Consider the following 72,089-nt stretch of genomic DNA (forward strand, 5'->3'; position numbering starts at 1 on the left):
ATTTTAATTTTCAGAATTCAATTTCTTATCATCAACCTCTGGGTTCAAGATCCAAGTTGATTTTAATTTTCAACATTTAATTTCTTGTTATCAACCTCTGGGTTTAAGATTCAAGTTGATTTTAATTTTTAGTATTTGATATTCCTGTTATCAACCTCTGGGTTCAAGATCCAAGTTGATTTTAATTTTTGGCATTTAATTTCCTGTTATCAACCTCTGGGTTCAAGATCAAAGTTAATTTTAATTTTTAGCATTTAATTTTCCTATTATCAACCTCTGGGTTCAAGATCTAAGTTGATTTTAATTTTTAGCAATTTAATTCTCTGTTACCAATCTCTGGGTTCAAGATCCAAGTTGATTTTAATTTTCAGCTTTTAATTTCCTGTTATCAACCTTTGGGTTCAAGATCCAAGTTGATTTTAATTTTTAGCATTTAATTTCCTGTTATCAACCTCTGGGTTTAAGATCCAAGTTGATTTTAATTTTCAACATTTAATTTCCTGTTATCAATATCTGGGTTCGAGATCCAAGTTGATTTTAATTTTCAGCACTTTAATTCCCTATTATCAACGGCTTGGTTCAATATTTAAGTTGATTTTAATTTTAACATTTAATTTCTAGTTATCAACCTCTGGGCTCAAGATCCAAGTTGATTTTAATATTCAGCAATTAATATTCCTGTTATCAACCTTTAGGTTCAAGATCCAAGTTGATCATATTTTTTAGCATTTATTTCTTATCATCAACATCTGGGTTTAAGATTCAAGTTGATTTTAATTTTCAGCATTTAATTTTTATCATTAACCTCTGGGTTCAAGATTCCAGTTGATTTTAATTTTCAAAATTTAATTTTCTATTATCAACCTCTGGGTTCAAGATCCAAGTTGATTTTAATTTTCAGCACTTTAATTCCCTATTATCAACGGCTGGGTTCAATATTTAAGTTGATTTTAATTTTAACATTTAATTTCTTGTTATCAACCTCTTGGCTCAAGATCCAAGTTGATTTTAATATTCAGCAATTAATATTCCTGTTATAAACCTCTAGGTTCAAGATCCAAGTTGATCTTATTTTTTAGCATTTTTTTCTTGTCATCAACATCTGGGTTCAAGATCCAAGTTGATTTTAATTTTCAGCATTTAATTTTTATCATTAACCTTTGGGTTCAAGATCCAAGTGATTTTAATTTTCAACATTTAATATTCCTGTTATCAACCTCTGGGTTCAAGATCCAAGTTGATTTTAATTTTCAGCACTTTAATTCCCTATTATCAACGGCTGGGTTCAATATTTAAGTTGATTTTAATTTTAACATTTAATTTCTTGTTATCAACCTCTGGGCTCAAGATCCAAGTTAATTTTAATATTTAGCAATTAATATTCCTGTTATCAACCTCTAGGTTCAAGATCCAAGTTGATCTTATTTTTTAGCATTTATTTCTTGTCATCAACATCTGGGTTCAAAATCCAAGTTGATTTTAATTTTCAGCATTTAATTTCTTATCATTAACCTCTGGGTTCAAGATTCCAATTGATTTTAATTTTCAAAATTTAATTTCCTATTATCAACCTCTGGGTTCAAGATACAAGTTGATTTTAATTTTCAGCATTTGATTTCCTATTATCAACCTCTGGCGATCCAAGTTGATTTTAATTTTCAGCATTTAATTTCTTGTTATCAACCTCTGGATTCAAGATCCAAGTTGATCTTATTTTTTAGCATTTATTTCTTGTCATCAACCTCTGGGTTTAAGATCCAAGTTGATTTTAAGTTTCAGCATTTAATTTCTTATAACTAACCTCTGGGTTCAAGATTTAAGTTGATTTTAATTTTCAGAATTTAATTTTCTGTTATCAACCTCTGGGTTCAAGATCCAAGTTGATTTTAATTTTCAGCATTTAATATTCCTGTTATCAACCTCTGGGTTCAAGATCCAAGTTGATATTATTTTTCAGCATTTATTTCTTATCATCAACCTCTGAGTTCAAGATCCAAGTTGATTTTAATTTTGCAGCATTTAATTTCTAATCGTTAACCTCTGGGTTCAAGATTCAAGTTGATTTTAATTTTCAGAATTTAATTTCCTGTTATGAACCTTTGGGTCCAATATCCAAGTTGATTTTAATTTTCAGAATTTAATTTTCTATTATCAACCTCTGGGTTCAAGATCCAAGTTGATTTTAATTTTCAGCATTAAACATTCTTGTTATCAACTAATGGGTTCATGATCAAAGTTGATTTTAATTTTCAGCATTTAATTTCCTATTATCAACCTCTGGAGATCCAAGTTGACTTTAATTTTCAGCATTTAATTTCTTGTCATCAACCTCTGAGTTCAAGATCCAAGTTGATTTTAATTTTCAGAATTTAATTTCTTATCATCAACCTCTGGGTTCAAGATCCAAGTTGATTTTAATTTTCAACATTTAATTTCTTGTTATCAACCTCTGGGTTTAAGATTCAAGTTGGTTTTAATTTTTAGCATTTGATATTCCTGTTATCAACCTCTGGGTTCAAGATCCAAGTTGATTTTAATTTTTGGCATTTAATTTCCTGTTATCAATCTCTGGGTTCAAGATCAAAGTTAATTTTAATTTTTAGCATTTAATTTTCCTATTATCAACCTCTGGGTTCAAGATCTAAGTTGATTTTAATTTTCAGCACTTTAATTCTCTGTTACCAATCTCTGGGTTCAAGATCCAAGTTGATTTTAATTTTCAGCACATTAATTCCTGTTATCAACCTCTGGATTTAAGATCCAAATTGATTTTAATTTTCAATATTTACTTCTTTTTATCAACCTCTGGGTTCAAGATCCAAGTTGATTTTAATTTTCAGCACTTTGATTCATGTCATCAACCTCTGGGTTCAAGATCTAAGTTGATTTTAATTTTCAGCATTTAATTTCTTGTTATCAACCTCTGGGTTCAAGATCCAAGTTCATTTTAATTTTCAGCATTTAATATTCCTGTTATCAATGTCTGGGTTCAAGATTCAAGTTGATTCTAATTTTCAGCATTTAATTTCCTGTTATCAACCTCTGGGTTTAAGATCCAAGTTGATTTTAATCTTCAGCATTTGATTTCGTGTTAACAACCTTTGGGTTCAAGATCCAAGTGATTTTAATTTTCAGCATTTAATATTCCTGTTATCAACCTCTGGGTTCAAGATCCAAGTTGATTTTAATTTTCAGTACTTTAATTCCCGATTATCAACGGCTGGGTTCAATATTTAAGTTGATTTTAATTTTAACATTTAATTTCTTGTTATCAACCTCTAGGCTCAAGATCCAAGTTGATTTTAATATTCAGCAATTAATATTCCTGTTATCAAAATCTAGGTTCAAGATCCAAGTTGATCTTATATTTTAGCATTTATTTCTTGTCATCAACATCTGGGTTCAAGATCCAAGTTGATTTTAATTTTCAGCATTTAATTTTTATCATTAACCTCTGGGTTCAAGATTCCAATTGATTTTAATTTTCAAAATTTAATTTCCTATTATCAACCTCTGGGTTCAAGATCCAAGTTGATTTTAATTTTCAGCATTTAATTTCCTGTTATCAATCTCTGGCGATCCAAGTTGATTTTAATTTTCAGCATTTAATTTCTTGTTATCAACCTCTGGATTCTAGATCCAAGTTGATCTTATTTTTTAGCATTTATTTCTTGTCATCTACCTCTGGGTTCAAGATCCAAGTTGATTTTAAGTTTCAGCATTTAATTTCTTATAATTAACCTCTGGGTTCAAGATTCAAGTTGATTTTAATTTTCAAAATTTAATTTTCTGTTATCGACCTCTGGGTTCAAGATCCAAGTTGATTTTAATTTTCAGCATTTAATATTCCTGTTATCAACCTCTGGGTTTAAGATCCAAGTTGATATTATTTTTCAGCATTTATTTCTTATCATCAACCTCTGGGTTCAAGATCCAAGTTGATTTTAATTTTGCAGCATTTAATTTCTAATCGTTAACCTCTGGGTTCAAGATTAAAGTTGATTTTAATTTTCAGAATTTAAATTCCTGTTATGAACCTTTGGGTCCAATATCCAAGTTGATTTTAATTTTCAGAATTTAATTTTCTGTTATCAACCTCTGGGTTCATGATCCAAGTTGATTTTAATTTTCAGCATTAAACATTCTTGTTATCGACCAATGGGTTCATGATCCAAGTTGATTTTAATTTTCTGCATTTAATTTCCTATTATCAACCTCTGGAGATCCAAGTTGACTTTAATTTTCAGCATTTAATTTCTTGTCATCAACCTCTGAGTTCAAGATCCAAGTTGATTTTAATTTTCAGAATTTAATTTCTTATCATCAACCTCTGGGTTCAAGATCCAAGTTGATTTTAATTTTCAACATTTAATTTCTTGTTATCAACCTCTGGGTTTAAGATTCAAGTTGATTTTAATTTTTAGCATTTGATATTCCTGTTATCAACCTCTGGGTTCAAGATCCAAGTTAATTTTAATTTTTGGCATTTAATTTCCTGTTATCAACCTCTGGGTTCAAGATCAAAGTTAATTTTAATTTTTAGCATTTAATTTTCCTATTATCAACCTCTGGGTTCAAGATCTAAGTTGATTTTAATTTTTAGCACTTTAATTCTCTGTTACCAATCTCTGGGTTCAAGATCCAACTTGATTTTAATTTTCAGCTTTTAAATTCCTGTTATCAACCTTTGGGTTTAAGATCCAAGTTGATTTTAATTTTTAGCATTTAATTTCCTGTTATCAACCTCTGGGTTTAAGATCCAAGTTGATTTTAATTTTCAACATTTAATTTCCTGTTATCAATATCTGGGTTCAAGATCCAAGTTGATTTTAATTTTCAGCATTTAATTTCTAGTCATCAACCTTTGGGCTCAATATACAAGTTGATTTTAATTTTCAGCATTTAATTTCTTGTTATCAACCCCTGGGTTCAAGATCCAAGTTGATTTTAATTTTCAGCATTAATTTCCTATTATTAACCTCTGGGTTCAAGATCCAAGTTAATTTTAATTTTCACCAGTTTGATTCCTGTTATCAACCTCTGCATTCAAGATCCAAGTTGATTTTAATTTTCAGCATTTAATTCCTGTTATCAACCTCTGGGTTCAAGATCCAAGTTGATTTTAATTTTCTATACTTTAATTCCTGTTATCAACCTCTAGATACAAGATCCAAGTTTATTTTAATTTTCAACATTTACTTATTATTATCAACCTCTGGATTCACGATCCAAGTTGATTTTAATTTTCAACACTTCAATTCTTGTTATCAACCTCTGGATTCAAGATCCAAGTTGATTTTAATTTTCAGCACTTCAATTTTCTGTTATCAACCTTTGGGTTCAAGATCCAAGTTGATTTTAACTTTCAGTACTTTGATTCTTGTCTTCAATCTCTAGATTCAAGATCCAAGTTATTTTTAATTTCTCATATTTCTCTATTACCAACCTGTGAATCCAAGACTCAAATTGATTTGAATTCCCAACGCTATAATTTATAGTATTTTATTTCAAAATTTCATCTGCCCAAAATATGAAAGAGCGAAAGCATGAAAAATATAAGTTTAGATCATTGAGATACAAAATTTTTCATCTAGGGTCACATGCATCATGCAAGATTTATTTTTATCTATTTGATTTCAATGATAAATAGCATATTAAAACTCTTTTAATATATTTTTGGATCTACATTTGTCATTTAAGATTTTAGAATTAATAGATTAATTCATTAAAACCCTAGATTAGATCAAGAATAAGTGCACTAATATTTTGATGCAATGCAGTGTGTTTGGCACCTTTGGGGTGCGTCTAGGACACCAGATGTTGTCCCTCTAGCTTGTCCACACTAAGATCACCAATGGCAGCCCTTGAACAGCTTCTAAAGCTTTTTCTATGAATTAGAAAATCAAGTTTTGCCTTTTGAGAGATTACAGATGTAAAAACAACACTAGAAATGATTTCTAGTATTTTTAATTCAAGAGATTGTTGCCTAATGTCTTTGAATTGTTGAGAGATGAAGAAGAAGAGAGGGAGAGGCAGCCAAGGGTGGCGGCACCAAAGAAAGAATGAGCAGCTTGTTTATTTTGTTCTTTCATCCTTACACTTTTATAGCTAGGTCACCACTTAAAACCCTTGACACATGTCACCTTCTGATTGGCTCTAGGTTTAATTGACCCAATCACATTGTGCCAAATGTCAAACCTATCTTTAATCTTGATTTTAATCATCTTACATGATTAAAAGACATATGGCAAGCTTATGTGTAGTGCCATGTGTCACCATCTCATGGTGACACATGTCACCCTATGAAATGACCAAAATACCCATGTGTCGTAATTTTAAGTTCTCAACCCAAAATAATTACTTCTCTTCTTCTAATCAATTTATATCAAATATAAATTAATTAATTAATCTCTATTAATTAATTTCTCATTAATTAAATTCATATTTAAACACCTTAAATAAAAAATCAACTTATATTATACATCCAATAACCTAGATTTGGTTTCAAGCCATGCTAGGGACTTTGCAATCCAATTGCAAACCAAACCTATTTAATTAATCAATTAAACTCTTTAATTAATTAATTAAATCATATTTAATTTGGTGATTACTTGTGTATGTGTGTGACTTACTAGGCTCATCACTAATTGGCAATGAGACATGATATCAACTCTTCATTTCATCAAAACTCTTTCTTACCATAAATGATTTCTCTAAATCATTTTATGCACCTCATAGACCATGGTTAACACCTAGCATAGCATGCCATGGCCACCCAATTAGTAGTAAGGTTTACCTTAAATGAATCTATAATCATATGTTACCATGCACTAGAATCTCTCTGTTATAAAATTCCAAATCGAGCTGGAGTCATAGTTTATGTCAAACCCCATTTGCTATGAATATTATGTTCTCTTTTAATTCCAGTTCTTGATTAAAAAGATTTTCTCATTAGAAACTCTTTTCTGATTAAATCTATCTGTCCTGATCAGGAATGTGAAACATCAAGAATAATTAAATGAACATAGGATTTTATCCCTATTTACTTAGGGTAACAGATCCCATCTTGATCAACTCCTACCTCCATATATAACTAGTAGGAGCCAACACATGCCCATATACCCATACACATTACAAGTATGAAAACAGTATCAAACTCAAACTACCTATATATAAGATAACTGTGCTTTCTCAGGTCTAAAGATTATATGCACTGATATGATTTATGACAATACATTGACAAGAGTAAACTCCATATGCTTGTCATAAGTGTCACTGGTTCGACCTACTTATCATGTATAAGTGCCTATCATGTTTGTTATATGGCATGAGACTCACCATTCCATCTTATTTACATCTCATATAAATAACTTGGGAACAAACATGATTATAATCTTTCTGGATAAGTCTTGTCCTTATTGTGAAGTATCCTCGATTGTGAACCAATTTATGATACTTTGTGCTAGAAATACTGTCACTCATATTCTTAACAACTTAAGAATAAAATTTCTAACAAAATATCAATGGACCTTTTCTATTACACATAAATATATTATGTAAATGGAAAAGTGAGAATGCCTTTTTATTAATAAAACATGTACAAGATATATACTAAATGATATGCTCTAGGGCATACTACTAACAATCTCCCACTAGTACTAGAGCCATTCATTATAATACCTTAGACCCATCATCTTAAGATGTCGGTCTAATTGAGCTTGTGACAAAGGCTTAATGAATGGATCAGCTAGATTTTTCAGCTAATGCTGTTTTCTACATGGCTATGCATGGCTATATCGCCTTGCCCAACTATCTCTCTGATAATGTGGTAGCGCCTTTCTATGTGTTTGGATTTCTAGTGAGACCGAGGTTCCTTATATCCATACAGCTTCTTTTGCAATATCTGATGCAGCAATATACTCAGCCTCGATAGTGGAATTTGCAGTCGTACTCTGTTTGGAACTCTTCCAACTAATTGCACTTTCATTACAAATGAACACAAACCTAGAGGTAGACTTTCTATCATCGATATCTGATTAGAAATCAGAATTAGTATAATCATCCAATTGCAAGTCACCACCTCCATATATCAAGAATAAATCCTTAGTTCTTCTCAATACTTAAGGATATTCTTGATAGCTATCCAGTGTTCCAAACCTAGATTGGATTGATACCTGCTAGTCAAACTAACAGCTTATGCGATATCTGGCCTAGTACAGAACATTGCATGCATCAAACTTCCAATAGCCAAAGCATATGGAATCCTGACCATTTTATCTCTTTCTTCAAGTGTCTTTGGAGACATCTCTTTAGAAAGGTGGATACTGTAACACTCCGAACCTCCGTGTTATGAATAGTACCATTTTTGGTCCATGACTAGTATTATTTAAAGACACCTTGAGGACCAAAAATAAATATAAAATTAATTGAGATAGACATAATAAAAATTCAAGTGACCCAAAAATATAAGGATTCGCCGGGTATATTAAAAAAGAGGGATTATGAACCGATGAGGGATATTTTGGTCAATTCACCTCACTTTTGACCAAAATGTTAATTAATTTAAGTGAAATTAATGAATTGAATTATGGAATAATTTTTTTAGGAAAAGAATTCAAGTATAAAGTAAAAGGAAAATAAAAGAAATAAAAATCTAAAATTTTAGGTCCATTTTGACCCAATTAAAATTTTAGGACCAATGGGCTTTGGACAACTCAACAAAAATTAATTAAATAAATAAATAATTGGGATAAGTATAAAAGGAAGCCATCTTCCTCCCTCTCTCATTTAGTTGCCCCCCACACACCTCCTCTCCCTCTCTTTTCTTTCTTCTCTCTTCATTCTTCCACTTACAACCTCTCTCAACCATTGATTTTTCCCACTTTTTCTCCATGGGTTTTCTATCTAATTGGTAGAAAACATCAAATTTATCTTTCATTGAGAGATTAGAAGCTAAGAGAACAAAAGAGTTAGAAGAAAATGAAGATTAGAAGTGGTCACTTGAGGTAAGTTTCTTTTCATGTTAGATTAGTTGTATGAGCCTTGAATGAAGTTACCTTATGATGAAATTTCATGAGAAATTGAAAGGAAAGATGCATGGAACCTAAACTATGGTTTTGGCCAACTTAGGAAAAATTAGGGTTTTGATGTATTTTAGTTAAATTGATGAAAAATCTAAGTTAGATTGAGGTAGTATGCATGATTGGGAGTAGTAAGATTTCATGGGATTGCATAAATTAAATTATGGAAGATTTGGGTTCATGGGAAAATTGGGTTTTGGTGCTAGAGAGTGAAATTGGTGTGTGTAGTATTAAATTATGGTCATTTGAGGTTTATTTAGTTTGAATTGACATTAGGTTGATGAATGAAGGTAAGAAAATGGTAGGATTAGGGAAATTGCAAACTTTGGTGTTTGAAAATTATAGGTTTTGTGCTAGGAAGTGCCATTGATGTGTTAATGCTAAATTATAGTCATTTTGGGTGAATTAAATGTGAATTGAGATTGGTTAGTGGAAGTAATTGAACAAATGAAAATTTGAACTTAGGGCAGAATTTTGCACATTGAATTCAGTGTGTTTGGAAGCCCATAACTTAAGCTACACAACTCTAATTGGGGTGAAACTAATTGAAAACGAAACTTAAGACATAGGACTAGAATTTTCATGAAGATACCTTGCCCTGAAAATGACCTTAAGCTATCCAAAATGAGCCTTGAACTTGGAGACAGAAATCTGAAACCTGCAAAATTTGACCATAAGAATAGTAAATTTTGCATGGCCATAACTCTCTCTAGAAAACTTTGATTTAGGCAATTCTTAAACCAATGGAAACCTAAGATATAGTATAACATTTCATATGAAGAACTTGAGTCCAAATTATGGACTTAACCCAATCAAATTGCTGAGCAAATTTGAATCACTGAATCTGTAGAATTGTAGATTTACCATATGAACAGTAAACTTTGCATGGCCATAACTCTCTCTAGAAAACTCTAATTTAGGCAATTCTTGAACCGATGGAAACCTAAGACATAGTAGAATATTTCATATGAAGAAATTAGACCAAATTATGGACTTAACTTGATCAAATTGCTAAACGAAGTTGGATCGATAAATCTGACAGAACTAAATCTGCAGCATGAATAGTGACGTGAATAGTAATCGTGTTTTGGGCATAACTTGAGTTACACAGCTTCGAATTAGGTGATTCAAAAAGGAAAATAAAGTTAAGACCTAGATGAACAATTTTCATGAAGAATACCTCACCAAATTATGATCAAAACTAGGTAAAAATTAAATTCAAATATTGTGGCACTAAGTTGTCCAAAACCAAAATTTTCAAAAATTTACAAAGCTAATTTGGGATGCATTAGACATTCATGTTATGAGTTCTTGGCAACAATTGAGATGCGTATTGAGACATTTTATTTGTTTATTTTCAGTAGAGAAAGAGGTTGGGACGGACAAGGAATAGTGAGTAAAGAGAAAGGAGAGCATTGAAGGTTTGTGCACAACTAACCTTTTCTTCATTTTTAAACTTGTAAATTGCTTGGAATGTGTTTATTTGAATGAGTTTTCTTTGAACAAGTTTACTTTGATTGAAATATGGTTTTTCTCTTGTATTTAAGAAATTTGGGTGTTGCCACCTTTATATGGATATTATGATGAATTTAAATGTGTTTATTAGTTTATAAATGTGATTGTTGAGTGAGAAATTTTTTGAAACTGTTTTAAAACCACAGTTAGCATGACAGTCCCTTTCGAAACTCCCCAATAGTAATGGCTACTTGGGGTTGATAATTGATATTGATTATGTCTCCCATTAATAATGGTTAGTGGGGTAAGACTACATGAGTACTCATTAGCTAGCTAGCCCTTCCCTCATTAATAACGGTTAGTGAGGTTGAGATTGCTTTGTCGTGGTGTACAACAAGGCACTGATCATGAAATTTTGTGTCATGGCCTAAACTGTGTGTTGATGTTGGCAACACTAATGCTTTGTGAATTGTGATTTATGAAGTGTGATTTCTCATTTGAAATGTTATTCCAATAAATGGCTCTTATGGACTTAGAACTATTGTGAAGTTTTCATGTTTAAGAAAAATGTGATTTTTTTGCTTTGACAAATTATATTTTGCCTTAAGTTTTAAAGTTATTAGTTGTACACCACTGAGTGACATACTCAGCGATAGCTTCTTTATGCTGTCATAGGTAAGGGAAAGGAGAAGGCTGTCGAGTGAGAGACTTGAAAGCAACATTTTGGTATTATTTGTGGGTATTTATGTTAGGTATACCCTTGTGATTTCTTTTGATGTATTTTGTACCTATATGTATGGATATACGGACATTGAGGAGTTTGTATTTAAAAGCATTGCATTGCTATCACATTTTATGTTTGTAACTATTTTGTATTTTACTTTGAGACTTATGAAAATGTAACTTTTATAATATTTAGTCTATCATTATTTCCAATGAATGTTTACATGTAATTTTAACTATTCTCATGCAGTTTTCCGCAAAAGAATTGATAAGATAAAAAGTTATGATTTTTTTTAAAATCCTTTGTAGCATAAATAAGGGGTTATCAGTAGGTGGAGTTCAGTAATTCCTTAGGTATGCTACGGGAACATGTCATGCCTTACCAGGGATAAGGTGTGACAGATACCATGTCTCACTAGAAACAATCCTCTCTTTGAATCAAGCATGTTAAACCTCTTTAACAGCTTTTCCAAGTATAGACTTTGGGATAAATCAATTATTCTTTTTGCTCTATCTCTATAGATGTGAATCCCAAGAATATAGGTTGCCTCCCCTAAGTCTTTCATGGAGAATATATTTGACAACCATACCTTTACAGTTGTCAACATACCTGTGTCATTACCTATCAACAGAATATTATCCACATATAAGACAAGGAAAGTGATAGCACTATCACTAATCTTCTTATATACACATGGCTCATCTTCATTTTTTATAAAACCAAATGATTTAATGGCTTCATCAAAACAGATGTTCCAACTCCTCGAAGCTTGTTTTAACCCATAAATGGATCGCTTTAGCTTGCGCACTTTGGAACCATCTTGGGATTCAAAACCCCTAAATTATTCCATGAAAATATTTTCTTCAATGTACCCATTGAGAAAAGCTGTTTTGACATCCATCTGCCAAATCTCATAATCATAGTATGCAGCTATTGCTAATAGAATTCTAATTGATTTAAGCATGGCAACAGGCGAGAAAGTCTCCTCATAGTCGATTCCTTGCCTTTGGCGAAACCCTTTCGCTACTAGCCTTGCCATATAGGTCTCTATTTTTCCATCAGAACCAATTTTCTTCTTGAAAACCCATTTGTTCCCTATAGGTATAATACCTTCAGGTGGGTCAACAAGATCCCAAACTTGATTCTTATACATGGAATCAATATCAGATTTCACAGCATCAATCCATTTTGAAGAGTGATATAGCTTCCTCATAGGTAAGTGGATCATCTCCATGATCTACTTCTTCATGAGTAGACAACTCTTGTTCTTCTTCGTGAAGGAAACCATATCTCACTAGTGGATGAGATACCCTGGTTGTTCTACGAGGAATAGCTGTAGATGTTTCATAATTAGGTGTAGGTTGACTAGATGGATCTATATCCATCTGATCTGTTGGTTGGTCAGAATTCTCCAATTCCAACTCTATTTGCCTTCCTTTGCCTCCTTTTTGAACAAATTGTTGTTCAAGAAATGTGGCATCTCTACTTATCACAACCTTTTGTTATGTAGGCAAATAAAATAATATCTAAAACTATCTTTTGGATATCCAACAAATTGACCCTTTTCTGATATGGTTTCCAATTTATCAGTGTTCAGCTTTTTAATATAAGCTGGACAACCCCAAACCTTAACATGCTTAAGACTTGGTTTTTTTCCATTCGATATCTCATAAGGTGTGGAAGATACTGATTTTGTTGGAATCCTATTCAGAATACACAAAGCTGATTCTAATGCAAATCTCCAAAAAGAGATTAGCATGTCAGTATAGCTCATCATACTACATACCATATCCAATAGGGTACGATTTCTCCTTTCAGATACACCATTCAGCTTTGGTGTTCCTGGAGGAGTCAACTGGGAAACAATGCCATGCTCTCCCAAGTATTCATCAATTTCAATACTCAAGTATTCACCTCCACGATCTGATCGAAGAGCTTTAATACTTTTCCTATTTGATTTTCTACTTTAGATTTAAATTCTTTAAACTTTTCAAAGGATTCATGTTTGTATTTCATCAAATACAAATACCCAAACCTTGATTTATTATCAGTAAAGGTAATAAAATAATGAAAACCGCCCCTAGCCATTTCTTTAAATGGACCACATACATCACTATGTATTAGCTTCAAAATATTTTCAGCTCTTAGTCTTTGTCCAATAAAGGGTGATCTAGTCATTTTACCTTGAAGACAGGATTCACAAGTTGAAGTAGCTCCAGAACCTAATGAGGATAAAATCTCCATTTTCTCTAACTTTGCAATCCTATCTTCTGCAACATGACCTAACCTTAAGTGCCAAATATATTTTGAACTTGAATTGATTTTTATCATGGCATTGCATTCTTTTGTATTGCTAAACCCCGGGCAGTTCCCTTTCTAGTGCCCATCTTTCTAGTAGTGGAAACACTTTCCTTTGCCTCCATCAGCTTTAGTCTTCCCTTTCTATTTAGCTATTTTCTTGGAAGATCCTGGAACTTGAGGTTTCTTTTTCTAATTGTCCTTCTTCTTGTTGGACTTTCCAACAAAAGATGATGTAATCAGAGCTATCTCTTTTCCTTTATTGCCTGGCATATTCTTTTGACCAATAACTAGCATGTTGAGTAAACTAGCTAGGGTGCATTCCTGTTTAGTCATATGGAAATTTGTCACAAAATTCCCAAAACACTTAGGAAGGGACTAAAGGATCAAATCCGTTTGTAGTTGGAAATCCATGTTAAAGTCAAGATGTTTCAACTGCTCAATCAGCCGAATCATCTTGTGGACATGATTCCCAATATTCTGTCCCTCAGACATCCTCATACGGAACAGCTGTCTAGATATCTCATACCTAGCATTCCTGTTGTGCTCACTATACAACTCTTGTAGGTGAAGGAGGATCTCACTCGCACTCTACATGTTCTTATGCTGCTTCTGTAACTCATTACTCATAGAAGCAAGCATGTAATACTTGGCTCTCATATCATGCTCCTTCCACTTATCCAAAGTTTCATGTTCCTCTTGTGTGGCCTCTGGAGGTAAGGGACCAAGAACATTTGAGTCTAGAAACATATCCTATATGTTCAAGGTTTAGGATAAATTTCAAATTTCTTATCCAATCAGATAAATTAGGTCCTGTCAACCTATTGCGATCAAGTATGCTTGCAAGGATATTGGATGGTGGTGGTTATTCTGTGCTCATTTTTATCAGAAAATTTAACTATAGAAAATAACTAGATTAATTAGTAAATGTATCATGTAATTAACCAAAATAATTATGATCTTTTAATCAAATTAGTCCTCCCACTAACTTAACGAATCCTACACTTCCAAAGTAAAAAATGGAAATCCTAGTTGGATGGATTTCTAGTGGGTGATTGAATTCTTATAATTCTATTGATCATCCTCAGGTACATTCATTATTGGAATTACAATAAACTATAAGTGAGTAACTCCTTGCCCATCACATCTCATGTGAGGTTCAATCCTTTACCTAGCCCGTAATGCTCAAAATCTCAGGTACATCCATTATTGACTTATCTTGCATTAGTTAAGTTGATCCCATTGAGCCAGTAATTATGCAAATAATTTTAATGTCCTCAGGTACATCCAATATTGGCCACCAAACCATTTACATATTTTACAACATCTCATGCTTAACAATTATTCTTAAAAAAATCTCTTAAATTAATTACATCATATGCAAGTATTTAAAATTTCTTAAAATAATTGCCCCAATGGAGGGCCCATATTATAATTACTTTAATTATACCATTTCCAACTTAATCATTTGTTTGGAAGATTTTGTGGTCATCCTAATTACTATTAAGGTCTCACTTTGCACATTATCTAATTAGCATGCATATATCATATACTTGCATACATTCTCATACATCTCATGCATTCATGGATAATAAATAAATATGGTATGATCATGGACTTTCTAAGGGATTCAATTCTAAGCCACCAAGAATTAAATCAGGGCATTCCTAGGTGCATTTCATACAAAAGTTGCTGAAGGAGTACATAATCAACACTTGATCTTGAATTCCTCCCACTGGTCTTACCAATGCTCTTGACCTCCTTGAACTTCTTCCAATCCAATTATATAGTAATCCTTGGCCTACCAAGGCGAATTTACATGAACTAAATAAATGAAATTACAACCCAAAAATTATTACAACCTTAATAATACATGCCCAAAATAAATTAAAATAAATTAATTAATTTACAACCCAAAGAAACATAAAAGAAATAAATGCAATCACATTGGTCTTTTATAGTCTATGATCATCCATCTTGCATATCACTAGTTAACAATTAAATAAAATATACATACTTAAATTAAATTAAATATCTCATATTCAACTTAAAAATCCATATTTGAATATGATTGAAACAAATTTAAAAATTCAGATTTGAATCGCAGTCAAATAACTTTTAAAATTCAGATTTGAATTACATTCAAACAACTTTACAAATTCAGATTTGAATCGCATTCAAACAACTTTTAAAATTCAGATTTGAATCACATTCAAACAACTTTAAAAATTCAGATTTGAATCACATTCAAACAACTTTTAAAATTCAGATTTGAATCAAAATTTAATTGTGTGATTAAAATGCCTAATTAAACATTTTAATTAGTTATAGGATGAACCTTAGATCATACAACAATTATAGATTTAAAAAACCAAAACTTGTGCACACCATTAGAGACCACAAAGTGTGCGCAGCATTGGTGTTCATCACCATGCCGCCACCTTTCCTTTGCAACCAGCAATGGATCTATCATCTCATGATCAAAACACACAATTAAATCATATAATCAACAATCTAAATGGCAAATATAGTGGCTCTGATACCATTTTAAGGAGCGGAAGCATGAAAAACATAAGTTTAGATCTTTGAAATTCAAAATTTTTCATCTAGGGTCACATGCATCATGCAAGATTTATTTTTATCTATTTGATTTCAATGGTAAACAACATATTAAAACTCTTTTAATATATTTTTGGATATGCATTTTCCATTTAAGATTTTAGAATTAACATATTAATTCATTAGAACCCTAGATTAGATCAAGAACAAGTGCACTAACCTTTTGATGCACTGTAGTGTGTTCGGCACCTTTGGGATGCGTCTAGGACACCAGATGTTGTCCCTTTAGCTTGTCCACACCAAGATCACCAATGACAGCCCTTCAACAGCTTCTAAAGCTTTTTCTATGAATTAGAAAATCAAGTTTTACCTTTTGAGAGATTACAAATGCAAACAGGACACTAAAACTATTTCTAGTATTTTTAATTCAAGAGATTGTTAGCTAATCTCTTTGAATTGTTGAGAGATGAAGAAGAAGAGAGGGAGAGGCAGCCAAGCGTGGCGGCACCAAAGAAAGAATGAGTAGCTTGTTTATTTTGTTCTTTCATCCTTACACTTATATGGCTAGGTCACCACTTAAAACCCTTGCCACATGTCACCTTCTGATTGGCTCTAGGTTTAATTGACCCAATCACATTGTGCCAAATGTCAAACCTATATTTAATCTTGATTTTAATCATCTTACATGATTAAAAGACATATGGCAAGCTTATGTGTAGTGCCATGTGTCACCATCTCACAATGCCACATGTCATCCTATGAAATGACCAAAATACCCCAGTGTCTGAATTTTAAGTTCTCAACCCAAAATAATTACTTCTCTTCTTCTAATCAATTTATATCAAATATAAATTAATTAATTAATCTCTATTAATTAATTTATTATTAATTAAATTCATATTTAAACACTTTAAATATAAATTCAACTTATACTATACATCCAATAATCTAGATTTGGTTTCAAGCCATGCTAGGGACTTTGCAATCTAATTGCAAATCAAACCTATTTAATTAATCAATTAAACTCTTTAATTAATTAATTAAATCATATTTAATTTGGTGATTACTTGTGTATTTGTGTGACTTACTAGGCTCATCACTAATTAGCAATGAGACATGATATCAACTCTTAATATCATCAAAACTCTTTCTTACTATAAATGATTTCTCTAAATCATTTTATACACCTCATAGACCATGGTTAACACCTAGCATAGCATGCCATGGCCACCCAATTAGTAATAAGGTTTACCTTAAATGAACCTATAATCATATGTTACCATGCACTAGAATCTCTCTGTTACAAAATCCCAAATCGAGCTGGAGTCATGGTTTATGTCAAACCCCATTTGCTATGAATATTATGTTCTCTTTTAATTTTAGTTCTTGATTAAAAAGATTTTCTCATTAGAAACTCTTTTCTGATTAAATCTATCTGTCCTGGTGTGACACCCCTTACCCGACTACAGTGTAGCCGAGCAAGTTATGCCACTCAGTGTGCCGGAGCACTCTATTTTATCTGATTTCATTACAGTTCTTGATTTATTTATTCAAAAACTTTATTGAAGATTTAGGCTATTTTTACTTTTATCAAAATCTAACTAAATTGGAAATTTCAAAAATTTTAACGATAATCCGACAAAGTGTCGGCTGTAATTTGGACTAACAGTTCTTCTGAACCTGCCAAAGACAATTTCAATATATACTCAATTTCTCAAACTTAATAGTCTCAAAAATTTTCAAACATAATGTATCTCAATACAGTATCCAGATTTCTCAGAAATCTCATTAGATTTTCAATATCTCGATATTCACAAGTATAATCTCATTATAACTCAAATTCAATTCACATACTAAAATACTTACTTTGAATAGCTTCCATAATTCATAGGTTAATTACATGAGTTTATTTTGTACAAGACATACAAATAATTTACAATGTGCTAGGAATAAACAATATACATAACATGTATAAAATGAGCCCTATCTACATGCATTGCTGAGGAGGTGACAATCTTGAACTCTTCTGACACTTCTGCAGATCTGGACTCCAAAAATCTCAGTCGACAGTCTACTGGTTTTACCTTCAGTACCTGTGCGAGGAAGCAATTCCATCGCGCTAAGCATTTCTGCTTAGTGGTGCAATAATATAACCAGAAATAATATATACAAGTAAAGAAATAAATAAATGATAATTCAGATACTCAAGAATCAATTTAATTTGGTATGGCATTTCCAGTATCAACGATCTTATATACTAGTTTGTTCCTCTTTGGAAGTGCTTAGTTTATAACTTTTCAGTAATACTAGTGGGTATATAATTTATTCTATCTGTATTGTATTTCAAGTGCATGCAGTTCGCAATTTATATTTTGGTTTTGTTTCTGTTGCTAATCTCTTTTGCTTTTTGATTCTATTCTTAATTGAATTGTCTTTGGATTTTCATTATACTTAACTTAACTTAGCTGAATTGAATAATACTTTAATTGATCGCCAAGTAACCTATACTAGACGCATCGATGGATAACGGGTCGTTGGCATCGACACCGCGATTGCCTCGGGCCGTCATACCATGGGACGCAGAACGTCAACCATGTATGCAGTCAGTATGGCTAAAAAGCCATGATATCACATAATTGGCATAAAAGCTGTAACACCCTCCCGGTAACCACTCCGTACATTCTACTGTTCCGGTGACCGGTGTCGGTCCGGACAGCTAGAACGTCCGGAAAAATATTTAAACTAAAGTTAGGAACCCTAATTAACTCAAATATTAATAAAAAAAATTTAGTAAAAATTTTAGAAATAAAATACAAGCGAGTCAAGCAGAGGTGCCCAAGCGATGGGTAGCAGGAGGGAAGTTGCGGTTCTACGAGGAGCCCTAGACCGGGAAAAATTATAAAATAATTTTTGGGACTCCAGAGAAGGGTAATTGAGGTTCCCATGGCATTAGAATGCCAAGAAAATACTTAGAAAAATTTTTCAATCAGCAGACAATTTTGACCCGTTAAGCCAAGCGGAGGGCATTTTGGTCATTTCGCCTTCGAGGTGATTTTTGGCCGACTTGCCCAGTTGAGTAAATAATTAATATGACATCAAATATGAAGAAATATTACTAGAAATGAAAATTGAAATGAGTAGTGGAAGAAAAGAAAAGAAAATGCAAAAATAAGGCAAAAATGACATCATTTAAAAAGTTGGACCAATCACACTTAAGCCATTGTTTGACTAACCATTAAAAGAGATAAGAGAAGACCAAATTCAACAAAATTTCAGCAGCCATCCTTCTCTCCTTAGTGCAGCCAAAACGTGAACCTCTCTCCCTCTCTCAAACTCCATTAAACCTCACTTCTCAAGCTTAATTTCTCCCTTGTTTCACCACAAAACCCTAACCTCTCTTCATTAAAATTTTACTCCACACCTTAAACAACCTTTTGGCAGCCTTGAAAGTGAAGGAAAGTGAAGTTTAGAGGTGGGAAAAATCTGCCCTAAGTGAGGTTAGTGCTACAAACTTCATTCTCCTTCTTTTAATCTTAGTTAGAATATCATTTGAGCTAAGAAATTTTAAAGAATTGAAGTAAATTACATGAGTTATGGTACTTTAAATTTTCAGCAGCCCTATGGAAGTATGAGGTTGATTGTTTTGATAAATTTAAAGTGGCTAGAAATGATGGTTAAAGTATTAAAACACATGGACATTAAACTAAGTATGTTAATTAAGTTCATGAGTAAATTTAGTTGGATATTAGGATTTGGAAGGGTGAAAATGTGAATTGGCTTAGGAAATTGTTAGGGCACATTGTAATGGTCAATTAGTGACCATTTTAGATATGTTGACCATAAATGGGACTGAAAAATGCTATGGCAAAGTGAGGTGAAATCTGCCCTATGGACAGCAGCATAGGGACTGAAATTTCAGTCCCTTTGCACAGCCATAACTTGGGCTGTGTAAGTCCAATTGAATTTTGGCCAATTGGACATGAAACTAGGCTTATAATGGCACATTTTTGCTGAAGAAACCATGCCCAAAAGACCAAAGCAAGAGGACCAAAACTTGGCCCCAATCCGGAACCCTGAAACTGCCTCTGCAGAATTTGACCAAATGAACAGTAACTGTTCATTTGGCCATAACTCACTGTAGATTTGGTCAATTGGTCTGAAATTTTTACAGCAACAAGTTAAGACATAGACAAACAACTTTCATGAAGGAACCTACCCCAAATTATGGCCAGAACCCAGTCAACCAAGTGACTCAAGTCACTGTTCATGTTACTGTAGATATGGTAAATCTGCAGAATTTGAAATCCGGCCAGCTTGGGTTTTGGGCCATATCTGGAGCTACAAAACTCCAAATGGAGTGATTCAAAAAAGGAAATTCAACTAGACAAAATAAGGAACAACTTTCATGTTTTACATTTCTTCAAATTCCAACAGTAACAGTGTCCAATGGAACAGTGAAGTTAGGGCATCAAAACTGAAATTTTCTGCTAGTGTGGGTTACACTTTGAAATTGCATTAACACTTAATGCCAACAAGTTTTAAACACCAAATGTGGTATGTTGGGAGTGCCAAAGGCAATGTACACATTTTTATTCTAAAAGTCAACATTTTTGTTGACCAATGATGAATAGTGACACCAAAAAGTTGAAATTCACAAATTGACAAATTTAAGAGTTTCAAATGCCCTAGTATACCTAACAAGATTGGTTTGGATAGTTTGGCATGCCAATAGGGTTCCGTTAGCGATCGCACATGGCAACAATGCCATTCTGTGATTTCATGGCTTTTAGCCATTCGACTTTACATTGAGACTTGGCCTTGTGCTCGACATTATTCTGACATTGTTAGTACACACCGGGAGATGCATATGCAACCAATGGTGTGACGGCGAGTACTAGGTACCCGTGCGGTTACCCGTTATCGATCCGATGCGTCTAGTGTAGGTTACTTGGGGCAACCAAATGAATAAAAGTGAACAAAGTTAATGAATTAATGAATATACCAAAATCAAACAAAGAAAGCATACACTTTGCATACACATTTATTTTTTTGCTATTTTCTTCTATTATATTATTGCACCACTAAGCATTATTGCTTAGCGCGTTGCTTTGCCACGCGTAGTACTGGAGATCCCGATCGTGAGCCCAGTAGACCACGGTAGGTGAGTCCATCCGATTCTGCTCGATGTCTGTCACCTCACTACTGCGATTGCATCGGTAGGGCACTAGGTGTCGATTTGTCATTTTGATATTTTGTAGTAGATTTGTATTTTCTCATATGTATTTGATCTCATGTAATATATTTTGATGTATATGTAAATTATGAAAATTGTATTTGTTAATGGAAAAGTAGATGTTTACTTGTGATTTACATGCGAACATCACATGTGAATGATGAATGAAAATGGAAATTGAAATGTGGAAATCATGATATTGAATTTGGTGTTGATAATGAATGTTTGAGAAATATTGTTGAGATTTTGGGATATTGGAGTTGGAGATGATGAAATAAAAGTATTGGAAGTGTTTTTAACAGTTCAAGAGCAGTTTCTCCATTTTTATCCGGTACTCCGCATGATTTTCTTAAAATTTTTCGTAACCTTAAATGCATGATACTTTTTATAAATGGTTTAAATAATTTGTATTTCATAAATTATGTGCAAAAGCATTTTCTAAATTAATTGAGAAATATTAGAGTGTGCCGTTACACCTGGTGGCTTTACTTACTCGGGTATACTGTACGGGTAAGGGTGTCACATTTAGTGGTATCGAGCACGGTTTAGGCGTTCGCCTAGATTGAGTCCATACCATGCATTGCATTTGTAAGAGTCGGTGACACTAATGCAGATCTGTTTATCTTTCTTATTTTGAATAGGATATGGATCCTTCCTCTCGAGAGCCGTTGAGGAGGAAGTGGAGAGTCATGCTCCACTGCGGTGAGGCTGGAGGCATGAGAGAATGCTCCGCCACTCAAGCGAGCACCTTTCGGCCTCCACAGCCATGTTCCAACAAATGGCCGACTTCTTTGAGACAGATGGTGAGGTAATGCCAGCACCACCACCACCACCACCTCCACAGTAAATCACACTGAAAGGTTAAGAAAATTTGGAGTGTGGACTTCTATGGCAAGAGAGAAGATGACTCAGAATTGGTTGAACCGAACAGGCAGAGTCTTAAAACAACTCCATCGCACCCCGAGCGTAACTTAGAAGTCGCTATATCCTTGTTACAAGGCGATGCCTACGGATGGTGGGACATCGTGTCGATGAAGTGCAGCCAGTCAGAATTTGGGACTTCTTCCTCTCTGAGTTCAAGAAGAAATATGTGGATACCGGAAGAGAGAAGAAGGGAATTTATTAACCCGAGGCAGACAATTGTCGATGTTGAGTATGAGAAAGAATTCGTCCGATTAAGCCGCTACGAAGGGAGATAGTCCCTAATGAGGCTGAAAGGTGCAAGAGATTCAAGAGGGATGAATGACAATATCAAGATACACCACCGCCTTGGGAATCACATTTAGCAAGCTAGTGGAAGCTGCAATAAGGGTTGAAAAAGTGAGAATCAATGAGCGGACTGTAAGGGAGAGACAAGAAGAGGGGACCAGGTCAGTCTAGTTCCACCCCTGGATTTGGGAAGAAGTTTAAGGGTCCTCTTGCACAGAGTTCGGGTCAGCCACAGGGTCAGGGTCAGTCTCAGGGGCCCAGGCCACATTTCACCCCTAGGAGGGGTCAGTCCACACCATCGGGCGCGCTCTCCAGGATGGGGTTTAGGGACCAGCCCGGATCTTCTGCGTGTCCACACCGAGAAATGGCACAAGGGAATGTTGGAGAGTGACTGGTGCTTGCTTGAGATGTGGGTCGACAGAACATCAATCGAGGAACGCCACGCAGAACTACTACAAATGCTCCGACACAAGTAGAGCAGACTGCTCCTACACCACCAAGGGGTAGAAGGTCTGGTAAATCCGAAGCTGTGGGACCATCTCGAGGCTCAGATCGAGCCACAGAGAGGCCGGATAATGTACCACCGCGAAATTATGCCTTGAGAGCTCAGAGGAGCAAGATGCCCGGACGTCATCGAGTGCGTTCTCCTCTACAATACTCCTGTGCATGCATTGGTGGATCCAGATCCACACATTCCTACATTTGCATCAACTTACCCGTAGAAAGGGGATACTAGTAGGGAGAGTGACCAAGACATTCGGTCACTAATCCATTGGGCCACAATGTAGTGGTGAATAAGGTATACAAAGGTTGCCGTTAAGGATTCAAGTGTATGAATTCTTGGCAGACTTGATTGAGTTGCCTTTCCATGAGTTTGACGTGATTTTGGGAATGGACTGGTTGTCACGTCATCAGGCAATAGTTGATTGCAAATTGAAGAGAATTTCTTTGAAAACCCCTGAGGGTAATGAGATCACAGTTGTAGGGGAAAGGATAGATTTCCTGTCCAATGTCATCTCACCATCACAAGAAGAATGATGAGAAAAGGCTGTGAAGCCTACCTAGCACATGTGGTGGATACTAGGCAGGCTAAGCCAAACTTGAGTGACATACCCACAGTGAGAGACTTCCCAGAAGTATTTCCTGAAGAGTTGCCTGGTTTGCCACCAGAAAGGGAAGTCGAATTTGCTATTGAGACACTGCTACAGCACCCATTTCCATTGCTCCTTATAGGATGGCACCCATCGAATTGAGGAGTTGAAAACTCTTGCAAGAGTTGCTAGATAAGGGGTTCATACGCCCAATGTGTCACCATGGGGAGCTCGGTCTTTGTAAAGAAGAAGGATGGGACTTTGAGGCTATGTATTGATTCTGAACCGGCGTTGAATAAAGTGATCGTGAAGAACAAGTATCCGTTGCCTAGAATTGATGATCTGTTTGATCACCAAGGGAGCGGGAGTATTTTCTAAGATTGATCTCGGATCGTATCATCGGTGAGGGTGAAAGATGTAGATGTGCCCAAGACTGCATTCAGGACCCGGTATGGGCATTATGAGTTTCTGGTGATGCCCTTTGGCCTAACAAATGCACCAGTGGCGTTCATGGACCTTATGAACCGTATCTTCCATCCATAACTAGATCGGTTCGTAGTGGTTTTTATTGATGACATTCTGGTGTACTCCAAGACCAGGGAAGAACATGATGAACATTTGAGGATTGTTCTGCAAACCTGTGAAAAGAAGTCGTATGCTAAGTTGTCCAAGTGTGACTTTTGGTGAATGAGATTGCATTCCTTGGACACATAGTGTCACCGATGGGATTAGGTGGATCCCAAGAAAATAGAAGCGATGATGGAATGGAAGCCTCCCGGAAACACAATCGAGGTCGAAGCTTCTTGGGGCTAGCTGGTATTACAAAAGATTTGTGAAGGATTTTCCTAATAGCCGCTCCAATGACCAAGTTGTTATACAAGAATGTCGATTTGACTGGAATGACAAGTGCGGACAGCTTTGAGAAGTTAAAGGCTATGTTGACAGAGGCACGGTGTTAACAAAGGTCGAGGAAGGATTTTGTGGTTCTGGTGATGCCTCTCATAATGGGTTAGGGTGTGTGTTGATGCAAGAGGAAAGTGATCGCCTATGCTTCCGCATACCTAAGGCCACATGAACAGAACTACCCTACCCATGATCTAGAGCTTGCAGCAATTATCTTCGCACTGAAGATATGGAGGCATTATTTGTATGGTGAAAAGTGCTACGTTTACACAGACCACAAGAGCCTAAAATATTTGCCAACCCAGAAGGAGCTCAACCTTAGACAGAGGCGATGGATTGAGTTCCTGAAGGATTATGACTGTGTAATTGACTACCATCCTGGGAAGGCAAATGTAGTTGCTGATGCTTTGAGCAGAAAATCCATGACAGCCTTGAGATCATTGAATGCCCATCTATCTTTGATTCGAGATGGAGCTATTTTGGCTGAGTTGCAAGTGAGGCCAAACTCACATACAGATACTATATGGGCAAAAGACAGATGAAAAGTTATCGCTATTATGAGCAAGATCTCGAGGGAAAAGCAATCGACTATGGGGTGAAAGCAGATGGGTGTCTCAGACTACAAAGGAAGACTGTGTACGGATGATGGGGAATTGAAAGCTAGTATTCTAAAAGAGGCACACACTAGTGTATATGCTATGCACCCAGGAAGTACAAAGATGTATCACGACCTGAAGCTTCAGTATTGGTGGCCTGGTATGAAGAGAGATATCGGTGACTATGTGACTAAATGCTTGACATGTCAGCAAGTCAAGGCAGAACATCAAGTTCCATCAGGATTGCTACAGCCTATACGCATACCTGAATGGAAATGGGATCGGGTCACCATGGATTTTGTAAGTGGTCTGCCTCTCACCCAGAGGAAACATGATGCAGCATGGGTAATAGTGGATAGATTGACAAAGTCAAGACACTTTCGCGATTAGGACTGACTACTCACTAGAGAGGTGAGCAGAATTGTATATCAGTGAGATAGTTAGACTGCATGGAATCCCACTTTCCATTATATCTGATCGAGACCCAAGGTTTACATCGAGATTTTGGAAGAAATTGCATGAATCCTTGGGTACACAACTCCATTTCAGCACAGCTTTCCATCCTCAGACGGATGGGCAATCAGAAAGAGTAATCCAGGTAAACAATTGAAACCCACGAAATTGATACAAATATTGAATTGAAATGATAACAATAACATGAAATATTTGTCAGGTCCTTGAGGATATGCTGAGGAGTTGTGTCATTGAGTTTGAGGGAAGTTGGGATAGATACCTCCCACTGGCAGAATTCGCATACAACAATAGCTATCAAGCTAGCATCCAAATGGCCCCATATGAAGCACTGTATGGGAGAAAATGTAGAACTCCAGTGTGCTGGACTGAATTGGGCGAAGACAAACTGGTAGGGCCAGACCTGGTGAAACAGACTGAGGACAAGGTAAAATTGATCAAAGCTAATCTGAAGGTTGCCTCAGACAGACAGAAATCTTATGCCGACCTGAAGAGAAAAGAAATAGAATATGGGGTTGGCGACAAAGTGTTCCTCAAGGTGTCACCATGGAAGAAGGTATTGAGGTTTGGAAGAAAAGGTAAGTTGAGCCCTAGGTTCATTGGCCCATATGAAGTCATTGAACGTGTGGGTCCAGTGGCCTATAGGCTAGCTTTACCACCAGAGCTGGACAAGATCCACAATGTGTTCCATGTATCCATGCTCAGAAGATACCGCTCAGACCCTTCACATGTCATCTCCAGAGAAGAAATTGAAATACAACCGGATTTGACATATGAAGAAGAACCTCTACGAATCTTGGCTCGAAGTGAAAGAGTTGAGGAACAAATAGATTCCATCGTGAAAGTGCTTTGGAGGCACCACAACACCGAGGAGGCAACTTGGGAAAGTGAAGAAACGATGAGGCAACAGTTCCCTCAACTGTTTGCATCAGGTAAATTTCGAGGACGAAATTTAAATTAGAGGGGAAGAGTTGTAACACCCTTCCGGTAACCACTCCGTACATTCTCATTCGATCGGTGTCGGTCGGACAGCTAGAACGTCGGAAAAATATTTAAACTAAAGTTAGGAACCCTAATTAACTCAAATATTAATAAGAAAAATTTAGTAAAAATTTTAGAAATAAAATACAATCGAAGTCAAACGGTGGTGCCCAAGCGATGGGTAATCGGAGGGAAGTTGATTCTGCAACGAGGAGCCCTAGACGGGGAAAAATTATAAAATAATTTTTGGGACTCCAGAGAAGGGTAATTGAGGTTCCCATGGCATTAGAATGCCAAGAAAATACTTAGAAAAATTTTTCAATCCAGACAGACAATTTTGACCCGTTAAGCCAAGCGGAGGGCATTTTGGTCATTTCGCCTTCCGAGGTGATTTTTGGCCGACTTGCCCAGTTGAGTAAATAATTAATATGACATCAAATATGAAGAAATATTACTAGAAATGAAAATTGAAATGAGTAGTGGAAGAAAAGAAAAGAAAATGCAAAATAAGGCAAAAATGACATCATTTAAAAAGTTGGACCAATCACACTTAAGCCATTGTTTGACTAACCATTAAAAGAGATAAGAGAAGACCAAATTCAACAAAATTTCAGCAGCCATCCTTCTCTCCTTAGTGCAGCCAAAACGTGAACCTCTCTCCATCTCTCAAACTCCATTAAACCTCACTTCTCAAGCTTAATTTCTCCCTTGTTTCACCACAAAACCCTAACCTCTCTTCATTAAAATTTTACTCCACACCTTAAACAACCTTTTGGCAGCCTTGAAAGTGAAGGAAAGTGAAGTTTAGAGGTGAGAAAAATCTGCCCTAAGTGAGGTTAGTGCTACAAACTTCATTCTCCTTCTTTTAATCTTAGTTAGAATATCATTTGAGCTAAGAAATTTTAAAGAATTGAAGTAAATTACATGAGTTATGGTACTTTAAATTTTCAGCAGCCCTATGGAAGTATGAGGTTGATTGTTTTGATAAATTTAAAGTGGCTAGAAATGATGGTTAAAGTATTAAAACACATGGACATTAAACTAAGTATGTTAATTAAGTTCATGAGTAAATTTAGTTGGATATTAGGATTTGGAAGGGTGAAAATGTGAATTGGCTTAGGAAATTGTTAGGGCACATTGTAATGGTCAATTAGTGACCATTTTAGATATGTTGACCATAAATGGGACTGAAAAATGCTATGGCAAAGTGAGGTGAAATCTGCCCTATGGACAGCAGCATAGGGACTGAAATTTCAGTCCCTTTGCACAGCCATAACTTGGGCTGTGTAAGTCCAATTGAATTTTGGCCAATTGGACATGAAACTAGGCTTATAATGGCACATTTTTGCTGAAGAAACCATGCCCAAAAGACCAAAGCAAGAGGACCAAAACTTGGCCCCAATCCGAACCCTGAAACTGCCTCTGCAGAATTTGACCAAATGAACAGTAACTGTTCATTTGGCCATAACTCACTGTAGATTTGGTCAATTGGTCTGAAATTTTTACAGCAACAAGTTAAGACATAGACAAACAACTTTCATGAAGGAACCTACCCCAAATTATGGCCAGAACCCAGTCAACCAAGTGACTCAAGTCACTGTTCATGTTACTGTAGATATGGTAAATCTGCAGAATTTGAAATCCGGCCAGCTTGGGTTTTGAGCCATATCTGGAGCTACAAAACTCCAAATGGAGTGATTCAAAAAAGGAAATTCAACTAGACAAAATAAGGAACAACTTTCATGTTTTACATTTCTTCAAATTCCAACAGTAACAGTGTCCAATGGAACAGTGAAATTAGGGCATCAAAACTGAAATTTTCTGCTAGTGTGGGTTACACTTTGAAATTGCATTAACACTTAATGCCAACAAGTTTTAAACACCAAATGTGGTATGTTGGGAGTGCCAAAGGCAATGTACACATTTTTATTCTAAAAGTCAACATTTTTGTTGACCAATGATGAATAGTGACACCAAAAAAGTTGAAATTCACAAATTGACAAATTTAAGAGTTTCAAATGCCCTAGTATACCTAACAAGATTGGTTTGGATAGTTTGGCATGCAAATAGGGTTCCGTTAGCAGTACTGCACATGGCAACAATGCCATTCTGTGATTTCATGGCTTTTAGCCATTGTGACTTTTCTTTGTGTCTTGGCCTTGTGCTCGACATTATTCTGACTTGTTAGTTACATGCCTGCCGGAGATGCATATGCAACCAATGGTGTGACGGCCCGAGGTACTAGGTACCCAAAGCGCTACCCGTTATCCATCCAGTCGTCTAGTGTAGGTTACTTGGGGCAACCAAATGAATAAAAGTGAACAAAGTTAATGAATTAATGAATATACCAAAATCAAACAAAGAAAGCATACACTTTGCATACACATTTATTTTTTTGCTATTTTCTTCTATTATATTATTGCACCACTAAGCATTATTGCTTAGCGCGTTGCTTTGCCACGCCGTAGGTACCGAGATCCCGATCGTGAGACCATTAGACCACAGACTGGGTGAGTCCATCCGACGCTTCCGCTCGATCTGTGTCACCTCACTACTGCAGCATCGGTAGGGCACTAGGTGTCAGTTTGTCATTTTGATATTTTGTAGTAGATTTGTATTTTCTCATATGTATTTGATCTCATGTAATATATTTTGATGTATATGTAAATTATGAAAATTGTATTTGTTAATGGAAAAGTAGATGTTTACTTGTGATTTACATGCGAACATCACATGTGAATGATGAATGAAAATGGAAATTGAAATGTGGAAATCATGATATTGAATTTGGTGTTGATAATGAATGTTTGAGAAATATTGTTGAGATTTTGGGATATTGGAGTTTGAGATGATGAAATAAAAGTATTGGAAGTGTTTTTTACTGTTTAAGTATAACGGTTTTCTCCATTTTTAGCCGGTACTCCGCCGGATTTTCTTAAAATTTTTCGGAACCTTAAATGCATGATACTTTTGATAAATGGTTTAAATAATTTGTATTTCATAAATTATGTGCAAAAGCATTTTCTAAATTAATTGAGAAATATTAGAGTGTGCCGGTACACCAGGTGGCATTACTTACTCGGGTATACTGTACACGGGTAAGGGGTGTCACAAAAGCCATGAATACGGGCATAAAAGCCATGAATACGGGCATAAAGCCATGAATACAGGCATAAAGCCTTTCGCAGTACTGCTAAAACAATACCCTATTGGCATGCCAAACTATCCAAACCAATCTTGTTAGGTATACTAGGGCATTTGATATTTTAAAATGTTAATATATTGTGCTTTATGACTTCATTATTTCATGATAAATTTCAATCATAATTCATACATTCATTTGATCATTTATATGATCACAATTCACATCAATTATTCTTTTATACCATTGTACTCAAAATACTTCTCCTCTTTACAATAATGAGAACTAATGTCTCATTCATACATTTATATGGTTTATTTATCCATTCATTATGTTATTCATATTGATCACAATTCTAAACAATGGTTCACATGTACCATTATATTCAAAACATTTTTCCTTTCTCATTTATACATTCAAGAATCTACTTATGTAATTACAAATTTTATATTTCAAGTTGAGTTACTAATATTTTATGAATTCCATTTGTGATGGGCATATATGCCCTAACTATCTATTCACATCAATTAGGTGACTTATTTTTCAAGTTTCAAGTAATCCATGAATATTTCATGGATTTCAAATTTATGGCCTAAATTTCTTTTTAACAATTTTGACTAGGATGCATAGTCCATATTTGTCATACAATTCTAAGCATTTAAGCTTAGAATTGGTTCTAGGTCTTCATCTTAATTCACTAATCATTTTGATTACTATTCACCATACTAGTCAACCAAAATGTTGACCTTTTTATACTTAATGGATATATTAATTCTAATTACACCAAGATCCCACATTTTGAGTTTTACATTTACTAGTATTAATTGTCAATTGCAATTTAAAGTCCCCTAGATGCATTTCTAATTTCAAATTTTGAATTTCAAGTTTTGGTGTCACTATTCACCTCATTGGTCAACAAAAATGTTGACTTTTGCATAGACAATAGGTACATTGGTTTTAACACTCCCGATGTACCACATTTTGCATTTAAAACTTGTTGGAATCAATTACCAAATCCATTTCCAAGCTTATTTCAAGTTTTCATGTCACTATTCACTTCATTAGTCAACTAAAATGTTGACTTTTGCATAGAAAATATGTACATTGACTTTGGCACTTCAAACATACTACATTTTTTATTTAAAACTTGTTGGTTTTGGTCACTTTCTCAAAGCTTAGGTCATTTTGGCAAAATTGCCAATTTTCGGTTTTGGTGCTCCGAAGTTGCACTATTTCATTGGTCGATTTACTGTTGGAATTTGATAAAACTTCCTTCATAGAAAATGTTCCTTATTTTGTCTAGTTGAATTTCCTTTTTTGAATCACTCTATTTGGAGTTTTGTAGCTCAAGTTATGGCCAAAATAAGTTTACTGTTCACGTGCACTGTTCATGCTGAGATTTTGGGTTTTGGCAGATTTTGGTCCAAATTTGGTCAGTAATTTGATCAAGTTAAGTTCATAATTTGGCTTAACTTTCTTCATATGAAATGTTCTACTATGCCTTGGGTTTCCATCGGTTCAAGAATCGCCTAAATCCGAGTTTTCTAGAGAGAGTTATAGCCATCCAAACATTGCTGCTCAAATGAAAATCTGCAGAGTTGCAGGTTTGAACAGTAACTGTGACTGCCATTTGGGTTAGGTTCTGGTCATAATTTGGGGTAGGTTTCTTCATGAAAGTTTTTTTTCTATGTCTTAACTTGTTGCTTTAAAAATTTCAGGTCAATTGACCAAATCTACAGTGAGTTATGGTCAAATGAACAGTTACTATTTATTTGGTCAATTCTGCAGGGGCTGTTGCAGGGTGTCCGGATTGGGGCTAAGTTTTGGTCCACTTGCTTTGGTCTTTTGGGCATGGTTTCTTCAGCAAAAATGTGTCATTATAAGCCTAGTTTCATGTCCAATTGGCCAAACATCAATTGGACCTACACAGCCAAAGTTATGGCTGTGCAAGTGGACTGAATTTTCAGTCCCTCTGCTGCACTAACAAGGCAGCCTACACATTCACTTGGCTATACTATTTTTCAGTCTAATTCATGGTCAACATACCTAAAATGGTCACTAATTGACCCTTATAATGTTCTTTCACAATTCCATAAGCTAAATCCAAGTTTCACTTCTCAAAACCCTAATGTCCAATTTAAATTATCCATAAACCTCAATTAGCACACTAATTCAACATCCATGCATATTCATACCTTAAACATCATTTCTATCCATTCTAAATTCATTAAAACAATCAACCTCATCCTTCCTTAGGGCTGCCAAAAATTAAAGATTCCCTAACACATATAACTTACTTCAAACTCTTACAATTTCTTAACTTAAAATGATGCTTTAACAAGGATTAAAGGAGTGTGAGTGAAAGGATAGCACTAACCTCACTTTAACCTCTTGTAGGGCAGATTTCTTCAAGCTAAAACTTCACTTTCCTTCTTCTTCTTGGCTGCCAAAGGCTTCCCCAAGTGATATGGTCAAGGTTTAATGAAAGGGGTTAGGGTTTAGTAGTGGAAACAAGAGAGAAATGAAGCTTAAAGGAGCTTTAATGGTAGAACCTCTTCTCTCTCTCTCTCTCAACGTTTTTTAGGCTGCCCAAGGTTGAAGATGCAGATTGGTTTTTCATATTTTTGGTCTCTTTTATCTCTTTTAATAAGTTTAACAAATTGTGATTGGTGGAGGAAATTTAAATGACATCATATGATGTCATAATTAGCATTTTCTTTCATTTTCTTTTCTTTTCTTTTCTACTAGCTTCAAATTAAATTTTCATCAACATTAATTAATATTTTATGTCATAATAATTATTTACTCAACTAGAAAAGTCGGCCAAAAATCGTCTCTGAAGGCGAAATGACCAAAATGCCCTCCGTTTCGCTTAACGGGTCAAAATTGTCTGTACCGATTGAAAATTTTTTTCTAAATATTTTCTTGGCATTCTAATGCCATGGGAACCTCAATGACCCTTCTCTGGAGTCCCAAAAATTATTTTATGAAATTTTTCCCGGGTCTAGGGCTTCTCGTTGTGAGAACCGCAACTTACCTCTGGTTACCCTTCGCTTGGGCACCGGCTCATTTGACTTGGTTGCATTTTATTTCTAAAATTTTTTCTAAATTTTTCTTATTAATATTTGAGTTAATTATGGTCCCTCACTTTGATTTAAATATTTTTCCGGACGTTCTAGCTGTCCGGACCGACACCGGTCACCAGAACAGTAGAATGTACGGAGTTGCTACCGGGAGGATGTTACACCTGGCTAGGAACTTGAAACATCAAGAACAATTAAATGAACATAGAATTTTATCCCTATTTACTTAGGGTAACAGATCCCATCTTGATCAATGCCTACCTCCATATATAACTAGTAAGAGCCAACACATGCTCATATACCCATACACAGTACAAGTATGAAAGCAGTATCAAACTCAAACCACCTATATATAAGATAATTGTGCTATCTCAGGTCTAAAGATTATATCAACTGATATGATTTATAACAATACATTGACAAGAGTAAACTCCATGTGCTTGTCATAAATGTCACTGGTTTGACCTACTTATCATGTATAAGTGCCTATCATATTTGTTATATGGCATGAGACTCACCATTTCATCTTATTTTCATCTCATATAAATAACTTGGGAACAAACATGATTACAATCATTTTGAATAAGTTATGTCCTTATTGTGAAGTATCCTCGATTGTGAACCAATTTATGATACTTTGTGCTAGAAATACTGTCACTCATATTCTTAACAACTTAAGAATAGAATTTCTAATAAAATATCAATGGACCATTTTTATTACACATAAATATATTATGTAAATGGAAAAGTGAGAATACCTTTTTATTAATAAAATATGTACAAGATACATACTAAATGATATGCTTTAGGGCATACTACTAACAAAATATGGTTCTGAATCTTTACATGATTCCTATACAAGAGAATTTCATTCTCTTTAATAGAAATTATGTAAAGAGGGGCTGCTATAGACTTCATATTTGGTCGACCCTCAAATGCATAACTTAATATACAATTTTTTTTTAAAGTTGTAATGAGATTGAAATTTCATTATGTTTTCTTGAATAGATTATCCATCTTAGTGTTATCCGTTCTCAACTAATGACCTGACCACAGGTCACCTTTCTGAACTCAGTAATAGTTTATCTTCGGAATAACTCGATCTCATGTTCAAGTTAGATTGTTTTTCAATCTCTTCGTCTTTATTCGATGTGTTCGGATTGATATTAGATCTCTGGACCATTCAATCTTACATGCTATTGTTTTTTGATCTCACTATGTTCAAATACCTCAAAATTCCAAATCTGTGATCAAGTATCTCACTCGAATTATTCAAACACTTCTCAGTAAAGCTAAGGTTTTATCCGATCTCTAAATAATGATTCTGATCCTAATAAACTCAAGTCATTTTCAAATCTTTATAATTCTACCAAATCACTCTTCAAATGTTTCAAGGTTTTAGTCGATATTCGGTCACAGCACCGTTTGATCTCATGTTCACGTGTAATGGTTTTCCGATCTCTTGAAGTGGCTTGATGTTTTATGATTAATAATTGTGACACCCCTTACCCGTCTACAGTATATCCGGGTAAGATATGTCACACGGTATACCGACACACTCTATTTTATCTTAATTAATTTTTGTCGTAATTTTGAATATAATTTATGAAATATAATTTATTTAAGCCATTTATCAAAATTATTATTTATTTGAGGTTTCGAAAATTTTAAAGAAAATTCGGCAGAGTACCGGCTAAAAATGGAGAAAACAGTTGTTCAGAACCTGTGAAAAACACTTCCAATATTCATATTCAATCATTCTCAAACTTCAATATCATAATCTCAACAATTTTCAATTTAAGTTCTCAATCATCCATCACGTGTGATAATCAAGTATAAATCACAAATAAACATTCTCTTTTCCATTCACAAACACAATTCTCATTATTTACATGATCATCAAAATACATTTCATAAGTTCAACTACATATGAGAAAATAAAATTTTAGTTACAAAATACCAAAATGACACCTAGTGTCCTACCAATGCACTGCAGAAGTTGAGGTGACACGGACACTGTGCAGAACTGCAGGATGGACTCACCCAGTCTGCGGTCTACTGGGCTCACGATCTGTATCTCCAGAACCTACGCATGGCAAAAGCAACGCGCTAAGCAATATTGCTTAGTGGTGCAATAATAAAATAAAAGAAAATAGCAGAAAATAAATATGCATTGAATGTATAAGTCTTATTTGTTTTGTATTTGTATATCCATTTATTTCGTTAACTTTGTCCACTTTCATTCATTTGGTTGCCCAAGTAACCTATACTAAATGAGTGGACTGGATAAATGGGTAAACTAGCACTGGGTATCAAGTACCTCAGGCCGTCACACCATCGGTCACATATGTATCTCCCAGGCAATGTAATGCACTAACAAGTCAGAATAATATTAGGCACGAGGCCACATCTCAATACAAGGTCAGAATGGCTAGAAGCCATGAAATCACAGAATGGCATAATGCCATGTCCAGTACTGCTAACTAAACCCTATTGGCATGCCAAACTATCCAAACCAATCTTGTTAGGTATATTAGGGCATTTGATACTTTAAAATTTTTCAAATTTTGAATTTCAAGTTTTGGTGTCACTATTCACCTCATTGGTCAACAAAAATGTTGACTTTTGGATAGAAAATAGGTACATTGGTTTTAACACTCCCAATGTACCACATTTTACATTTAAAACTTGTTGGAATTGAGCACCCATACCATTTCTAAACTTAAAACCAAGAGGGCAGAATTTTCAGTTTTTGAAGCCTAACTTTACTATTCCATTAAGCACTGTTGCAGTGGGAATTTGAGGAAATGGTAAACATGAAAGTTGTTCCTTATTTTGTCTAGTTGAATTTATTTTTTTGAATCACTCCATTTGGAGTTTTTTAGCTCCAGATATGGTCCAAAAACCACAGCTGGCCGGATTGAAAAAACTGTAGAATTACCAAATCTACAGTGCCATGAACAGTGACTGTGACTGCCTTGTTGGATGAGTTCTAGCCATAATTTGGGGTAGGTTTCTTCATGAAAGTTGTTTTCCTATATCTCATCTTGTTGCTGTAAAAATTTCAGGTCAATTGACCATTTCTACAGTGAGTTATGGCCAAATGAACAATTACTGTTCATTTGGTCATTCTGCAGAATTGGCTTGCAGGGTACCCGGATTGGGGCCAACTTTTGGTCCTCTTGCTTTGGTCTTTTGGGCATGGTTTCTTCAGAAAAAATGTGCCATTATAAGTCTAGTTTCATGTCCAATTGTCCAAACACAAATTGAACCTACACAGCCAAAGTTATGGCTGTCCAAGTGGGCTGAAATCACAGCCTCATTGCTGCTGTCATTAGGCAGCCTACCAAAACTCTTTGTAACCCTCTAATGCACTTCAAATTATGGTCAACTTACCTCAAATGGTCACTAATTGACCATTAAAATGTTCTTTAACAATTTCATCAGCCACATCAAAATTTTACTCTCAAAACCCTAATTCCCATTATAAGTTTTCACAACATACTTTAATTAACTAACTAATCCATTATACTTATATTTACATACTTTAAACATAATCTCTAGTGCACTCCAAGTCCATCAAAGACACTCAATCTTGTTCCTTCCTTAGGGGCATCCGAAATCCATGGGCTACATACACTTAACTTTTATTCATTTGGTTCTCAAATTCACACTTATTTTGAGTCATTAACATGGAATAAGAAAGATAGGTGTGTAAATAGGCACTAACCTCTTGTAGGGCAGAATTTTCCCAAGCTTGACTTCACTTTCTTTCCTTTTCTAGGCTGCCAAACACTCCTCCTTGGTGTGGGTATAATTTTTAGTGAAGAGAGGATAAGGTTTTGAGGTGAAATAAGGTGAGGTTTGGGAGCTTTAGTGAGCTTTCACGGTGGAATGGTTATGGAATTTGAGAGCTACGGGTGGGTTTTGTGAAAGTGATGGCTGCTGGAATTTTTAGGAGCTTTTGTTGTATTCTCATCCATATTTTATTGGTTAATTTAAGTGTTGATTAAATGTGATTGGTGGGTAAGTGTTTAATGACATCATATGATGTCATAATTGGTATTTTCTTCCATTTTCTTTTCTTCTTTTCTCTACTCATTTTCAATTCAATTTTTAGTAATGATTATTCATATTTTATGTCATAATAATTATTTACTTAACTGGACAAGTCGGCCAAAAATCACCTCTGAAGGCGAAATGACCAAAAAGCCCTCCGTTTGGCTTAACGGGTCAAAATTGTGTGTACCGATTGAAAAATATTTCTAAATATTTTCTTGGCATTCTAATGGCATAGGAACCTCAATGACCCTTCTCTGGAGTCCCAAAAATTATTTTATAATTTTTCCCCTGGGTCGAGGGCTCTTAGTTGCGAGAACTGCAACTTTCCTCTGGGTTACCCATCTCTAGGGCACCGGCTCGTTTAACTTGGTTGTATTTTATTTCTAAAATTTTTCCTAAATTTTTCTTATTAATATTTAAGTTAATTATGGTTCCTCACTTTAGTTTAAATATTTTTCCGGACGTTCTAGCTGTCTAGACCGACACTGGTCACCGGAACAGTAGAATGTACGGAGTTGCTACCGGGAGGGTGTTACAACTCTTCCCCTCTAATTTAAATTTCGTCCTCGAAATTTACCTGATGCAAACAGTTGAGGAAACTATTGCCTCATCGTCTCTTCACTTTCCCAAGTTGCCTCCTCGATGTTGTGGTGCCTCCAATGCACTTTCACCAGTGGAATCTGCTTGTTCCTCAATTCTTTTACTTCCCGAGCTAGGATCCGTATGAGTTCTTCTTCATATGTCAAATCCGGTTGTATTTCAATTTCTTCCCTGGAGATGACATGTGAAGGATCTGAGCGGTATCTTCTGAGCATGGATACGTGGAACACATTGTGGATCTTGTCCAGCTCTGGTGGTAAAGCTAGCCTATAGGCCACTGGACCCACACGTTCAATGACTTCATATGGGCCAATGAACCTAGGGCTTAACTTACCTTTTCTTCCAAACCTCAATACTTTCTTCCACAGTGACACCTTGAGGAACACTTTGTCGCCAACTGTGTATTCTATTTCTTTTCTCTTCAAGTCAGCATAGGATTTCTGTCTATCTGAGGCAACCTTCAAATTGGCTTTGATTAGTTTCACTTTCTCCTCAGTCTGTTTCACCAGGTCTAGCCCCACCAGTTTGTCTTCGCCCAATTCAGTCCAGCACACTGAAGTTCTACATTTCCTCCCATACAGTGCTTCATATGGGGCCATTTGGATGCTAGCTTGGTAGCTATTGTTGTATGCAAATTCTGCTAGTGGGAGGTATCTATCCCAACTTCCCTCAAACTCAATGACATAACTCCTCAGCATATCCTCAAGGACCTGGCATATATTTCATGTTATTATTATCATTTTAATTCAATATTTGTATCAATTCCATTGGTTTCAATTGTTTACCTAGATTACTCTTTCGGATTGCCCATCCGTCTGAGGATGGAAAGCTGTGCTGAAGTGGAGTTGTGTACCCAAGGACTTATGCAACTTCTTCCAAAATCTCGATGTAAATCTTGGGTCTCGATCAGATATGATGGAAAGTGGAATTCCATGCAGTCTAACTATCTCACTGATATACAATTCTGCTAATTTCTCCAGTGCGTAGTCAGTCCTAACTGGCAGAAAGTGTGCTGACTTCGTCAATCTATCCACTATCACCCATGCTGCATCGTGTTTCTTCTAGGGGAGAGGTAGACCACTTACAAAATCCATGGTGACCCGATCCCATTTCCATTCAGGTATGCGTATAGGCTGTAGCAAACCTGATGGAACTTGATGTTCTTCCTTGACTTGCTGACATGTCAAGCATTTAGTCACATAGTCAGCTATGTCTTTCTTCATACCAGGCCACCAATACTGAAGCTTCAGATCATGATACATCTTTGTACTTCCTGGGTGCATAGCATATACACTGGTGTGTGCCTCTTTTAGAATACTGGCCTTCAATTCCCCATCATCTGGTACACACAGCCTTCCTTTGTAGTACAGACACCCATCTGCTTTCACCTCATAGTCAGTTGCTTTTCCCTCTGAGATTTTACTCATAATAGCCATTAACTTTTCATCTGGCTTTTGCCCATCTAAAATCTGTTGTAGCAGGTTTGGCCTCACTTGCAACTCAGCCAAAATAGCTCCATCTCGAATCAAAGTTAGACGGGCATTCAATGATCTCAAAGCTGTGATGGACTTTCTGCTCAAAGCATCAGCAACTACATTTGCCTTCCCAGGATGGTAGTCAATTACACAATCATAGTCTTTCAGGAACTCAATCCATCGCCTCTGTCTAAGGTTGAGCTCCTTCTGGGTTGGCAAGTATTTTAGGCTTTTATGGTCCGTGTAAATGTAGCACTTTTCACCATACAAGTAATGCCTCCATATCTTCAGTGCGAAGATAATTGCTGCAAGCTCTAGATCATGGGTAGGGTAGTTCTGTTCATGTGGCCTTAGCTGCCTGGAAGCATAAGCGACCACCTTCCCCTCTTGCATCAATACACACCCTAACCCATTATGAGAGGCATCACTGTAGACCACGAAGTCCTTTCCTGACATCGTGTGTTAACACTGGTGCCTCTGTCAACATAGCCTTCAACTTCTCAAAACTGGTCTGACACTTGTCATTCCAGTCAAATCTGACATTCTTATGTAACAACTTGGTCATTGGAGCAGCTATTAAGGAAAATCCCTTTACAAATCTCCTGTAATACCCAGCTAACCCCAAGAAGCTTCTGACCTCAGTTGTATTTCTGGGAGGCTTCCATTCCATCACTGCTTCTATTTTCTTGGGATCCACCCTAATCCCATCAGCTGACACTATGTGTCCAAGGAATGCAATCTCATTCAACCAAAAGTCACACTTGGTCAACTTAGCATACAGCTTCTTTTCTCTCAGGGTTTGTAGAACAATCCTCAAATGCTCATCATGTTCTTTCCTAGTCTTGGAATACACCAAAATATCATCAATAAAGACCACTACAAACCGATCTAAGCGTGGATGGAAGATACGGTTCATAAGGTCCATGAATGCCGCTGGTGCATTTGTTAGGCCAAAGGGCATCACTAGAAACTCATAATGCCCATATCGGGTCCTGAATGCAGTCTTTGGCACATCTACATCCTTTATCCTCAACTGATGATACCCTGATCTGAGATCAATTTTGGAAAATACTCCTGCTCCCTTCAACTGATCAAACAGATCATCAATTCTAGGCAACAGTTATTTGTTCTTCACAGTCACTTTATTCAACTGCCAGTAATCAATGCATAGCCTCAAAGTCCCATCCTTTTTCTTTTCAAACAGCACTGGAGCTCCCCATGGTGACACACTGGGGCGTATGAACCCCTTATCAAGCAACTCTTGCAACTGAGTTTTCAACTCCCTCAATTCAGTGGGTGCCATCCTATAAGGAGCAATGGAAATGGGTGCTGTACCCGGCAGTGTTTCAATAGCAAATTCAACTTCCCTTTCTGGTGGCAAACCAGGCAACTCTTCAGGAAATACGTCTGGGAAGTCTTTTACTATGGGTATGTCACTCAGGTTTGGCTTAGCCTGCCTAGTATCCACCACATGTGCTAGGTAGGCTTCACAGCCTTTTCTCATCATTCTTCTTGCAACTGTGGCTGAGATAACATTGGACAGAAAATCTGTCCTTTCACCCACAACAGTGATCTCATTACCCTCAGAAGTTTTCAGAGAAATTCTCTTCAATTTACAATCAACTATTGCCTGATGACGTGACAACCAGTCCATTCCCAAAATCACGTCAAACTCATGAAAAGGCAACTCAATTAAGTCTGCCAAGAATTCATACCCCTGAATCTTTGACGGGCAACCCTTGTATACTTTGTTCACCACTACACTGTGGCCCAATGGATTAGTGACCAGAATGTCTTGGTCACTCTCCCCTACTACTATCCCCCTTTCTACGGGTAGATTGATGCAGATGTATGAATGGGTGGATCCTGGATCCACCAATGCATGCACAGGTGTATTGTGGAGGGAGAACGTACCCCTGATGATGTCCGGGGCATCTTGCTCCTCCTGAGCTCTCAGGGCATAAGCTCTGGCAGGTGGTCTGTTATCTGGCCTCTCTGCTGGCTCAGATGCAGGCCTCTGCGATGGTCCCACGGCGTCAGATTTTCTACCTCTTTGCGGTGCAGGAGCAGGTCTATCTGCTTGTGTTGGAGCAGCTATAGTAGTTCTGCGTGGACAGTTCTTCAACTGATGCTCTGTTGACCCACACCTTAAGTAGGCACCAGTTACTCTCAAACACTCCCCCTTGTGCCACTTCAGACAGTGTGGACATGCAGAAGTTGCTGGAGCTGGTTCCATGAACCCCATCCCTGGAGAGCTGCCCACTGATGGTGTGGACTGACCTCTCCTAGGGGTGAACTGTGGCCTGGGCCCCTGAGACTGACCCTGACTATGACACCCCTTACCCGTGTACAGTATACCCGAGTAATTAATGCCACACGGTGTACCGGCACATTCTAATATACCTTAATTAATTTATACCATGCTTGTGAATATAATTTATGAAATATAATTTATTTTAGCCATTTATCAAAAGTATTATTTATTTGAGGTTCCGAAGATTTTAAAGAAAATCCGGCGGAGTACCGGCTAAAAATGGAGAAAACAGTTCTTCGGAACCTGTTAAAAACACTTCCAAAATTTATATTCAATCATTTCAAACTCCAATATCCAAAATCTCAACAATATTTCTCAATTTCAGTTCTCAATAACCTTTTCATTTCTCAAACATCCATTTCTCATAATACTCATTTACAAGTAATAAATAAATGCTCAAATTTTTCATTCATAGTCATAACTTTCATTATTTACATGAACATCAAAATATATTACATAAGTTCAAATACATATGAGAAAGTAAAAATTTGCTACAAAATATCAAAATGACACCTAGTGTCCTACCAATGCAATCGCAAGTTGAGGTGACAAGGACACTGCGTAATCGCAGGATGGACTCACCCAGTCTGTGGTCTACTGGGCTCACGATCGGGATCTCCAGTACCTACGTGTGGCAAAAGTAACGCGCTAAGCAATAATGCTTAGTGGTGCAATAATATAATAAAATAAAATAGCAAGAATTTAAATGTGTAGTGAATGTATATGTTTTATTTGTTTGGTATTTATATATCATTTACTTTGTCCACTTTTATTCATTTGGTTGCCTCAAGTAACCTACACTAGACGACTGGACTGGATAACGGGTAAACTGGCACTAGGTATCTAGTACCTTGGGCCGTCACACCATCAGTCACATATGCATCTCCCGGTGTGCAATAGAATGCCTAATAAGTCAATAACATCAGGCACAAGGCCAAGTCTCAATACAAAGTCAGAATGGCTAAAAGCCATGAAATCACGGAATGGCATATTGCCATGTGCAGTACTGCTAACTGAACCCTATTGGCATGCCAAACTATCCAAACCAATCTTGTTAGGTATACTAGGGCATTCGATACTTTAAAATTCTTCAATCTTTGAATTTCAAGTTTCGGTGTTACTATTCACCTCTATGGTCAACTAAAATGTTGACTTTTAGGTAGAAATTAGGTACATTGGTTTTGGCACTCCCAACATACCACATTTTGCCTTAAAAACTTGTTGGAATTGGTCACCATTACCATTTCTAATTTAAAACCAAGAGGGCAGAAAATTTCAGTTTTTGAAGCATATGTTTACTGTTCCATTAAATACTGTTGCAGTGGGAATTTGAAGAAATGACAAACATGAAAGTTGTTCCTTATTTTGTCTAGTTGAATTTACTTTTTTGAATCACTCCATTTGGAGTTTTGTAGCTCCAGATATGGCTCAAAAACCACAGCTGGCCGGATTGCCAATCTGCAGAATTGACCATATCTACAGTAACATGAACAGTGACTGTGATTGCATTTTTGAATTGGTTCTGGCCATAATTTGGGGTAGGTTTCTTCATAAAAGTTGTTTTTCTATGTCTTAACTTGTTTCTGTAAAAATTTCAGGGCAATTGACCAAATCTACAGTGAGTTATGGCCAAATGAACAGTTACTGTTCATTTGGTCATTCTGCAGAATCAGTTGCAGGGTATCCGGATTGGGGCCAAGTTTTGGTCCTCTTGCTTTGGTCTTTTGGGCATGGTTTCTTCAGAAAAAATGTGCTATTATAAGCCTAGTTTCATGTCCAATTGGCCAAACACCAATTGGACCAACACTGCCAAAGTTATGGCTGTGTAATTGGACTGAAATTTCAGTCCATTGCTGCTGTCTTTAGGCAGCATAGTCATTCTCTTTGCCAAGCCATTTTCAGTCCAATTTGTGGTCAACATACCTTAAATGGTCACTAATTGACCATTAGAGTGTTCTTTAACAGTTTCATAAGCCAAGTCAAAGTTTCACTTCTCAAAACCCTAATGTCCAACTCAATTTACCCATAAACCTCAATTAGCACACTAGTTCAACATCCATGCATATTCATACCTTAAACACCATTTCTAGCTCACTTTAAGTCCATTAAAACAATCAAAACCATTCCTCTATTAGGGCTGCCGAATTCTATGGTGGACATACACATGAATTTGTTTCATTTATTTCACAATTTCTCATCCATTACAATCCTCAATCATGGAATTAATGAGTTTTAACTACATATATGCACTAACCTCTTGTAGGGAGATTTTTCCCAAGCTCAAAACTTCACTTTCCTTCTTCTTCTTGGCTGCCAAAAGCTTCCCCAAGTGATATGGTCAAGGTTTAATGAAAGGGGTTAGGGTTTAGTGGTGTAACAAAGGGAGCAATTAAGCTTGATTGAAAAAAAATCAATGGAGGGGTCTAGGGCATGTTTCGGCTGGCTTTTGGGGAGGGAGATGGCTGCTGCAATTTTTGTTATTTTGGTCTTCTTTTAGTCTCTTTTATTTGTTAGTCAATTAGTTGCTTAAGTGTGATTGGTGGAAAATTTTAAATGACATCACAATGATGTCATAAATAAGTCTTTTTCCCATTTTCCTTTCTTTTCTCCACTACTCATTTTCAATTTAATTTCTAGTAATGTTTATTCATATTTTATGTCATATTAATTATTTACTCAACTGGACAAGTCGGCCAAAAATCACCTCTGAAGGCGAAATGACCAAAATGCCCTCCGTTTGGCTTAACGGGTCAAAATTGTCTGTACAGATTGAGAAATTTTTCTAGGTATTTTCTTGGCATTCTAATGCCATGGGAACCTCAATAACCCTTCTCTGGAGTCCCAAAAATTATTTTATAATTTTTCCCTCGGGTCTAGGGCTCCTCGTTATAGAACCGCAACTTCCTCTGGTTACCCATCGCTAGGGCACCTACTGCTTAACTTGGTTGTATTTTATTTCTAAAATTTTTACTAAATTTTTCTTATTAATATTTGAGTTAATTATGATTCCCGACTTTAGTTTAAATATTTTTCCGGACGTTCTAGCTGTCCGGACCAACACCGTCACCAAACAAAGAGAATGTACGGAGTTGGTACAGGGAGGGTGTTACAACTCTTCCCCTCTAATTTAAATTTCGTCCTTGAAATTTACCTGATGCAAACAGTTGAGGGAACTGTTGCCTCATCATCTCTTCACTTTCCCAAGTTTCCTCCTTGGTGTTGTGGTGCCTCCAAAGCACTTTCACCAATGGAATTTGCTTGTTTCTCAACTCTTTCACTTCCCGAGCCAAGATCCGTAGAGGTTCTTCTTCGTATGTCAAATCCGGCTGTATTTCAATTTCTTCTCTGGAGATGACATGTGAAGGATCTGAGCGGTATCTTCTGAGCATAGACACGTGGAACACATTGTGGATCTTGTCCAGCTCTGGTGGTAAAGCTAGCCTATAGGCCACTGGACCCACACGTTCAATGACTTCATATGGGCCAATGAACCTAGGGCTTAACTTACCTTTCCTTCCAAACCTCAATACTTTCTTCCATGGTGACACCTTGAGGAACACTTTGTCGCCAACCACATATTCTATTTCTTTTCTCTTCAAGTCGGCATAGGATTTCTGTCTGTCTGAGGCAACCTTGAGATTGGCTTTGATTAGTTTTACCTTTTCCTCAGTCTGTTTCACCAGGTCTGGCCCCACCAGTTTGTCTTCGCCCAATTCAGTCCAGCACACTGGAGTTCTACATTTTCTCCCATACAGTGCTTCATATGGGGCCATTTGGATACTAGCTTCGTAGCTATTGTTGTATGCAAATTCTGTCAGTGGGAGGTATCTATCCCAGCTTCCTTAAAACTCAATGACACAACTCCTCAGCATATCCTCAAGGACCTGACATATATTTCATGTTATTGTTATCATTTTAATTCAATATTTGTATTAATTCCATTGGTGTCAATGGTTTACCTGGATTACTCTTTCTGATTGCCCATCCGTCTGAGGATGGAAAGCGGTGCTGAAGTGGAGTTGTGTACCTAAGGATTCATGCAACTTCTTCCAAAATCTTGATGTAAACCTTGGGTCTCGATCAGATATGATGGAAAGTGGAATTCCATGCAGTCTAACTATCTCACTGATATACAATTCTGCTAACTTTTCCAGTGTGTAGTCAGTCCTAACTGGCAGAAAGTGTGCTGACTTGGTCAATCTATCCACTATTACCCATGCTGCATCATGTTTCTTCCGGGTGAGAGGTAGACCACTTACAAAATCCATGGTGACCCGATCCCAATTCCATTCAGGTATGTGTATAGGCTGTAGCAAACCTGATGGAACTTGATGTTCTGCCTTGACTTGCTGACATGTCAAGCATTTAGTCATGTAGTCAGCTATGTCCTTCTTCGTACCAGGCCACCAATATTGGAGCTTCAGATCATGATACATCTTTGTACTTCCTGGGTGCATAGCATATACACTGGTGTGTGCCTCTTTTAGAATACTGGCTTTCAATTCCCCATTATCTGGTACACACAGTCTTCCTTTGTAGTGCAGACACCCATCTGCTTTCACCTCATAGTCAGCTGCTTTTCCCTCTGGGATTTTGCTCATAATAGCTAGTAACTTTTCATCTACTTTTTGCCCATCTAAAATCTGCTGTAGCAGGTTTGGCCTCACTTGCAACTCAGCCAAAATAGCTCCATCTCGAATCAAAGATAGACGGGCATTCAATGATCTCAAAGCTGTGATGGACTTTCTGCTCAAAGCATTAGCAACTACATTTGCCTTCCCAGGATGGTAGTCAATTACACAATCATAGTCCTTCAAGAATTCAATCCATCGCCTCTGTCTAAGGTTGAGCTCCTTCTGGGTTGGCAAATATTTGAAACTCTTGTGGTCTGTGTAAATGTAGCACTTTTCACCATACAAGTAATGCCTCCATATCTTCAGTGCGAAGATAATTGCTGCAAGCTCTAGATCATGGGTAGGGTAGTTCTGTTCATGTGGCCTTAGTTGCCTGGAAGCATAGCATAAGCGACCACCTTCCCCTCTTGCATCAATACACACCCTAACCCATTATGAGAAGCATCACTATAGACCACGAAGTCCTTTCTTGACACTGGCTGTGTTAACACTGGTGCCTCTGTCAACATAGCCTTTAACCTCTCAAAACTGGTCTGACACTTGTCATTCCAGTCAAATCTGACATTCTTGTGTAACAACTTGGTCATTGGAGCAACTATTAAAGAAAATCCCTTCACAAATCTTCTGTAATACCCAGCTAGCCCCAAGAAGCTTCTGACTTCAGTTGTACTCCTGGGAGGCTTCCATTCCATCACTGCTTCTATTTTCTTGGGATCCACCCTAATCCCATTAGCTGACACTATGTGTCCAAGGAATGCAATCTCATTCAGCCAAAAGTCACACTTGGACAACTTAGCATACAGTTCCTTTTCTCTCAGGGTTTGCAGAACAATCCTCAAATGCTCACCATGTTCTTCCCTAGTCTTAGAATACACCAAAATATCATCAATAAAGACCACTACGAACCGATCTAAGTATGGATGGAAGATACGGTTCATAAGGTCCATAAATGCCGCTGGTGCATTTGTTAGGCCAAAGGGCATCACCAGAAACTCATAATGCCCGTATCGGGTCCTGAATGCAGTCTTGGGCACATCTACATCCTTCACCCTCAACTGATGATACCCTGATCTGAGATCAATCTTAGAAAATACTCCTGCTCCCTTCAGCTGATCAAACAGATCATCAATTCTAGGCAACGGATATTTATTTTTCACTGTCACTTTATTCAACTGCCGGTAATCAATGCATAGCCTCAAAGTCCCATCCTCCTTTTTCACAAACAGCACTGGCGCTCCCCATGGTGACACACTGGGGCGTATGAACCCCTTATCAAGAAACTCTTGCAACTGAGTTTTCAACTCCCTCAATTCAGTGGGTGCCATCCTATAAGGAGCAATGGAAATGGGTGCTGTTCCCGGCAGTGTCTCAATAGCAAACTCGACTTCCCTTTCTAGTGGCAAACCAGGCAACTCTTCAGGAAATACCTCTAGGAAGTCTCTCACTATGGGTATATTACTCAGGTCTGGCTTAGCCTGCCTAGTATCCATCACATGTGCTAGGTAGGCTTCACAGCCTTTTCTCATCATTCTTCTTGCAACTGTGGCTGAGATGACATTGGACAAGAAATCTGTCCTTTCACCCACAACTTTAATCTCATTACCCTCAGGAGTTTTCAGAGAAATTTTCTTCAATTTGCAATCAACTATTGCCTGATGACGTGACAACCAGTCCATTCCCAAAATCACGTCAAACTCGTGGAAGGGCAACTCAATCAGGTCTGCCAAGAATTCATACCCTTGAATCCTTAACGGGCAACCCTTGTATACCTTGTTCACCACTACACTGTGACCCAATGGATTAGTGACCAGAATGTCTTGGTCACTCTCCCCTACTAGTATCCCCCTTTCTACGGGTAAGTTGATGCAGATGTATGAATGAGTGGATCCTGGATCCACCAATGCATGCACAGGTGTAGTGTAGAGGGAGAATGTACCCCTGATGACGTCCGGGGCATCTTGCTCCTCCTGAGCTCTCAGGGCATAATTTCCGCAGTGGTCCGTTATCCGCCTCTCTGCTGGCTCGGATGCGAGCCTCGTGATGGTCCCACCGCATCGATCCGCGATTTTCTACCTCTCTGCGGGTGCAGAGCGTGTCTTTCTGCTTGTGTTGGAGCAGCTATAGTAGTTCTGCGTGGACAGTTCTTCAACTGATGCTCTGTTGACCCACATCTCAAGCAGGCACCAGTCACTCTCCAACACTCCCCCTTGTGCCATTTCAGACAGTGTGGACATGCAGAAGATGTTGGGGCTGGTCCCCTGAACCCCATCCCTGGAGAGCTGCCCACTGATGGTGTGGACCGACTCTCCTAGGGGTGAATCGTGGCTCAGGCCCCGAGACCGACTCACCATGTGGCTGACCTAAACTCTGTGCAGGTGGACCTCTGAACTTCTTCCCAGGTGCAGGAGATGAGCTAGACTGACCCGGTCCCCTCTTCTGCTGTCTATCCCTTCTGGTCTGCTCACTGATTCTCACATTTTCAACTCTTATTGCAGCTTCCACTGACTTGCTAAATTCTGTGATTCCTAAGGCAGTGAGCTGGATCTTGATGTTGTCATTTAGTCCCTCTTCGAATCTCTTGCACCTTTCAGCTTCATTAGGGACTATCTCCCTTCCATAACGGCTCAATTGGACAAATTCCTTCTCATATTCAGCCACTGACAACTATCTCTGCCTCAGGTTAATAAACTCTCTTCTTCTCTCTTCCAGGTATGCAGTACCCACATATTTCTTCTTGAATTCGGAGAGAAAGAAATCCCAAGTTACAGCTTCTGGCTGCACTTCACTGGACACCGTGTCCCACCATTCATATGCATCGTCTTGCAACAGGGATACAGCAGCTTCCAGGTTTTGCTCTGGAGTGCAGTGGAGTTGTTTTAGAACTCGCCTGCCTGCTCAACCAATTTCTACGCAACTGAGTCATCTTCTCTCTTCCTGAAGAAGTCCACTGCTCCAAACTTTCTTAGCCTTTCCAGGTGTGATTTTGGTTGTGGAGCTGGTGGTGGTGGTGGTGCTGGCATTACCCCGACCATTTGTCTAAAGAAGTCGGCCATTTGTTGGAACATGGCCTGTGGAGGCTGAGCAGGCTCTGCTTGAGCTGGTGGAGTAGGTTCTCCTCTACCCCGCCTCACCAAGCACAGTGGAGCATGACTCTCCACTTCCTCCTCGACTGCTCTCTGTGATGAAGGGTCCATATCCTATTCAAAATAAGAAAGACAAATAGATCTGCATTAGTGTCACCTCGACTCTTACAAATGCAATGCATGGTATGGACTCAATCTAGGACCAGAAACGCCTAAACCGTGCTCTGATACCACTAAATGTGACACCCCTTACCCGTGTACAGTATACCCGAGTAAGTAATGCCACACGGTGTACCGGCACATTCTAATATACCTTAATTAATTTATACCATGCTTGTGAATATAATTTATGAAATATAATTTATTTTAGCCATTTATCAAAAGTATTATTTATTTGAGGTTCCGAAGATTTTAAAGAAAATCCGGCGGAGTACCGGCTAAAAATGGAGAAAACAGTTCTTTGGAACCTGTTAAAAACACTTCCAAAATTTGTATTCAATCATCTCAAACTCCAATATCCAAAATCTCAACAATATTTCTCAATTTCAGTTCTCAATAACCTTTTCATTTCTCAAACATCCATTTCTCATAATACTCATATACAAGTAATAAATAAATGCTCAAATTTTTCATTCATAGTCATAGCTTTCATTATTTACATGAACATCAAAATATATTACATAAGTTCAAATATATATGAGAAAGTAAAAATTTGCTACAAAATATCAAAATGACACCTAGTGTCCTACCAATGCACTGCAGAAGTTGAGGTGACAAGGACACTGCATGTAATCGCAGGATGGACTCACCCAGTCTGTGGTCTACTGGGCTCACGATCGGGATCTCCAGTACCTACGCGTGGCAAAAGCAACGCGCTAAGCAATAATGCTTAGTGGTGCAATAATATAATAAAAGAAAATAGCAAGAATTTAAATGTGTAGTGAATGTATATGTTTTATTTGTTTGGTATTTGTATATCATTTACTTTGTCCACTTTTATTCATTTGGTTGCCCCAAGTAACCTACACTAGACGATCGGATCGATAACGGGTAACCGCACCGGGTATCTAGTACCTCGGCCGTCACACCATCGGTCACATATGCATCTCCCGGCAAATGTAACAGCGGCTAATAAGTCAGATAACATCAGGCACAAGGCCAAGTCTCAATACAAAGTCAGAATGGCTAAAAGCCATGAAATCACGGAATGGAATATTGCCATGTGCAGTACTGCTAACTGAACCCTATTGGCATGCCAAACTATCCAAACCAATCTTGTTAGGTATATTAGGGCATTCGATACTTTAAAATTCTTCAATCTTTGAATTTCAAGTTTCAGTGTTACTATTCACCTCTATGGTCAACTAAAATGTTGACTTTTAGGTAGAAATTAGGTACATTGGTTTTGGCACTCCCAACATACCACATTTTGCCTTAAAAACTTGTTGGAATTGGTCACCATTACCATTTCTAATTTAAAACCAAGAGGGCAGAAAATTTCAGTTTTTGAAGCATATGTTTATTGTTCCATTAAACACTGTTGCAGTGGGAATTTGAAGAAATGACAAACATGAAAGTTGTTCCTTATTTTGTCTAGTTGAATTTCCTTTTTTGAATCACTCCATTTGGAGTTTTGTAGCTCCAGATATGGCTCAAAAACCACAGCTGGCCGGATTGCCAATCTGCAGAATTGACCATATCTATAGTAACATGAACAGTGACTGTGATTGCATTTTTGAATTGGTTCTGGCCATAATTTGGGGTAGGTTTCTTCATTAAAGTTGTTTTTCTATGTCTTCACTTGTTGTTGTAAAAATTTCAGGGCAATTGACCAAATCTACAGTGAGTTATGGCCAAATGACTGTTCATTTGGCCATTCTGCAGAATCAGTTGCAGGGTATCCGGATTGGGGCCAAGTTTTGGTCCTCTTGATTTGGTCTTTTGGGCATGGTTTCTTCAGAAAAAATGTGCCATTATAAGCCTAGTTTCATGTCCAATTGGCCAAACACAAATTGGACCAACACAGCCAAAGTTATGGCTATGTAATTGGACTGAAATTTTAGTCCATTGCTGCTGTCTTTAGGCAGCATAGTCATTCTCTTTGCCAAGCCATTTTTCAGTCCAATTTATGGTCAACATACCTCAAATGGTCACTAATTGACCATTAGAGTGTTCTTTAACAGTTTCATAAGCCAAGTCAAAGTTTCACTTCTCAAAACCCTAATGTCCAAATCAATTTACCCATAAACCTCAATTAGCACACTAGTTCAACATCCATGCATATTCATACCTTAAATACCATTTCTAGCTCACTTTAAGTCCATTAAAACAATCAAAACCATTCCTCTATTAGGGCTGCCGAATTCTATGGTGGAAATACACATGAATTTGTTTCATTTATTTCATAATTTCTCATCCATTACAAGCCTCAATCATGGAATTAATGAGTTTTAACTACATATATGCACTAACCTCTTGTAGGGAGATTTTTCCCAAGCTCAAAACTTCACTTTCCTTCTTCTTCTTGGCTACCAAAAGCTTCCCCAAGTGATATGGTCAAGGTTTAATGAAAGGGGTTAGGGTTTAGTGGTGTAACAAAGGGAGCAATTAAGCTTAATTGAAAAAAAATCAATGGAGGGGTCTAGGGCATGTTTCGGCTGGCTTTTGGGGAGGGAGATGGCTGCTGCAATTTTTGTTATTTTGGTCTTCTTTTAGTCTCTTTTATTTGTTAGTCAATTAGTTGCTTAAGTGAGATTGGTGGAAAATTTTAAATAACATCACAATGATGTTATAAATAAGTCTTTTTCCCATTTTCCTTTCTTTTCTCCACTGCTCATTTTCAATTTAATTTCTAGTAATGTTTATTCATATTTTATGTCATATTAATTATTTACTCAACTGGACAAGTCGGCCAAAAATCACCTCTCAAGGCGAAATGACCAAAATGCCCTCCGTTTGGCTTAACGGGTCAAAATTGTCTGTACCGATTGAGAAATTTTTCTAGGTATTTTCTTGGCACTTTAATGCCATGGGAACCTCAATAACCCTTCTCTGGAGTCCCAAAAATTATTTTATAATTTTTCCCCCAGGTCTAGGGCTCCTCGTTGCGAGAACCGCAACTTCCCTCTGGTTACCCATCGCTAGGGCACCGGCTCGTTTAACTTGGTTGTATTTTATTTCTAAAATTTTTACTAAATTTTTCTTATTAATATTTGAGTTAATTATGATTCCCGACTTTAGTTTAAATATTTTTCAGGACGTTCTAGCTCTCCGGACCGACACCGGTCACCGGAACAGTAGAATGTACGGAGTTGGTACAGGGAGGGTGTTACACTGACCTTGTGACTGGCCTGAACTCTGTACAGATGGACCTTTAAACCTCTTCCCAGGTGCAGGAGATGAACTAGACTGACCCGGGCCCCTCTTCTGCTGTCTATCCCTTCTGGTCTGCTCACTGATTCTTACTTTTTTAACCTTTATTGCAGCTTCCACTAACTTGATAAATTCTGTGATTCCCAAGGCAGTGAGCTGGATCTTTATGTTGTCATTTAGTCCCTCTTCAAATCTCTTACACCTTTCAGCTTCATTAGGGACTATCTCCCTTCCGTAGCGGCTTAATCGGATGAATTCCTTCTCATACTCGGCCACTGACAACTGTCTCTGCCTCAGATTAATAAACTCTCTTCTTCTCTCTTCCAGGTATACAGTACCCACATATTTCTTCTTGAATTCTGAGAGAAAGAAGTCCCAAGTTTTAGCTTCTGGCTGCACTTCACTGGATATCGTGTCCCACCATTCATAGGCATCATCTTGCAATAGAGATATGGCAGCCTCTAGGTTTTGTTCAGGAGTGCAGTGGAGTTGTTTTAGGACTCTGCCTGTTCTGTTCAACCAATTTTCGGCTGCAACAGAATCATCTTCTCTCTTGCCGAAGAAGTCTACTGCTCCAAATTTTCTCAATCTTTCCAGGTGTGATTTCTGCTGTGGAGCTGGTGGTGGTGGTGGTGGTGGTGCTGGCATTACCCTAGCCATCTGTCTGAAGAATTCGGCCATTTGCTGAAATATGGCCTGTGGAGGCTGAGCAGGCTCTGCTTGAGCTGGCGGAGCAGGTTCTCCCATGCCCCCAGTCTCAGCTGCTGTAGGTGGAGCATGACTCTCCACTTCCTCCTCAACTACCCTCTGAGATGTGGGGTCCATATCCTATTCAAAATAAGAAAGACAAACAGATCTGCATTAGTGTCACCTCAACTCTTACAAATGCAATGCATGGTATGGACTCAATCTAGGCCCAGAAACGCCTAAACCTGGCTCTGATACCACTAAATGTGACACCCCTTACCCGTCTACAGTATATCCGGGTAAGATATGTCACACGGTATACCGGCACACTCTATTTTACCTTAATTAATTTTTGTCGTAATTTTGAATATAATTTATGAAATATAATTTATTTAAGCCATTTATCAAAATTATTATTTATTTGAGGATTCGAAAATTTTAAAGAAAATTCGGCAGAGCACCGGCTAAAAATGGAGAAAACAGTTCTTCGGAACCTGTGAAAAACACTTCTAATATTCATATTCAATCATTCTCAAACTTCAATATCATAATCTCATCAATTTTCAATTTAAGTTCTCAATCATCCATCACGTGTGATAATCAAGTATAAATCACAAATAAACATTCTCTTTTCCATTCACAAACACAATTCTCATTATTTACATGATCATCAAAATACATTTCATAAGTTCAACTACATATGAGAAAATAAAAATTTAGTTACAAAATACCAAAATGACACCTAGTGTCCTACCAATGCACTGCAGAAGTTGAGGTGACACGGACACTGTGCAGAACTGCAGGATGGACTCACCCAGTCTGCGGTCTACTGGGCTCACGATCTGTATCTCCAGAACCTACGCGTGGCAAAAGCAACACGCTAAGCAATAATGCTTAGTGGTGCAATAATAAAATAAAAGAAAATAGCAGAAAATAAATATGCATTGAATGTATAAGTCTTATTTGTTTTGTATTTGTATATCCATTTATTTTGTTAACTTTGTCCACTTTCATTCATTTGGTTGCCTAAGTAACATATACTAAATGAGTGGACTGGATAAACGGGTAAACTGGCACTGGGTATCAAGTACCTCGGGCCTTCACACTATCGGTCACATATGTATCTCCCGGTGTGCAACAGAACAGCTAACAAGCTGTAAATAATATTAGGCATGAGGCCACATCACAATACAAGGTCAGAATGGCTAAAAGCCATGAAATCACAGAATGGCATAATGCCATGTGCAGTACTGCTAACTGAACCCTATTGGCAAGCCAAACTATCCAAACCAATCTTGTTAGGTATACTAGGGCATTTGATACTTTAAAATTTTTCAAATTTTGAATTTCAAGTTTTTGTGTCACTATTCACCTCATTGGTCAACAAAAATGTTGACTTTTGGATAGAAAATAGGTACATTGGTTTTAACACTCCCAATGTACCACATTTTACATTTAAAACTTGTTGGAATTGAGCACCCATACCATTTCTAAACTTAAAACCAAGAGGGCAGAATTTTCAGTTTTTGAAGCCCAAATTTACTGTTCCATTAAGCACTGTTTCAGTGGGAATTTGAGGAAATGGTAAACATGAAAGTTGTTCCTTATTTTGTCTAGTTGAATTTCGTTTTTTGAATCACTCCATTTGGAGTTTTTTAGCTCCAGATATGGTCCAAAAACCACAGCTGGCCGGATTGAAAAAACTGCAGAATTACCAAATCTACAGTACCATGAACAGTGACTGTGACTGCCTTGTTGGATGAGTTCTGGCCATAATTTGGGGTAGGTTTCTTCATGAAAGTTGTTTTTCTATATCTCATCTTGTTTCTGTAAAAATTTCAGGTCAATTGACCATTTCTACAGTAAGTTATGGCCAAATGAACAGTTACTATTCATTTGGTCATTCTGCAGAATTGGCTTGCAGGTTACCCGGATTGGGGCCAACTTTTGGTCCTCTTGCTTTGGTCTTTTGGGCATGGTTTCTTCAGCAAAAATGTGCCATTATAAGTCTAGTTTCATGTCAAATTGGCCAAACACCAATTGAACCTACACAGCCAAAGTTATGGCTGTCCAAGTGGGCTGAAATCACAGCCTCATTGCTACTGTCATTAGGCAGCCTACCAAAACTCTTTGTAACCCTCTAATGCACTTCAAATTATGGTCAACTTACCTCAAATGGTCACTAATTGACCATTAAAATTTTATTTAACAATTTCATCAGCCAAGTCAAAATTTTACTCTCAAAACCCTAATTCCCATTATGAGTTTTCACAACATACTTTAATTAACTAACTAATCCATTATACTTATATTTACATACTTTAAACATAATCTCTAGTGCACTCCAAGTCCATCAAAGACACTCAATCTTGTTCCTTCCTTAGGGGCAGCCGAAATCCATGGGCTACATACACTTAACTTTTATTCATTTGGTTCACAAATTCACACTTATTTTGAGTCATTAACATGGAATAAGAAAGATAGGTGTATAAATAGGCACTAACCTCTTGTAGGGCAGAATTTTCCCTAGCTTGACTTCACTTTCTTTCCTTTTCTAGGCTGCCAAACACTCCTCCTTGGTGTGGGTATAATTTTTAGTGAAGAGAGGATAAGGTTTTGAGGTGAAATAAGGTGAGGTTTGGGAGCTTTGGTGAGCTTTCATGGTGGAATGGTTATGGAATTTGAGAGCTACGGGTGGGTTTTGTGAAAGTGATGGCTGCTGGAATTTTTAGGAGCTTTTGCTGTATTCTCATCCATATTTTATTGGTTAATTTAAGTGTTGATTAAATGTGATTGGTGGGTAAGTGTTTAATGACATCATATGATGTCATAATTGGTATTTTCTTCCATTTTCTTTTCTTCTTTTCTCTACTCATTTTCAATTCAATTTTTAGTAATGTTTATTCATATTTTATGCCATAATAATTATTTACTTAACTGGACAAGTCGGCCAAAAATCACCTCTGAAGGCGAAATGACCAAAATGCCCTCCGTTTGGCTTAACGGGTCAAAATTGTCTGTACCGATTGAAAAATTTTTCTAAATATTTTCTTGGCATTCTAATGGCATAGGAACCTCAATGACCCTTCTCTGGAGTCCCAAAAATTATTTTATAATTTTTCCCCCGGGTCTAGGGCTCCTAGTTGCGAGAACCGCAACTTTCCTCTGGGTTACCCATCGCTAGGGCACCGGCTCGTTTAACTTGGTTGTATTTTATTTCTAAAATTTTTCCTAAATTTTTCTTATTAATATTTAAGTTAATTATGGTTCCTCACTTTAGTTTAAATATTTTTCCGGACGTTCTAGCTGTCTGGACCGACACTGGTCACCGGAACAGTAGAATGTACGGAGTTGCTACCGGGAGGGTGTTACAATAATCGGCCTCAGGTTTAATATTCAACTGTATTCAATTGATTAAGTAATTATGCCATTTGGTTTCGATGTTTTCTGATCTCATCAAGAAAATTGAGCATGAAAAAGACTTAGATTCATTTTAAAATAGAAAAATATACAAGTCATTCGGTAGGAGGGTCTCCCCTAACCTACTCTTCAGGTACATTTTGAGTTCCAGCATTCCCTCTCTCTCTCTCTTAGGCTCCTCCTCACTGTCTTCTTCAGCTCTTAGGATGAGATCCACCATCTAGGAGAAGCCTTTCTCAGGATGGCACTTAATGAGCTCGGCCAGAAGATCGCCATGAGCATTCACATAAGCACCAACCTCTCTCGTCAGGGCCTCTTCTTCTTTTGCCTTGATCTCTTCAATAAGTTGAGTGACATCGGCAGGCCTGAGCATCTTCAAGTTCCAGCTCCAGTTTAGCTATCCTTTCCTCATAAGATTTCACCTAATCTTCTATCTGGGCGATGTGGTCTTGAGCAGTTGAAAGTTGGGCTTTGGCGAAAGCTGCATCTTGGACCGCCTTTAAAATCTCCTGTCTCAAAAGATGGGCCTTTTCTCTGATTATATGTTCGTTCGCAAAACCCAAGCTCATCATCTGAGCCAGGAGATCGTCAATGCTATCTGGGGCCAATCTATTCTGATCTTCTTAAAAACAGATAGTGGCCCCCAGAACCTTGGCTAGGTCAAGATTACCCTGAACTGAATGGTTCCTTTCCAAAGAATGGATAAAGACCTGAGCACCTCGAGAAAGTATCCTTACGACTAGTCGGGAAGGCCTCCCTTTTGCACTTGAAGAGACTGGCGGAGGTGGAGGTTTAACCTATCGAAGTGGAGAATGAACGACCTCTACCTCTGAGGCTGGCTGCTCTGGAGGTTAGAACAGAGAGCTCAGTACTTCTACCAAGTCCCGCCTCAGTGTCTAAGCAGCAGCGGCAGAAGCAGCTTTCATCTCCCTCACTTTCTAGGCAAGTTCCCTTTTTCGCTTGTGGCTCTCCTTGGCACTCTCACCTCCCACCATACCTGCATAGAGAACAAGTTAGTGAGATCACCAAAATTAGGAGACTGAAGATTTAGATTATATCGATCCCAGGACCGAGGTCAGAGATTTGCTGCTCATAGTCCTCACTGGCGATCACTCGCATCAACCACCATTTTAGTTTAGCCATAACCGCATCCAAACATGAGCACTTGTTAGTGGTCATCTAATCCTTCAACTCCTTCACCATGGCGTCCTTATCTTTATTTAGGGCAATCTTCTTTGGAATTGAAGGAACCAAATACTACCAACTACGTAAATGCCCTTAAAGCCATTCAGGTCCTTGCTCCTCAATATGAAAAATCAATCTTTCTAGTTCTTCAACAAAGAAGGGAGATTAGTGAAGAGCCCATAGTTTGGCTTGGCTTGGAAAAACCAATATTCATCATCTTTCCGTTAAGCGAGTCTATGCAACTCAGCAAAACCTCTGAAAGCTACCAGAGTCTGCCAGGAGTTTGGATGCACCTAGGCTACACAGACATGATAGAACTTCAGAACGGCTCTATAGAATTCGTTCAAGGGAAACCAAAGCCCAACTTTCAATTATTCTTCATATACCATGATTAAGCAATTTCTTCAAAGAAATGATCGGCTCAGAGATCACCATGACATCTGATAAGTTCGAAGGAGTCAGTCGAAAGGTTGTACTCTTGGCTAATAGACTGGAGATCGGTCTCCTTGAGAACCGATGGCAACTCATCCACGGGTAAGTTCTCTTTCCTTGAAGACGATGCTTGTTTTGACTTGGTTGCTCGACCATGGACCGGGACAATGGTTATAGAAGGTTTAGGTTGCCCACTTGGTTTGGCCACTTCATGTAACACCCCTATTTGCATAGCCTGGTATATTTCATTGTTCCAGTGACCGGAGTCGGTCCGGACAATTAAGGGGATTAGAACCACACTTAAGACAACTAGATAAACTATAAACACAAATAATTAGTAATTTTCAATTAGTTAAGTATAGACAAGAAAAACATAATATAAGAAGTTAAACGAGCCGAGAGTCACAGCGATGGGTGACCTTCTCGGGAATGAATGCGAAGTCATTTTAAACTCAAATTTCGAACCGTAAAAAGTGACGCTGCGGTCCTTAGGACCCTTATGAACACAGTGGAAAAGAGAAAATCATGAAAAAGAACTGTTAAGCCAGTCAAATAATTAGGTTATGGAGCCGGAAGAAATATGGAATTAATTGCAAACCGAGATGAACCGGCGAAGGGCAATTTGGTCAATTGACCCCAAGAGCTGACTCCTGACCTAACTGTCAAATAAAATTGGAGAAAAGAAAATTTCAGAATCGAGAATTAAATTAAAGAACTAATAGAAAAAAAAAGAGAAAATGAAAAAGTTAAAAAGGTGTAGGAAGATGACATCATGCATGATATCATGCATGATATCATGCATGATATCATGCATGATGCCATAAGTCATATAATTAATAAATTAATTAAATGGATTTTTGAGTCTTCCATAAGGATAAAAACAAAAGAAAAGAAAAAAAAAAGTAAAAAGCCTCATCTTCCTCACCATTTACGTTTCTCTCTCCCTCACCAATGTAAACCTCCATTAAAGTTGCTTCAAGCTTTGAAACCACCATTAAACCCCAAATCCTCCCATACTTGCTTCACAAAAACTAAATTTAATCACTTGAGAGGAAGATTGGTCATCAAAGAATTGAAGAAAATTGAGAGGAAGTGAAAGTTCAAAGACACCTAACAAGGTAAGTAATGCAAACTTCAAGTTTTTAGTTTAATTAGTGTATGTATAGCATCAAGAGCATAGAAATAAACTTAAAATTAAAAAAAAATATGTGTGAGGGACTAAACTGAAATTCGTCCAGCAGGGAGGGGAGAGTGATTTGCATGAGTTTGATTGAGTTAAACATGTTAAGATGCTTGAATAAGTTGAAAGATTGTGTTTATATGCTTTGAATAAGTTAATTGCAATGGATTAGAGTGGTTAGGGTTTGAGACCTAGGGTTTTGAGGCAAAAGTTTGGAGAAATTTGTAAATGGTGTCTTTGACCTAATGTGAAGTGAAAAATGGTCATTTGTGACTAAATGAGGTGTGTTAGAAGTGTTGGAATTAAAAGCCAATTCGGATTGGATAAGGTCATGTGCTGGCAGCATGACCAAAATTTCCTTTGAGGGACCAAAAATGAAATTTTACAAGTCCAATGGATATGGGACCAATTGAGGATGAAAATAGGCACTAAATGACACAATTTTCATTCAGGAAGCCTGCCCAAAAGTGACTAAAACCCAGTGAACAAAGTAACCGAAGTTGAGAAATCGCAGGTTGCCCTGCACAACCTAACCAAATGAACAGTATTTATTCATTTAGTCATAAGTTGAGCTAGGAAGGTCTAAATGACCTGAAATTTTACCAGTGGTTAGATGAGATATAGATCTAAAACTTTCATGAAGAACATAAGCCCAAATTATGCCATTAACCAAATGAAATTACTGAGCAAATTTGGGTCACTGAATCTGCAGACTGCAGATTTGCCATTTGAACAGTAAAGTTTTAATGGCTATAACTCTCTCTAGAAAACTCCGATTTAGGTGATTCTTGAACCGATGGAAACATAATGCATAGTAGAATATTTCATATGAAGAAAGTTAGACCAAATTATGGACCTAACTTGATCAAATTGCTAAATGAATTTGAAATTAATAATATGCCAGAACAAAATTCTTTAGCATGAACAGTAAATGTAATTTGCTTATAACTTGAGCTACAAAACTCCAATTGGAGTGATTCAAAAAGGATAATAAACTTAAGACAATAAGGAACATTTTCTATGAAGAAAGTTTTGCCAAATTCCAGCAGTAAACTGACCAATGAAATAGTACAATTAGGGACACCAAAACTAAAAATTTGGCAATTTTGCCTAAAAGACTTAAGTTTTGAGAAAATGACCAAAACCAACAAGTTTGGTGACCAAAATGTGGTATGTGGGTAAAGTTTGAATTCCCATACCTATTAAGCCTTAGAAAGTCAATAATTTGACTTGAATAGTGTAGTGAATAGTAACCCGAAACACAAAATTTCAAGAACGTCGAATTTAACACGTTAGAGCTAGGTAAAAGTGAAGTTAAATTTATTTTTGAATTTATGCTAAGTTATGGTACTGAAACACTGTAAAATTGTGTGTTTCAGTTGAATAGAATACTGAGAAAGAACCCGAGGAACCGAATCAAGGCCAAGAGGCGACTCGCTTGAGGTTTGTGCACAATGTATACTTTTTATAATCATCTTTTGCATACTGTTTTGAATAATCTGAAATATTGGATTATGTCATTCTTATGATGTTTGATCTAAATTGTTGAAATGTTATTATGTATATTTGAAATGACAATGTTTAGCAAATTGTTAAGATAAGTTTTGAAACCACAGTGTCATGACCATATATTTGAACACCTCACTAGCACAACTAGTGGGAGTAATTAGTTTCGAATTTTGATTCCTTCTCTGGAGAAGTGTTGAGGTGTGCCAATAGAAGAGGATGTGAATGGATATCCATATATTTGAGCTAGCTAGCCTTGTGATGTGATTTCTCTTTAGCCTCTGGCTATTGAGATTCTATTTGTTTCGAATGGCATGATCTAACTGTGGGTTTTATGAAATGTGTTTTGATGCTTTGAAATGAACTTGGTTTGCATTAAAATCTCATAATTCATGTTTTGTGTTTAATTCCCATGTTTAGTCAAATTTTTTGAATAAATGTGATTTAAATTTTGCATAAAGATTATTTTAGTATGTTGTGCACCACTGAGTCCTAGTACTCAGTGATAGCTTTTATTGCTGTCACAGATTTAGAGACTAGAGGAGCAGCAGAGTGAGCTGCTAAAGATTGAGGATCATTCAGCTTGAAGTCTTCGGGTATAATTTATACCCTATCTGTAAATATTTCTTTTGATGTATATATTGCACATAAATGTATGGATATGTAAAAATGGGTCTTGAGCAGTTTGTATAAAATTTGTATAAAGTTGTAATATATATTGTAGTTTGTAATTCTCTTAATGTAAATTTTGTAATGATGTATCTAAATTGTTTTGTTTCTAATGAAATATGAATGGAACTATTTTATTTAATTTGAATGAAATGGATTGCTAGTATTTTGAAGATCATTGGATAGTGGATTTGAAATTTGAAAGTTGATAAATGTCTTGAGAAATTGATTGAGATTGAGTATGAAATTAAAGCAGTTGTTGAGAAAAATTTTTAGAAGTGCTTTTTACAGGTATTTGAAGAACTGTTTTCTCAAAATACAGAGGGAACTCTGCCAAAATTTTTATAAAATTTGCATAAAAATAAAATGGGCCAAAAATATTAACTAGTTTTAATTTTAACTAAATGTTTTAAGTACTTATTAGAAAATGCTCACCACTTACCAAAAGTAAGAAAATTGTTTTAAAATCTCTTGTAGGGTACTTAATGAGTTATCGGTAGGTGAAGTTCGGTAGTTCATTAGGTATTCTACGGGATCATGTTATGCCTTACAGAGGGGTAAGGTGTGACACTTCACCTTCAACCAATGTCCATGAGATGTGAATGGAAGGAGGACTGGCAACTCTTTGACTGTCGGTACCACTCATTTTTGAAGATAAAAATAAAATTGATCAGAAAAAGATTAAAGCTCTTACCGGAGTACAAAACAGTGCCGAAAAACTTTAAAAGGTAGGAAAGAATGTAGTAGTTGCTTAGAGAATCTCAAAATGGCGTAAGTAGGAAAATGGACAACACTCCTCCCCCCCCCCCCCTCTATTTATACTTACCCGGGCATTAAATGCTCATGTAGCCCCAAGAGACGCATTGGTTAATGGGATTGAACTGTTCTGATGACTCATATAACATCCCTCACCCGTCTACAGTATAGCCAAGTAAGGCGTGCTACACGGCATGCTGGAGCACCTAGTCTGTGATTATCTTATTTTCTGAACGCAATTTGATTTAAGAAGTCTTTATGTGATATTCATAACATACTGGTTCTATTTTCATATTCTAATAAAATTATTGTTTCAAAAAGGGTAATAAAAATCCGACAAGGTGCCGTCTGTATTTCAAACAAACTGTCCTTCTAAACCTGTTAAAAACAGTTCAATATGATAATTTCAAAATCTCAACTATTTCACAGTCTCAATATTTCAATACAGTCTATTGCTTTTTACAATATTTAAATAGTTTCAAAATACAGTCCATTATAACTTAAATACATCCAGACATTCTCTATATAAAGTTAATATGTACAAATTATTACAAACCTTAAAGTTTTATGATATACATATTACATAATAAAATATCAAAATATAACTGATAGTCATTACACAAGATCCTAAGTCCTACCATGTATGCAGTGTAGTGCAGATGACTCTAGGCTCCTGTGCAGATCTAATGTCTCACCCGGTCATAGGTCTGCTAGGCTCTCCATCTGTGTATCCAATACCTACACATAGCAAAAGCAACGCACTAAGCAATTCTACTTAGTGATGCCAAATATGAAGAAATATACACTAAAATAAAATAAATGAATTGTTTATGAATTTATGACATTGATATTCTTTACAGTTGTTGTTTCTATTTTTATTTGCTAACCTTTCATTTTTGCTAATTTTAGTATTGTTGTATGTCAGTAGACTGGATTTATCTATTTGAATTAAATAATGTTTAAATTAACTGCTCGTGTAGCCTATACACTGACCAGACTGGATAAACGGATATACTAGCACTGGGTACCTAGTACCTCAGGCCATCACACCATCAGTCACAAAGTGTCTCCCGGTGTGCAAACAGTGTGGCTAAAAAGCCATATAGTCAATCCGACGATAAGCCAAGTATAATAACACAATCCGTATAGTCGTAGGCTATTAAAATCACAGTGCGGCATAATAAGCCGCAAAAACACAGTATGGCGTAAAGTCATTTACAGAACAGTTGTTAAAATCCTATTGGCATGCCAACCTATCCAAACTAGTCGACTAAGCAAACTAGGGCACATTACAAATTAATTGTTTAATTCTTCATTTTTAGAGTTTACTAGTTATTATGTAATTCACAAGTCAATGCAAATGTTGACCTTTTTGGATATCATGGATAAGTTGATTCTAGTATCAACATATCACAATTTGTAATTCAATATGCTGTCAATATAGTGCAATTTACCCTTTTTACAAGTTTACATTTATTGCCAAATTACTTCAAGCTTTATTGTATGTAAATGTCAAATTTTCAGTTTTAGGGTGCTAGATTGGTCTAGCTTAATGTCCTACTTCTCTTAGTTTCTAACTTCTGGTCAAATAAGAAAAATTGTAGCTCTATGTCTTATTGAACTTATGGCACAAATTTCAGGTCATTCTGAGTTGTATAGACGAAGATATGGTCAATTTACTAAAGCTGGACAGATTGTTTCTCTAGTGCAAAATTTGGTCAATTTTAGGTCAAATTCAGTTCTGACAGTTTTTGTACCCTAAATTGGGCAAGCAATTTTACTTAGTTTTGGCCATTTTTGGGCTTTGGTGTCCTCATAAGAATTGTAGTTCTATGTCTAAGCTTTCCATGGTAAAAATTTCAGGTCATTTGGACCTGTTTTGAGTGAGTTATGGTCATCTTAGTGACTACGGTTCATATGGTAAAAAATCTGGGCTTGCATATTGCCAATTCAGGATTAGGTCATTTTTAAGGTCAGTTTCTAGGCAGAATTTTAGCAATATTTCTACATGAAAGTTGGCTTATTTTGTGTCTAGTTTCATCTCCCATTGGCCTCATACCAATTGGGGTCACCAATTGTCACTTATGGTTTAATTTACCTACTGCCTTCACAACACACAATCTGCACATAAAGAACACTTCCAAATGACACTTCTCCTCCCAAAACTACAAATATACATTCATAACACTTTTGTACCATTCATCATATCTCAATCATGTCCATTTGGACATAATATACAAGTGTTCCATGTATATTATACAACCCTAATTTGCAAAGTTAAATTCAACATAATATATATACATGAAAACACTTGATTATTACATATACCTCTTAACCATTACTTCACATATACTGCCCACAATTCTTCTTCACCATAATTTATCAAGAAAATTCATGAAACCAAACACTAATTCATGAATTTAAAGGCTGCCAAAAGTGGCAGTTTGCTAAGGTATACAAATTGCTTTCCAAACCCTTAAATTCAAGTACTCAATGTACATATACATGGAAACTAAATTACTACAACTTTAAAATGACTAAATCAACATTATTTTCCATCCATTGAAGGTAAGAAAAACTCAAGCAACATAGGTTCTCTTGGCTGCTGAAATTGAACAATTTCATAACTCAATAAATTCTTCCATTCTCTTCACCATTCAACTCACCTCAACCTAAACATGAAGTTTACTAAAGCAAGGGAGGGGATTTGGACACTTATCTCTTTTGCAGCTTGCTAAAAACTCACTAAATCCCTTTCTTCTTGCTGCCAATGACTTCCTTAAGTTGAATGTATAAGTATTAATGAAGACACTAATGAGAAAGGATGGCTAGAATATGCTTGCATGGAGGTGGAGCAAGGTACAGCAATGGAGTTCTTCCATGGTGGAATTTGGCTGTTTTGTGGAAGGTTAAAGATGAAGTGGTTTGTGTTGTCCCAAGGCTTATATTGGTGTCCCATGATTCAAGTTAGTGGAGCACTAAGTTCCATTTTAATGTTTAATTATTTAAAGTTTCATAAATTAGATTTTATGCTCCATTTCTTTCACTGTTCATATAATGTACTACAATTAAATTTTTTATGACATTTTCAAAGTGTAATATTATTTATTTTTAATGGACATTGAGGTCAAAAGGCAACTCTAGGTGTTAAATGACCAAAATACCCTTGTTCGGGTTGTATTCCCTATTTTTCGATAACACCGATTTTTGTCTGTTTCTCATTTTTTCATTTTTCTTTATACTAATTTATTAATTTTTCTTTGATATTTCTAGTGTCAATTACATTTCAATAAACCTTTAATTATGTCTCAAAATTTAATTTCGAGGGTTCCCAGCAGTCCTGGTGTCGACAATTGCCTTCGCCATAACTTCCCGGTGCGGTCACCCATAGCTATGGTGCCGACTCATTTAACTTAGTTTCATTTTCTCTTTTTTATTTTTCTTTAATTTTTCTTGTATTTTCCTTTTATTTATTTCATCATTATATATCTATTCACTATCACCGAAGTGTAGTTCCAGACATCCCGACTTGCCTGGACTGACATTAGGTCACTGGAGCAACAGAACATATAGAGTACGTACAGGGAGGATGTTATAACTCTTCCCCTCTAAATAAAAATTTTGTTCTCAAAATTTACCAAATGTGAAGAGCTGAGGGAACTGTTGCCTCATTGTCTCCTCGCTCTCCTATGTTGCCTCTTCCGTGTTGTGGTGTCTCCATAGGATTTTCACTAGTGGAATTGTCTTATTTCTGAGCTCTTTTACCTCTCGTGCCAAGATTTTAATCGGTTCTTCTTCATATTGTCGACACCATATTTTGGCCGATCCCTAGAATCAATAAAAATTCTTCTTTGAACAGCTAATCTCGTTTTCGATCCCTCTTTAGGCGGTCACATTTCCGATCTCTCCTCACAAAAATTGAATTAATACTGAGTCCTCATATTCATTAAGCCTCACCGATCTCTCAAATCATTTACCGACCTCTCAAACCCGTTGTCGAATTTCCGGACCTGTCAAGTATATTCCTGATCTCTGTTGATAAATAAAATGAACTAGCACTAGATCTTTTCCTACCAGTTTTATTGCCGACCTCCTTTTCGGAAGATTAAGAGCTAAAGTTTGGGTTCGGTTTAACGAGGGTTCCGATCTTAAGTGTTCAAGTTAAATTTTCAATTTTAACCAAGTCCCGTTCAGCATTTCTCCCCCACCGATCTCATGCTTATTGTGCTTTCCGATCTTTTATACTTAGATTAATAATGGAATTTAGTTCATGTTTCGCTATGCTCATACAATTAAATACTTAGGCAAATTCAAGATTTTCCAATCACATCCATTCATTGAACAAAGAGATATTCCATTTCATTTCATAATTTGTACAAGTTATTGGTGAGGATCACCCCCGACTGATTTACATTCTGCTCACTCTCTCTCTCTTCCTCGCCCTCCTCCTCACTATCTTCACCATCGCCCCAGGAGCAGTCGTCCATCCAAGAGAAGTCCTCTTCAGTATAGCGCTTTTGAAGTTCGGCCAAGAGATCCTTATGAGCATTCACATAGGCTCAGGCTATTCCCGACACCATCTCTTCATCCTTTTCCTTGAGCTCTTTTTCTTTCTCCGAAAGCTCCTTATCCTTCGCATTAATCTCCTCTACAAGTTGAGCGACTGGCGCCGTTGGCACGAAGTGCCTAGACTTCTCGAGAGCCCGTTCACTTTCGGCCAAGTCACGAGACCTTTCGGCCAGGTGGTCTTCATGGTACTTCGCCCGTCCCTCAACTTGAGATATATAATCTTGAGCGGATGAGAGTTGAGATCGGAGGAAGCCACTTCTGATTTTTCTTCCCGACCTCCTTACCCGGTACGAATCTTTTCCCGAATCATGTGCAGTTCACGGACACTCCACGTTTAGGCTCATGGTTCGAGTCAAGATATCATCGAGACCACTCGGGATAGCTTTGTCCCGATCCTCTGAAAGAAGATGGTAGATCCGGGACTTTGGCAAAATCGGGGTTCTCCCTAACGATCCGGTTATTCTTCAAGCGATCGGTCGATGTCGAGCGCCACGAGAAGGTCCTCCCGAGAAGATTGAGAAGGCTCCCTTTCCGTGCTTGGAATAAGCGAGATAGGCGGGGCTGCTCTTCCGATCTAGGAGGAGATCGCGACCTCAATGGTCGGCGGACCGAAGGTTGAGGCAGGTCTCTTTGCATCTCCCGTGTTCGTGGCCAGGGTGTTTGAAGACATTCGAACGCTTCATCTCCTTTACTTTCGGAAGATCTCTTTGTCCTTCTTCCGCTTCCTAGAACCCTCACCACCCGCCATACCTGCAGAAAGAAAAGGTCAGTGAGAACGCTACGGTCTTGAGAGCTGAGATCTAGGAAATACCATTGCCGATGTCAGTGAGCGGAAGTTCGCGATCTAGCCCGGTGATCGATTGCATGGTCCAATGGTGCGATTCGCGATCACGCATTTGGACAGAATATTTTAGAGTGGTGGCACGACTTTTCGGCTCCATCACTATCAAGCTTTCCTCTTGACTCGGGGTAAAGTGCTTGAGCGAGGGCCCCTGGTACCACCGGCTCTGAGGAAAGTCCTCAAAGCGGCTCGGATCTTTACTCCTCGGAATGAAGAACGGTTCTTCCAATTCTTAAGGGATGAGGGCGATCGGAAAAGAGTCCATAGCGAGGCTTCACTGAAAGAACCGATGTTCGTCTTCCTTTGGCGAGTTAGTGCGTGCAGCTCGGCGAACACCTTAGCCGTAGGTCTGATTCCTTAGCTCGGCATAGACCTCGGAAAGCTACCAAGATCCGCCACGAGTTAGGGTGGATTTGAACAATGGATATTCGGTGAAATTTTAGGACCTCCTTATAGAAATCGACTAGAGGAACCTCGGACCGGCCTTTAAGCGTTCTTCGTACACCATGACCATGTCATCCTCTTCAAAAGAATGATCGACACGAAGATCGCCATGGCACTTGATCGGCTCATATGAATCGGGACAAATATTGTATTCTTGAACAAGCGATTGCGGTCCGGATTCAGAAGAATCGATGGAAGCTCGTCTATAGGAAGGGTCTCTCTCCTTGAAGGTGGTGCAAGCCTTGATGGTATGACCCGACCCAGGCACAGAGCGAGACCCTAGGGGTTTAGGTTGCACGCTGGGCTCGATTGCCTCTTCTTCATCGACGATGACCATGAGAACTGAATGGAAGGAGGGCTCGCCGCTCTCGACCTTCGGCACGCTCATTTTCAAGAAAAAACAAAGAACTTAAACTAAAAAGAGGATTAAAGCCCTTACCGAGTCCGATCGCGTCGGGCTGGAGAAAATGAGAGAACTTGAAGTTGTGAGCGAGGATTGAAAATGGAATGAGAGAGCAAGCGGCTAACCCTCCCACCCCTATTTATACTAGTCCGAGCATTTAATGCTCGCGAGGTTCTAAATGCGCATCGATTGGTGGGACTCGGCAATTTGTTCGACACTTTTCTCAAACATCCGAATGTTACGAGATCGGTTTATTAGAGTCGGCATAATAAGTTAAAAATTTTGAATAAAGGATCACTAAGTGTCATTCGTAAAGAATCAGTTGGATAATCACATTAGGGATCGGAAAATAATCAATGCAAAAATAATAAGATGATAACAGACAAAATAAAGTCTTTATTTTCAAAAGTTCGGATTACATCATTTGGGCGATCTCTAGGATCGGACTACACTAACATTGGATCACATCATTTACGTGATCTCTAGAGATCGGATTGCATTGAAAATAAAATACATCATTTGGGCGATCTCTAGCGATCGGACTACAATAAAGGTCTAACTACAACATTTGGGCAATCTCTAGAGATCGATTACATTTCAGATTACATCATTTGGGCGATCTCTAGAGACCAGGTGGAACATCCTATCTAAAAGGCCTATGTCAAAGCCTAGTCTTGTGGTGAATCAAAAGATGTGTTTGACCAGAGACCATTTGTTGGCATCGGATAGATATGCAGCTCGGATGGGGTGATTATGACTCCCATGAAGATGAGAGACATCGTCACCGATGTTACCACTCGAAACCGACCCATTGTCGGAACACCCAATATGGAGGAAAGACGCCGGAACACCCAATGCGATGAGAAGCGAATGAACTCGGTGAAGCGACTCGAGATCGGTACAACCAAAGTCCGCAATACTGATCGGTCAAATCCAGTTCTCTCACCGTCGTAAGTTAAGGTCATGCGATCAAGGATCATAAATTTTCATCGGTAAGTAAAGAAGTTCATCGGAAAAGATCAAAGCCACGATTATAGCGAACTTCCACCGGAGCTAGAAACGAGGAAAGTAAGAAAAGAAGAGAGGAAAGTCGATGAAGAAAATGTCTCGTCGACAGGTATATATAGGGGAAATGGGCATTTAATGTGGCGGAAAAGCAGCGGGCGCTTGAGAATCGAGATGTAATTAATGCTTGGACCGAATCCAGGTGATCAAGGGATAAAAGAGATCGGAGATAGGAGATCGGCATGAGAGATCGGAATAGGAGCTAGGGGAGGATCGGAAGACAAAAGAATAAGACAAATTCCAATAACCGTCGTCGAATTAGAGCCGAGGTAGTTAAAGCGTGGCGACGAGATCTCCACCGCACGCCTAAGAATCGCCCGCAATCTTTGACAGTGCGAGGTATGTCATGGCGATCTGTACATCCCAATCTCCACCGTTGATCTCACTTGTAAGGATGAATCCGGAACCCTTGGATCAAAAGAGAGACGACAATACCGGCGTTTTCACTCTTAGCCCTCGGATCGTTCGGACAAGAGGATTCAAGACCGTCGATTAAAAGAGGAAAAGGACAAATATTAGAAGCGATCTCGACCATTCGTTTTGATTCTCTTTAATTCTGAACATCCGATCATGTACTTCAAAAATCTTCCTCAAAATAAATCTGACCCTTCATGGGGAGCACCCGATTCCTATAAATACTGCATGAAAAAGCTGCTCAGGACGGACAAAAAAATATAGACAAGAGGCTGCTATTATCGTGGAGGAACTCTGAAACTTCATTCAGTTTGTTACTCTGCTGTTTTGTAGTGATCAAAAAGACTTTTGAAACTAGTTTTCAGGAGTGTTTTCTTGGAAAGGATTTTGAATACTGGAACTCTACATTTCCAGTTTGTTCATTATCTGGTCATACTCTCGTCATCTTTGCTTTCTTTTCTTCTGTTCAAGCTCAACTTCCTTCCACCTGGTTCTTACCCGGTTACCTTTTAGCTAAAGCATCTCTCGGTTTCACGACAGACATCAACTCTCAGGCTGGTTAATCCGCCATCTTCATCACTATTTACCACCTCATAGTTATTTCAATACATTTGGCTCCTCACAGACATCAACTCTCAGGCTGATCAATCCGCCATCTTCATCACTATTTACCACCTCAGTTATTTCAATATATTTGGCTCCTCACAGGTAAGAGTTCATATTACTGTTTTATTAAGTATTTGCGTTTACTTTTCGCACTTTCTTTGTTCTCTTTACGTACGCGGTTTACTCTAAGTTTATTCTAAGCAAAAAAATCTCAAAGAACGTTACTCTCGAATTATCTCTTTAGTGATCGGTCCATCATTTAAATCAATTTCGTCATTTACGAATCGAGCTTTTAGCTCCTAGTAGCGTGTAAGTGGTCGTGCAAAATATAGGTATCTGCAACTTAAGGGCCTCTTTTACAAGAGAAAGCTTGAATAACACGTCGGAAAATAGCCAAACTATTAGGGTGGCGTGAGCGGGAATTCGGCAAGATACCATGAAGAGGAATAAAACCAAAATAAACTAGACGAGCAGATCGGACATTAATAGGTATGCGTGAAATGACTACATGGAAGGTCGGTAAATCAAGTTTAGTATTACCCATTTAGTCATAGGGTATCAAGAAACCTAACCTCCAGCATTTTTGAATGCCAGAAACCTTAGTTTTAGGTTCTTGTGACATGTAGCTGAAATTGAAATCCGGGAGATCGGCAAAGCCCCTTCCAGGCTCCTGCTAATCCGAAAGAGATCGGAGGAGAGTTCTTATCCGGTCTCAGCTTAAAATTTTAATAAATACTTAAAAGAGGTCGGAGGAGAGTTCTTATCCGACCTCAATTCAAAATTTTTAATAAATATTTAAAAGAGATCGGAGGAGAGTTCTTATCCGGTCTCAGCTTAAAATTTTAATAAATAGAGATTGGAGGAGAGTTCTTATCCGGTCTCAGCTTAAAATTTTAATAAATACTTAAAAGAGGTCGGAGGAGAGTTCTTATCCGATCCCAAATTAAAATCTCTAATAAATATTTAATAGGGATCGGAAGAAAGTCCTTATCCGATCCCCAACCAAAATTCTAATATCTAAAAGAAGATCGAAGGAGAGTTCTTATCCGATCTTCTAAATTAAACTTTAAATAAAACATTCCTTTTTAAGTAAAATTAACATGCAAAAGTAATTCACTAAGGTTGTCTCATTTACTTGTGTATCTGGGTAATCCTAATTAGTGAAAAAACCAAATATTCCTCTTACCAAAAGGATTAACATTCCCGTTCAAGCCCTTCTAACTAATTTATAAAGGACGCAAAATTAAATCTACTTACCCTTATTAAGGGACGAGGTGGGGTGCCTAACACCTTCCCCACCCGTTTACGGACCCCGAACCTAGAATCTCTGTCTTGAAGTGGTTTCATTCTTTATTTATCTTCTCAAATGGTTTTCTTTAGTTCCCCTCAAAACTAAGGTGGCGACTCCTCACTCTTTCCCACTTGGTGAGTGATCGTCAGGCGACCAAAATCCCATTCTGCGACGACTTGGCGACTCCACTGGGGAAATATTGACCCAACCCCATTCTAGAGGTCCAAAAGTAGGCTTAATTTTTGTCCGATCAAAT

Source organism: Hevea brasiliensis, chromosome 5, assembly GCF_030052815.1.
Source record: "Hevea brasiliensis isolate MT/VB/25A 57/8 chromosome 5, ASM3005281v1, whole genome shotgun sequence".
In the NCBI taxonomy this organism is placed as follows: domain Eukaryota; kingdom Viridiplantae; phylum Streptophyta; class Magnoliopsida; order Malpighiales; family Euphorbiaceae; genus Hevea; species Hevea brasiliensis.